The sequence below is a fragment of the Telopea speciosissima genome, chromosome 11, assembly GCF_018873765.1.
Source record: "Telopea speciosissima isolate NSW1024214 ecotype Mountain lineage chromosome 11, Tspe_v1, whole genome shotgun sequence".
Taxonomy (NCBI): domain Eukaryota; kingdom Viridiplantae; phylum Streptophyta; class Magnoliopsida; order Proteales; family Proteaceae; genus Telopea; species Telopea speciosissima.
The window spans coordinates 10,036,621-10,108,709 of NC_057926.1; the positions used below are offsets into that span (position 1 = coordinate 10,036,621).

A 72,089-nucleotide genomic window follows, 5' to 3' on the forward strand; every position below is an offset into this window, starting at 1 on the left:
GATCTAGTGTATGGGCGCTAGACTGGACCAACCTAGTATGAGATAGGTTAAAGGGCTTGATTTAACTACCAATCAAGTACCTAACATTTGGTATCACAGTCGGGCACCACATCATGGATTCGAGTCATGGAAAGAGCCACCTAAGAGAGGGCTACCTAGAGTAGAGTGAAAGACGTCTTGCTTCCAAGCAGAAACCCTAGGGCAGAGTGGAGCCACTTGGAAAGGGCTACCTACCCCCCAGAGTGGGATATGCCTAGAATGAGAGCCACCAAGGACGATTGCTATAGAAGCATGGTGGTTTGTTACATGTCTAATGGGGCTCAATCTAGTGTATAGGTGTTAGATTGGGCAAGCCTAGTATGAGATAGGCTAAAATGGCTTGATTTAATGTGTTCCATCAGCTCTGGAGCTTTTTCTGTATTGGTTAAGTACCTAACATCATTCGATAGAGCATCAATGCACACAAATAATTAAGGTAAAACTGATTTCTCTCTTGATCCTTAAAATTGATATTGGCTTCAGTAAAACATGCTCTATAACATCACTACTCAACAAAAAAATGACCTAAAACATAACCTTACCAGGGTTTCATATTTTTCCCGTTACACTACTCAAATTTTGATTGCTCGCTACAATCTAGGTGAGCCTACACTTGCTTTAATCTACAATATCGCTACAGGCAAGGGTTATCTTCCCCAATCTCCTATCAAACACCCCACTTGATAGGTTACAATGAATATAGTTCAAAATAAATGCAAGTCCCACCCTTACAATAAAGCCCTAGGTGTTTTAACAGTTAACAATCTATATCACATAGTCAAAGGACTTGCTAAGATGTGAGATTTTCTCTCCAGAGTAATCACATCAAACGATGGCCTGACCAAGGTCCCCAATTTTACACGGTAATCTTCAACATAATCCTTAAAGTGAAGAGACTTGAATCTTCAAGTGCTATTTCATGTGGACTCGCTTTTATCTTCTTCTTCTTAACTTTAGTCCCCCAAGCTTTTTCACCACCATTAATAGCCAATGTCAACTTTTTGAAGTCTTCAATGAGCACTTTGGAGAAGGTTGGAGAGCTTTAATGCCATTAACCACACCTTCAAACGTGCATCCGCAGTAGATTTTCTTCACTCAATCATGGAACAGTTATTATGTCATGCCCCTATCCCGATGTAAGATATATTACCACATAGGGTATAACTGGGACAATCACACATCATCCCAACACCTACCGGGATCACAAATGCAGTGTCCCGAACCACAGTCCACCCTATCATCACCTTATGACGACAGAAAAGAATGTACAAAAGGAATAAACCGTTCCAATCACAGAGTTAGCGGAAGCAAAATTAAATTCAAATATGTGAAACTAAAGAGCAGCGGTTCTCTAATGATAACACATAATACCATAATAGTGTTCGTAACCATGAAGTCTCTCATAATAAATAAACATATAATTTATACATGATTGTGGGAGAAATACAGAAATTAAATAATAAATAATTGCCCCAAGGGCACAAATTCTTCGGTGTACATCTACATCCAAGCCACGGTCACCAACTCCACTTGATTCGCATCCAACGGTGCTCATCAAGAGGCTATCTACATATAACTAAAAAGTGGTTATACAATGGGGTTAGCTACACTAGCTAGTGAGGGAGCAAAGGGGAATGCGCACACATCACAAAATCAATATCAAACAGAATGATGCATGTTAATGTTAGATTCATTTTCCACCTAACACACAATTCTATCGATCAAGTTTATGCTACTGTGATTACTCGGGAAACACTGAAGGTCACTTATCCTATCGCCCCAGTAAGACCTCAATTATCAGGAAGGGACTTGCACCGGTAGAAGCCATCATGACCACCCAGTGGCAAACCCCGATAGCCATCATTGCCCCTGCCTTAGCCTCTCCCACCTCCACAGACCGCAGGTGCTCAGACTATCCAACACATAAACCCCTGTTGGCAAGGGTCGTAGCATAAGGGAACAAGCATCCTAGCTACAGGTATACTATATGCAGGGCCTATCGTCCTGAGAGGTATTTCGATGCATCAACGTCCCATTCCATCTAGTACCCGGGTACCAGCATGGCATGGTACATACAGTTCAGGATGACATACATCAGTTTTATAATTTAAATAAATTGAATAAATTGGGGTTCCGATACCGGCACACCCGGCACCGTGGCCTGATACAATGGTGAGCATATTATCATAGTCACAACAGTTCACAATTGAATAAGATGCAATGCGCACAATGCTTATAAGTATAAGATAGCATGCTTAATATTAACAATTATATAATATTCAAGCCCAACAAAGTCACCCAGAACCCACTCACTAGGCATAGGTGTCACTGGAAGTGATTGGCATGAATCTCCCTGGGCATCGGGTATCATCCGACGTGGTTCACATGAATCTCACCAGTGCACCAACCTAACATACAAAAGAAAGCATTAAAGCAGGTATAGAAGGGTCCCATGCTAGGCCCCCAATGGTTAAAATCAAGTTTCAACCAAGACAGCACGAGTGGACTCACGGGCGGAGGAAAATAGGGTGAACCTGCCCCTGACTCCATTCAGGCCAAAGGGTAAAATCTGAGCGAGCGGACCCACGAGCGAAACTTTTTACTTGAGTCCGGTGGCTGATCTGTTCGACACCTGAGACAATCATAAAAGGGAGCGGATCCACGGGCGGATGTGCTTCTTGGGTCCGCCCTTGCATCCGTTCGATTTCCTGAGACAGACCCGAGAGCAACAGGCTTCGGGCAGAGGCAAACAGAGTGAATTTATGTTTTCATTCTCTCAGGCCAACACACAGGAGTTATACTAGGCGGACTGATGGGTGGTACCATGATAGATGGATCCAGTCGTTCGTCCGTCGACAGTCTCTTTCGTGATTTCAAGGAGTTTCAGCTCCAGCTTGGAGCTGGGAGCTCCTTAGCATCTCAGGAATAGGGGAGGGGTGTCTAAGCATTCCTAGGGTCACTAGAACCTAGGCTTAACCTCATGGATCTAAGATCCACAAGGTTGGGTCTCAATTTGGGGTCCAAGGGTTGGGTTTCAAAGTTCATAACCCAAGTTCTCCAACAATGGCTGTAATAGCAGCACCAATGGGGTTAAACCAGACCTAGGTCAGCTCCATTAGAGCTCCAACTAGGGACCGAGCTCTGCCTTGAGTCCCAAAGGAACTCTAGGTCAGTACAAGCTCAAGGATTCTACCAAAATCAAAGGGAAAAATAGGGAGAACCAGGTTCAGGGAGCTTACCTTGGTGAGGTCCTCCCATGGAGGGTGGAGTCCAGGGCTTGGTGAGCCTTCATGCTCTCCTCCCTTCCTTTCCATCTCTTCTCCTTCACCTTCTTCTTCCTTCTTGGTCCGGTCAGCAAGAGGAGGAGATGTGGGGCAGCTAGCCATTTTGGCATAGCTCCCATCTTCTTCCCTTCCCCTCTCTTTCCTCTTCCACTCCTACTTCTTCCCTCTTTCTTCCTCCTTCTTCTCCTTCTCTTATCTCTTCTCCTCCACGGTTTTGGGGAGGGGGAGGGATAAGAGAATAAAAGGGGTTCTTTTAGTTTTAAGGGGGTAGAAGGGACCTTAGGAAGTGTTTGGTTAGGGGTCTTTAGGATGTGGTTTAGGTCCTTAGGTTTTAAATGTGTTTTGGGGTAGGCATTAGGCCATGTTTGGCTCAAGTCATGGCCCTTAGGTCCATTTAGGTAGTTAGGGTCTATTTAGGTTGGGTCCAAACCTCACTTAGACCTATTAGCCCTTAGGTCTTGTTTGGTTTAGGCTAGGGTGTATAAAACCCATTATTTACCTAAATTAGGGTTTGTGGGCCCCACCTGACCAATAACTGGTAGGGGTAGGGGTCCACATGGTCCAAAGGTTCAATTAGGGTGTCCGAGACACGGGTATGTGGGTCCCATAAGAAAATAAACTAAAAAGGCTGATGACAGCATGGGCGGATCCTCGAGCGGATTCAGTAAGAGTGAGTCCATTCATGACTCCGGTGCTACTGTCATGGCCCAAACTTCAAGGAAAGTGGCGGGGCTTTGGCCCACAATTCCAAATCTTCAAGGGGATTCTTCCTATGGTATTTCCAGTTCAAGGTCATCAGGGTTGACTATGGTCATAAGGCATTACTCATTGGGTAAGGTCTAAACTGCCCCAGGTATAATGGGATATCTGGGGTGCGGGTGTAACATCCCCCCAACCTTATTAAAAATTTTTTCCTCGAAATTTGAGGCAACCCGGGTCTCAAGTGCAAAGGTTTGTTGAACAACAATACCTCCAATACCCACTATTCGAACTAAGTCAAGGTCGGGTCAAGGTAAGGTAGTGCCTATTTGACACAGTAGATTGGGTTCCAAAATTTTCTTCCGCACATAGTCACATTACCACAAGGGTGTGGTCCACAATAACCCAGGCTCACTTTGAACCTTTAGAGTTGGTGGTCACAATATACCAGTAGGTCAAAGGGGTATCTCCTGGTCTGGAAAAGTCTAGGGAACTTTCTGTTCCAAGCGGCTTAGTCTAGGGTATAGGGCACCATTCTGACCCTCACAACTTTCGTCACTCTTGGGTTACAGGGATCAATCTGTCTAGTCACCAATATAGGGTCCACACCCTAAATGCTTTCACTTCTAGTTATCTCATTACCTCACCCAACTTTAGAATGATTTGGAATATTGATGGAATCTCCTACTGTTCACTCCCAGTACGGAGAGAACGCATTTGGTGACCCATTACTCCATTCATATCTATCGTTGGAGAAGGTCTTGTTACCTCCTTCAGTTTCAGCTTTCAAGGTCTTTAAACCCATCTCACAGTGACTATACAAGGAAAAGTCTATTATGGTTCTCTATCGAGAGCCAAACAACCTCCTATGGTAGGTCTAAGTCAACTCATGCTAATTAATTTACCTAGTTATCATTAAGTTCATCTATTATTAACCTGGGATCAACGTAACCAAGGGTCTAGGTCTAACTAGGTGATCACAGTAAAGCTTAGGTAAGGTCATACTTGTATTAACAGAGAATCACTCTAGTCACACAAGTCCAAGGTCTTAAGGGACATACCTATATATACGTACATATACATGTATACCACATCAATCCATAGGAAAAAAATTCAAGAATTACATTCATATTCCTACGGACATATCTGTCATCTAAGTCAAATCACAAGAACAAAAGTTCTCGAGTACGGTTTACTAAGTCTCTTTGGAGATTCAATTCACGGTCTAGGACTTCCTCTATGAGTCTAAACATGGTTTGGAAAACCAAGTAAAATACAAAAAGAGTTGTCACTAACTCAAGATGTCATGAGTGGTCTCCAAATACATTTGGTCTCTGTGGCTCATTTCAAATGAACCAGTCCAAGCCAGCCCAAAACTTTGCTTACCTAATATCTACCCTCAGGGTTAGGCTTCCTATTCATAAAGTCTAAGTCCACCAATTCACGGGATCTAAGGGTCTTCATCTCCAAAGTAACTCTCCTCCCTCTTAGGTAAAGGGGAGTCACAGCGCACACTATTGCCTGTCATTCCTTATTGACTGGTCTGGCCGACATAGGCCTAAGAATACAGACATCATAGTCTGCCTCTAAGGCAAACAATTAATCATGCATGGGCCAAGCAAAATGGGTGTCCAACCTAGGGTACAGACATTAAATCATCATACAAGGGGGTGGTCAAAAGTCTCAGAAGTCTAGGGGCTAAATTCTAAAAGAACAGCGAGTGGATTCATGAGCGGTGTCAGTACTCTGGTTCCGTTCGTGTTTCCCTCGTAAGAAAGGGAGAGCAGACTAATGGGCGGATGTGGAATGTGAATCCGTTCATTTGTCCGTTTTCAGAAGATCCAAAAGTCTGAGAGAATATGAATCGATCGGACCTATGGGCAGACTCATGGTGGTGGATCCGTTCGTTGATCTGGTCAGTTATAAAGACACGACTTTTCAAACTCTAGGCAGGATGGATTGGTGATCGGAGTCACGATAACTGATTCCGTTTGTTCGTCCATTCGAGAAATCTCAACAAAAACAGAACTGTGAGTTTCAAAACTCACTTTGGCTCCAAAGAAAACACAACCGTAGGGGGAGGGAGAAAGGCTCTAAAGGTCTCTTGAGGAGTTTCTTTGCAACTTCAAGTCTCAAAGATCATTTCTCAATCAATCAAGGTAAATTTCTCTACTCCATTCCCTTTGCAGCTCTCTACTCTTCCATTTGAGAGATTTTGCTTGTGTCTCTTCATCTTCTTCTTCATTTCCTCTTGGATTTGTGAGAATTCACTCCAAGTATGATCATGTCTTGACTTTGCTTGCATTCTTATGGCCATATACATCAAGGTCATGCCAAAATCGATGTAGGCTAAGGCTTTTGGGTTGGGAATCAAGCTCTAACTATCAATGGCACTATAGGAACGGCTTTCTACTTACTCCTTGTATTCTTTTAAGCATTTTAGAGATTGTTTAACTTGCTTAGTCAGTTATCTTGGATTGGTTCTAGGCGTAATTGGGATAACTCTTCAATTCCTCATGCTTGAGAAATCCTTCAAGATCCTATTTAATCCATTACATGCTTCTAGGCTTTTACCAAATCACCTCATTGATATGTCACTAAGTACACTTCTTATACATTACATAATAGTAGATAAAATTCTTGGAGTCTATCTCCTTCTCTTGATAGTTCATCCTCTTAGTGTACTCCCAAATGCATTTTATTCTTGGTTACTTGCAAAATCCTTAGTATTCATTTTCTTTTCCCCACAATTGATTCTTGCCTCAATTGGTGTATTCCACTCCATAACTTGTTTGTTTGGCATTGTTGGGATGTAAAGTAGCCAATTACATATATCATTCACATTGTTCTCATCCCTTCACACCCAAGCATTAGGGGTTTCACATGAATTTCATTTATATATCAATCTTGTATCCTTTCCTTTGCTTCAAACACTTCTGTCATGGTATCCATGTTCTATTTCTCATGGATCACTCTCTTCATCCAATGATTTCCACATCATCTAGGCATTTTATTTCTCCAACTTATTTACCAATCACATACATCATTACCCCATTTTGGCTTACCTTCTTGCCACTCTATTTGGTGTTGTCTCATGTGTGTAGGTGGCCTCATGGCTCCAAAAAGAGAGAGAGACACTGCCATCGTGCCGGCCATTCCTATCACCCATCGGGTGTCTCGGCTGGCCACTGGAGGGACAAAGGGACACTCTTGGGGACGTCTTTTTAGCAGGAGAATCCTTGTAGAAAGGGACATAGTTGTTGAGGAAATGATGGCATATCAGGTGGAGACTAGATTTGAGAAGTTGGAGTGGTTCAACTTGCTAGTTCTGCCTGAGTTTTACTACCCTGCTCTGATTAGAGAATTCTACTCAAAATTGCTGCTATCAGAGGGAGATGATGGTGATCTCAGACTGTCTACAGTAGTAAAGGGGGTCTCCATCAGTTTTACCACTGAAGAATTGGGAATCATTCTTGATGTTTCGGTAGAAGGGAGAAAGGTTTCCTATTCTTTGGACAGCTGTCCAGATCAAAGCCTGCGCCTAGAAGAGAGCAAGGAGTTATTCCAAGTGTTAACAAATAACAGATACAAGAAGAATAAGGATCTCTCCAAGTTTCCTCCTTGCCAGCGAGTCCTTACTTTCATTGCCAAAACAAATCTGGTTCCCTCTAAGGCAAGTAGCACACACCCTCCTCTGATGTCTGCAGTATTGCCTCACTCCTGCTACACTGGCTAACTTGTTTATCTTCCTTACATAATCATGAAGGACATGGCTCGCATTGTTATGGATTCCACCTGAAGGCATGCACTGCCCTACAATCGACTACTCACTTGGGTTTTCCTCTGCTTCGAGGTTGATCTTGATCAGGAACCCAGGAAGTCAAGCACTAGGAAGCCTATCGATTTTGACACCCTGCGAGAGATGAATTTGTACCCTATTTATGACAGTGCAGGAGGACCGATTCAGCATGACAAGGGAAAAGGAATCAAAGATGGTGAGGAAGATGACAGTGAGGCCGATTCCGAGCTCAAGAGTCCTAACTCGACTGCAGTAGGTACCTCAAAGATCATAGGGGAAAGTGATGACTTATCAATGGCCATCAAGCGGCTGGGTGTGTGGGTGGCAGATGGCTTCAACAGGATCGGGAAGCAACTAAATGCCCAGGCTTGGCATATGTCGGATATGGGGCGTGGAATAGACGACATCAATTTCTTCCTTGGCCATGGTAAAGCCAGTGCCAGTGACTAGTTCCGATCTTCCTCCAAAATCTTCAGAAATCATCCTATCAGATCAGCTCTTTCAGTCTCTTGCCCCTGAGGGGTAATTTGTGGAACTATTTCATTTTACTTTCCTTCAGCTTCTTGCATTTCTTTTTCCTTTCTTTTGATCAGACCTTGTGAACAATCTAGGAAAACCTTGGAAACCTTCAAAATCAATAGATGAATGTAGATCTTGCGTAACTGCCATCAGGTATCTTAGGTTGAACAGGTGAAATTTGGTGTTTTAGGTTGGGAGAGGGCATAGTCATGCCCAAACAGGGAATGATAAAATCATGGTTGGATTAAAAAATTTGAGTTGAGCAGAATAGAATCACAGGTGTCAAATGGTGAAGAACACTAGTTGCCTCTAGGAAAATTAAATTCTTTGGAATAGTTGCATTTAGCGTTTACATATATACATATATAAGTTATTCCCTCTTTTAAATCATTGTAGATTATTATGGTTGGTTAAATTAATAAAATACTGAACATAAATTATAACATATATATAATCGCCCAATATCTATTTAAGACTCAACCAAACAAGTACACAATTATATCTCAAAACCCATGTTACAAGTTCTAAGTTCCATGTTGCCTATTATCATTTAGGTTCCAATTTTTACTCTAATCAGTCTTCTTCCTAAGTCTGCATACAACAGTTTATGTTCTTGAGACTTTTAATTAGAACCTAATTGTGGAGAGTAAATCAAAAGGTTACACTGGACTGTGGTCGGTGCAGAGCATCATGCTCTGATACTACTCTGTCACGCCCCTATCCTGATGTAAGATATATTACCACATAGGGGTATGACTGGGACAATCACACATCATCCCAACACCTACCAGGATCATAGATGTAGTGTCCCGAGCCACAGTCCACCCTGTCATCACCTTATGACGACAGAAAGGAACGTACAAAAGGAATAAACCGTTTCAATCACAGAGTTAGCGGAAGCGAAATTAAATTCAAATATGTGAAACTATAAAGCATCGGTTCTCTAATGATAACACATAATACCATAATAGTGTTCATAACCATGAAGTCTCTCCTAATAAATAAACATACAGTTTATACATGATTGTGGGAGAAATACAAAAATTAAATAATAAACAATTGCCCCAAGGGCACAAATTATTGGGTGTACATCTACATCTAAGCCACGGTCACCAACTCCACTTGATTCACATCCAACGGTGCTCGTCAAGAGGCTATCTGCATATAACTAAAAAGTGGCTGTACAACGGGGTTAGCTACACTAGCTAGTGAGGGAGCAAAGGGGAATGCGCACGCATCACAAAATCAATATCAAATAAAATGATGGATGTTAATGTTAGATTCATTTTTCACCTAGCACATAATTCTATCGGTCAAGTATATGCTATTGTGATAACTCGGGAAACACTGAGGGTCACTTATCCTATCGCCCTAGTGAGACCTCAATTATCACGAAGGGACCTGCGCCGGTAGAAGCCATCATGATCACCCAGTGGCAAACCCCGATAGCCATCACTACCCCTGCCTTGGCCTCTCCCACCTCCATAAACCCTTGTTGGCAAGGGTCATAGCATAAGGGAATAAGCATCCTAGCTACAGATATACTATATGCAGGGCCTATCGTCCTGAGAGGTATTCGGGGTGCATCAACGTCCCATTTCATTTAGTACCCGGGTACCAGCACGGCATGGCACATACAATTTAGGATGACATTCAGTAATTTTTATAATTTAAATAAATTGGGGTTCTGGTACCGGCACACCCGGCACCATGGCCCGATATAATGGTGAGCATATTATCATAGTCACAGCAGTTCATAATTGAATAAGATGTAATGCGCACAATGCTTATAAGTATAAGACAACATGCTTAATATAAACAGTTATATAATATTCAAAGCCCAACAAAGTCACCCAGAACCCACTCACGAAGTATAGGTGTCACCGGGTGTGATTGGTATGAATCTCCCCGACATCGGGTGTCATCCGGCGTGGTTCACATGAATCTCACCGGTTCACTAACCTAACATACAAAAGAAAGCATTAAAGCGGGTATAGAAGGGTCCCATGCTTGGCCCCCAATGGTTAAAACCAAGTTTCAACCAAGACAGCACGAGCGGACTCACGGGTGGAGGAAAACAGCGTGAATTCGCCCCTAACTCCGTTCAGGCCAAAGGCTAAAATCAGAGTGAGCGGACCCACGAGCGGAACTTTTTACTTGAGTCCGGTGGTTAATCCGTTCGACATCTGAGACAATCATAAAAGGGAGTGGATCCATGGGCGGATGTGTTTCTTGGGTTCGCCCCTGCATCCGTTCGATTTCCTGAGAAAGACCCGAGAGCAACAGGCTTCCGGCGGAGGCAAACAGAGTGAATTTGTGCCTTCGTCTGCTCAGGCCAACACACAGGGGTTATACTGGGTGGACTAACGGGAGGTACCATGATAGATGGATCCGGTCGTTCGTCCGCCGACAGTCTCTTCCAAGATTTTAAGGAGTTTCAGCTCCAACTTGAAGCTGGGAGCTCCTTAGCATCTCAGGAATAGGGGAGGGGTGTCTAAGCATTCCTAGGGTCACTAGAACCTAGGCTTAACCTCATGGATCCAAGATCCACAAGGTTGGGTCTCAATTTGGGGTCCAAGGGTCGGGTTTCAAAGTTCATAACCCAAGTTCTCCAACAATGGCTGTAATAGTAGCACCAATGGGGTTAAACCAGACCTAGGTCAGCTCCATTAGAGCTCCAACTAGGGACCGAGCTCTACCTTGAGTCCCAATGGAACTCTAGGTCAATCCAAGCTCAAGGATTCTACCAAAATCAAAGGGAAAAATGGGGAGAACCAGGTTCAGGGAGCTTACCTTGGTGAGGTCCTCCCATGGAGGGGTGGAGTCCAAGGCTACGTGAGCCTTCATGCTCTCCTCCCTTCCTTTCCATCTCTTGTCCTTCACCTTCTTCTTCCTTCTTGGTCTGGTGAGCAAGAGGAGGAGATGTGGGGCAGCTAGCCATTTTGGCATAGCTCCCATCTTCTTCCCTTCCTCTCTCATTCCTCTTTCACTCCTACTTCTTCCCTCTTTCTTCCTCCTTCTTCTCTTTCTCTTGTCTCTTCTCCTCCACGGTTTTGGGGAGGGGGAGGGATAAGAGAATAAAAGGGGTTCTTTTAGTTTTAAGGGGGTAGAAGGGACCTTAGGGAGTGTTTGGTTAGGGGTCTTTAGGATGTGGTTTAGGTCCTTAGGTTTTAAATGTGTTTTGGGGTAGGCATTAGGCCATGTTTGGCTCAAGTCATGGCCCTTAGGTCCATTTAGGTAGTTAGGGTCTATTTAGGTTGGGTCCAAACCTCATTTAGACCTATTAGCCCTTAGGTCTTGTTTGGTTTAGGCTAGGGTGTATAAAACCCATTATTTACCTAAATTAGGGTTTATGGGTCCCACCTGACCAATAACTGGTAGGGGTAGGGGTCCACATGGTCCAAAGGTTCAATTAGGGTGTCCGAGACACGGGTATGTGGGTCCCATAAGAAAATAAACTAAAAAGGCTGATGACAACACGGGCGGATCCGCGAGCGGATTCAGTAAGAGTGAGTCCATTCATGACTCCGGTGCTACTGTCATGGTCCAAACTTCAAGGAAAGTGGCGGGGCTTTGGCCCACACTTCCAAATCTTCAAGGGGATTCTTCCTATGGTATTTTCAGTTCAAGGTCATCAGGGTTGACTATGGTCATAAGGCATTACTCATTGGGTAAAGTCTAAACTGCCTCAGATATAAGGGGATATCTAGAGTGCGGGTGTAACATATTGGGTTAGCTCTAACTCTTTTTGCTTAACACTTGATAAACTTTTGCTAAACATGTTTCATAAGTGAGAGATTGCAGCTTTTATAATCTCTCTCCAAGTTCAAATGGCTTACAACACAAGATTGGTTTTGCGTGAGTTGCACCCCATGACATGCTAGAATGTCAGGTGATGTTTCGACTTCTGATTGGCTTCTCGGACGCCTTTTACGCTGACCCCTTGGGTGTGACAGATTTGAGCAGGAAAGAGATTTGACCTTCAGATCAGAATATCTTCAGGGTTCTTGACCTAGATTAACTTTTGAGTCTCATCTTGTCGAGCACAATCATCAGCTTGCAGGTAATATCTGATTGAGTTGTTAGGGTTAGGGTTTTAAGCACAAGGTTGCTTAAAGCATTACACCCTGAGTATCTAGTTTGGAATACCCAGACTGCTGCCTCCAGCTAGTATATATAGGAAAACTAGGGTTTAGGTCAGATGGGCTAATAACTAGATTGCCCCTCACAGCCTGGGCATTAATACAAGTGGGATTATATTAGAACATATAAAGGGATATTACATAAATACCCTTACAATCTCCTCCTATGTTCTACATATATCCATTACACATGTATAGGAACCATTGTTCAATCAGTAATTGAATCAATATAAATTGAATATCAGTAATCCAATAAATCAAATAAGAAATAAGTAAACTTCAAGAAATAAAACTAGGGTTTTAGATCAAAACTAAACCCAACAATAAATCCGAAGTTCCACATGCAAGTGGCTAAACCAAAAGAAATAATCAAAAGGAAAAGTCCTTGCAATCCATGTGACTTTACTCATCAAGTAAGTCATCCTCATCGAGATCCAGATTCAACCGTTCTCCTTCATCTTCGCCATTCTCTGTAATTTATCAAATATGAATTTCATAAGATATTATGAATTCAATCATTTGCACAATAGTATCTAGTTCAACAATAAGAACTTAGTACATTCCATATATGGCTAAAGGTAAATCAAAAAACAATAAGCATCATCATCAAGTTTCTTTACAAGAACTCGATCCTATATAGTCTCTATCATAAGGACCATACCATGTTTCCATTTGGAATACTGTATTCGTCATATCAGTCATAGATTTATGTTGTATCATCAAATTTGGAATGGTACACCATACTATGAAAGACATGTCATCAAATTTGGAAAGACATAAAGACTAGCACAATATCATTGAAACATATCAGACATGTTTCATATTCCTTTGTGGAATAACAAAGTAAGGAGACTTCACATGAAAATTTGCTACACCATCAAGTTTGGAATGGTTTCACAAACTCCCATACTTAGTAACCTAACTAAGTTATCTGAAACATGTAAACTGTCCCGAATGCTTACCAAGGCTAGATGAGATTCGAATAATTCAAAATAATATTGGGTTAGGTTAAGACCTGACTAAATGGTCTTTAACCCCATCTCCCCTGTAGTTTTGAATGTTCGATCTTTGTTCAATCCCTTTGTAAGGGCATCTGCCGTATTATCCTTCGATCTCACATCAATCAAAGTGATAATCCCTTGTTCTGTTCTATAATTCAGCATGGCCTGTTTCAGCCTGATGTGTCTCCTCTTACCATTAAAGAGTGAGTTATTCACAATCATCTTTGTTGCTTGATTATCACAGAATATAGATATAGAGTTTAACTTAAAACTCCTCAATGGAATATCCATGATCAGATCCTTTATCCACTCTACTTCATCTCCTGAAGCTAGAGCATAAAGTTCCGATTCCATAGATAATGAGCAATACTAGTCTGTCTTTTGGATTTCCATGCTCAGCTGCTCCTCCTAGTGTAAATACATAACCACTGGTGGATCTGCTGTCTCCCAAATCTAAGCACCAAGATGCATCAGAATATCCTTCCAAAGTTGGAGGATGTCCATTATAACATAAAGCATAACCTTGAGTACCCTTAAGGTATCTCATCAGCCTCGATAGGGCATCCCAATGCTCTTTTCCAGGATTACTAGTGAAACGACTCAGCATGCCTACCGTAAAGGCTATGTCTGGCCTAGTGCAACTCATTGCATACATGAGACTACCAATCAGTTTAGAATAATCTAACTGATTCACGGTGTCACCTGTGTTAGGTTTCAACCATTTGTTGTAGTCATAGGGTGTCTCAATCGGTTTACAATCACTGTATCCCCAACTAGAAAATAGCTTCTCAATGTAATGAGTCTGACTAAGGGTGATCCCTTGCTCACTGAAGCTTACTCTCATTCCAAGAATGGTGTCTACCACACCAAGATCTTTCATGTCGAATTCTTTGGACAAGGTTTCTTTAATGTCACTCACTACAGAGAGATCAGAACCTAGAATCAACATGTCGTCTACATACAAGCAAATAATCGCGACCTTGTTTGACTCAGACAAAAAATAAAGGCACTTATCCGAGTTGCTGGTTTGAAAACCAAGGCTCTTTACTGTCTTGTCAAACTTCTCATGCCACAATTTAGGTGCTTGTTTAAGACCATAGAGAGATTTGTTTAATTTACAAACTCTTTTTTCAGAACCTTCCATGACAAACCCTTCAGGTTGGTTCATGTAGATTTCTTCTGTTAGGTCTCCATTAAGGAAAGCCGTTTTTACATCCATTTGATGCACAACATAGTGCTCAATAGATGCTATGGCAAGAAGAATCCTTATTGTTGCCAAATGGCAGACCGGAGAAAGATGTCAAAATAATCTATCCCTCTCACCTGTGTATAGCCCTTAGCTACTAATCGTGCTTTATACCTGGCTATAGACCCATCCGGATTAAGTTTCTTCTTCAGTACCCACTTACACCCTATTGTCTTGGCCCCTCTAGGCAAATCAACAAGGTGCCAGGTCTCATTCTGCATTAAAGAGCTCATTTCCTCATCAATGGCTTCTTTCCATAACAGTGAGTCCCTAGATCTCATCGCTTCCTTATAGGTGGATGGATCAGCCTCTAAATGGTAGGTCACAAAATCCTCACCAAAATTCTTAGGTACTCGATCTCTAGTAGATACTCTTCTAGATTCTGATTCAAGGAGCATTGTGGGAGTAGTGTCAGAAACAATTGGTTCAGATTCCAAAGGTGATTCTGTAACCACTTCAGTCAAACCAGGCAAGGTCAGGCCTTTATCTCTAAGGAATTTATCCTCAAAGAATATAACATCCCTAGATTCTATCACCACATTGGTTGATAGATCCAAAAACCGGTCTGCAGCACTGTCTTCTGCACAACCTAGATATACACAAGTGTTTGTTCTAGTTCCCACCTTAGGTTTCCTAGGGTCTTGTATCCTAACATAAGCTATACAGCCCCAAACCTTAAGAGTGTCATATCTATAGGGATGATTATGCCATAGTTCATAAGGTGTAGAAGTCAGTTTTGAATGTGGTAGTCTATTTAGAATGTGATTTGCAGTCAACACTGCTTCTCCCCAATAGCAAGAGGGCATACCAGCTGTCAATAACATGGAGTTTAACATCTCTGTTAACGTCCTGTTCTTTCTTTCAGCTATGCCATTTGATTGAGGTGAGTAAGGAGCAGTAGTTTCAAGGATTATGCCTTCAGAGGCACAGAATTCCTTGAACTCTGTCAATTTGTATTCTCCTCCCCTATCACTTCTAAATCTTTTAATTTTCAAGTTCAACTGATTTTCTACCCTATTCTTGAAAATTTTAAATTTTTCAAAAGCTTCATCTTTAGATTTTAACAGGTATAAATGACAATATCTAGAAAAATCGTCTATAAATGTTATCAAATACTTCCGACCTCCTCTAGTTGTGTAGCTTTTAAAGTCACAAATGTCAGAATGTATAAGTTCAAGAAGTTGAGTGCTCCTAGAAACCGGTCTGAACGATTTTCTAGTTATTTTAGTTTGAGCACACACTTCACATCTGTTAAATCTAATTGAAGTGTCTAATGGTAAATTATGAGTTTTAGCTAGTTTGAGCATTTTCCTATAGTTCACATGTCCTAACCTACAATGTAGTATTTTGGGATCAAGTGAATTATGGTTAACCTGGTTTATTGTCTCATTAGCTAAACTCAACCTAAACATACCATTCAAATTATAAGCACATCCAAAATAGAAGGAGTTAACAGACAATGTTACTCTACCACTACTAAAAGTAATAGACATGCCAGCATCAAGCAAAATTCCAATGGAAATTAAATTCTTTTCAAAACCAGGAAAGATTTTAACATTTTTCAAAGTTAATATTTTACCGATGATAGAACCAGATTATTGTCCCTTGTTGAGCCACTTCCACGACTTCTCTATTTGCAACGGTGGAGTCTCGCTACTTGAACAACATCGGTGAGCAGGTCCTTGCTATTGCAAACATGACAAGTCGCTCCAGAGTCTAACCACCAATCTGAAGATGTACTGGCCAACCCCTTACCCTTACCAATCATGGCAACAAAGTTAGTAGGCTCAGTCTTGTCCACCAGCATGTGAACTTCCTTCTGTGGTGTGTCAGTGTTCCCTTTCTTAGGACCCCTACACTCAGATGCATAGTAACCCCACTTCCCACAGTTGCGGCACTTGCCCCTCTTTTTAAAATTAGTCTTTTTGGCCTCCAACTTTTGGGGTTCTTTCTTAGGTGGCTTGGACTGCCTAGGATATTTCTTGGATTGTGAAACCAAATTGGCAGATGCCTGTTGTTGTTTCACCATCTCCAAGTTATTCCTGGCTCTATTCTCATCTTCGATTCTAATGAACCGTTTAAGATCATCCAGCCCAACTTGTGTTTTCTTTCTGTGCATCTCAGTTTTAAAGGAATGCCAGGTAGAGGGTAACTTAAAGATAATTGCACCCACTAAGAATGCATCAACAACGGGGATGTTTTCTTGGTTCAATTTTGTTCTCAAGTTCTCAAAGTCTGTTACTTGTGGAAGTATCTCCTTATCTTCTTGAAACTTGAAGTCCATAAACTTGTCAACCAAGTGAGTTTTTGATAGGTCCTCCTCCTTTTTGAATTGGACTTCTAGGTTTTCCCAAATCTCTTTTGCAGTCTCATATTTACTATAGGTCTCTGGACCTATTGAGCGAGTTCAATAGGTAGTCTTTGCAAAAGTCTTCATCACTTATCCATTGGGCTTGATTAGGTCCGTACAATCGAGAAAATTTATTTACTACGAGTGTAGAAGATATTGAGGTACTTGACCAAGCTGAGTCATCCTTTTCCAAGAACTGAACTCGAGCCACTAAAGCTTTCTAATTTGATCATCTCAATTGGAACAGCATGTTTCTCCATTGTTAAGTGATTTGTTTATATGTCCAAGTAAAAATTTAAATAAAAAATAAATACTTCAAAGAACAATCACACCTGAGATGGAGAACCCTGGATTCAGACGATGGAGGAAAAGATTTCAAACGATGCAACGGCGTCACTAAATAAAATAGTCCCACTCCAATGAGAACTCAGCAAATTCCTGAACTTGAGTGCGTCTGAGAAACCAGCAGCGGAATAGAAGGAGTGATTGGCTTCAAATTCTAAATCTCTGAATTTCTCCAGAACTTGAATGAAGACCAAACCGTCAGATGCTTTAGCTTTTGTCAGAAAAACTTTTGAGAAACCGATTTGCTTTTGTACCTTTGTCCTTTCTTCCTTTTTTTTTTTTTGTTATTTTAATGCCAACGAACATTCAATGCCAAACCACTTTTGGCTTTTGAATTGAATCAAAAGCAAAGATTCCAAAAGCAAACGTACTTTCTGACAAAGTTAATGCCTTCTTCTTTTCTTTTCTTTTAAATAATCAAATCAAAGAAAATAAAGAGGAACTTTGAAAATAGCGTTCTGCAAACCTTCCTTTTTGTTTTCCTTTCGATCAAATCAAAGTTTGATTAAAGCTTTGTCACAAGAAAAGACAAAAGCTGCTCTTTTTCTTCTTAGTTTAATCAATCAAGGGACTGCGTGCACTCTGTTTCACACTTTCCTTTATTTAATCAATGAAGGAAAAACAAACCAAAAACGAACTTCAAGAGCAGAACCGTGATTGAAGAACAACGAACCATAAATCGATCAACACACACGAAGCCGATCTTGGAATCGTGAATGACGAACACCAAGGCCGATTTCTCAAAAACAAATTGTGAATCCAAAAAATCCAAAGCTGATCTTGATCGCAGGGAAACAAATATCCTAATGCTTTAAGATTGTTAGGGTTAGGGTTTTAAGCACAAGGTTGTTTAAAGCATTACACCCTGAGTATCTAGTTTGGAATACCCAGACTGCTGCCTCCAGCTAGTATATATAGAAAAACTAGGGTTTAGGTCAGATGGACTAATTACTAGATTGCCCCTCACAGGCTGGGCATTAATACAAGTAAGATTATATTAGAACATATAAAGGGATATTACATAAATACCCTTACATGAGTATCACTGACTTTCCTGATTGAGCATAAATATCAGTTGATCGAGCATATACATCAACTCATCTATTTGAGCTAAATAATGGCCTGATCAGACGTCGGCGGACCTTACACCTTGGCTGTTTTTTCACTTCAATACTTCGGCTGTTTGGTTGCTTGGTTGTCTCGGCCACCACCTTAGATGCCCTATCATCTCGAGTGCCTTAGTCCATTCGGACATCACTTTGGATGCCTCGTCACCTTGGCCTCATATGCTCAGCTCGGCTACAACTGTTGAACGTGTGATTGTCACCTTGGCTACCTTTTCAGCTTGGTTGTCACTTCAAATGTCTCTTCAACTCAGTACGGCTTTGACCATCTTTAATAACAAAAAACCTTTAGGTCGACAAATCACTATGAGACACTGCTACATGACTTCAGAAATATGTCGCTCTAGAGATTGCTTTCACCAGCTGCCAAGATCAGTCACTTCATCACATGCTGGAGCTTGGTCATCTCAGTCACTTCAACTTACACTGTTGAGAAGTGCGTTAACAGAGCTCGGCCACTTTGGGCTCGAGCAAGAGATTGCCAGAATAGAATCCTCAGCCCATCTATGAGGTTACCACTATTACAACCCATTGAATAATGTAGTTTGACATTGCCAGAAGCCTAACAAGAATACTAATAAAATATTATCATCAATCAAATAATCGTTAAAATAGCTCAAACAATTATATAAAATCTTTAATAATCAATACATTAAACTGTATACTTACATAAACCCATATCCACCATACCAACTTCCTCTTCCACATTATGGTCAACTTGTCGACACCAAGATTATAATAATATTAAACCATGAACCAAAGTGTTGTTGGTGAAGCCTGATTTGATCCAGAAAGTGCGGTTGAGACCTTCAAAGGGCCGATTTGGCCTTGAAACGACCTCGGAATGTCAAAAAATGGTGGGGTTCTACACTTTAGGGTGGAGTTGTGTTAGGCTCGTCGAGATCTTCAAAATGAGTACTTTTGAGCCATGTGTTATGTTTTGGTTCGGCTCAGGTTTTTTGGCAATTTTTGGGCTAGGGGCATTTGTGTATTTTTTGGGGTTTGGGCTTCCCTATATAATGTTCTTATCTCTTTGAGATAGGCTTACGAGGGTTTGTAACATTTTCAGAGAAAAATAGTGAAATCTGTTCTATTGCTTGGCTGTTGACGTAGCTTCGATCTTGGAGTTGAACCATGTAAATCTCTGTGTTGTGCGTTGTGTGTGCTCTCTCTATTTTCATTTTACTTCTGCAAATTGCCATTCTGGGCGTTGTTTTCTTAACACAAAGATGCAAGGTATTACAGGTCGAATCGATCTATTTGGATCAAAATCTGTTGTGAATGATTGACAACCGATTTTGGCTGATTCCCACCAATTCTGCTCCGTTTCCAATCAATTATGGTCAATTTTTGTCTATTCCGGTTGATTCAGATTGGAATTAGAACTAATCGATTCAATCCATGATTCCACTTTTTGAAACCCTGCTACTACCTTATGTAAGTTTCACAGAGCTCTAGTCCATGCTACTTTGGCTCCAAAAGAGTTGATTTCCTCCTCTTACGTTTCTTTAGAATACTTCATGTTGTTTGTAAGGGTGTAAATCCTGACAATTCTAACTAATCAGGACGAGTTCTAATCGATTCCGAACTTCTGGGGCTGAGAATAGAACCATCCAAACATGAGAACCGATAAGATTATGAATGGGTATCATAGTTTCGATTCCTAATCGGTTGCAGGTACTCTTATAGTAACCAAATTTCTAAATTTTTACCTTAGCATACTATAATCAAATATCTATTTCTAAGTATACAAATAACTAAATATTCATTCTCAAGCATATGAATAATCAAACATCCATCCATAAAACAAATAAAAATAGGGTTTTTTACAATTACCACCCCAAAAACTTTACTATCTACCATTACCCCCAAAATCTTTGAAACAACTGTTACACCCCGTGCTGCGGACTAATAACCAATGAACCCTGTTACGGACACTGTAACGGTGGGGGTTAGTCGTGATGGTTTTCCGTTTTCACTATTTTATTAGGACCAAAATACCCTTAGTAGTGAAATAAACCATTGTCACAGATTTGTTAGGACTAAAATGCCCTTACTAGTGGAATAAACCCTATTCTTCACTTTCTCTTCACCTCATCCTCTTCACTTCATCCTCTTTGTTTCAACTATCGTAACAAACCGGAGGAAGAAGGAGAAGTTCAACTCAGCCCTCTTCTCAGGCCACGATTTCTTCCACCTTATAAAAGGATAGAGAGGTGCCACCGTTAAAGCTCTCGGAGCAAGACAGAAGGAAAAAATGTAGATTGCTCTCTGAGAAGGGAAGAGAGAAGCGAGCAAGGGCACAAAGGTATATTTTTTGGTTCAAACTCGCTAAGAACTAAGGTTTTTCGGCTCAAATTTCTATTCGTTGTGAATGTTTTGAAAAGATTTTCCGTTAATTTGTTGCTACTATAGATTTGTCGTTTATTGAACTCATTTATCTCTGTTTTGTGTGAGACATGTCCATTTTAGTGTGAGATTGTTCCTTTTGTGATTATGATAATGGTATTATTGGATCTGTCTCTGTTTTGTGTGAGATCTGTCCAATTTCTCTTTTTTTATGTTGCATTGAAGTGGGGGTGGTGGTGATGTTTGGGAAGATTATAGACCCCTTATCCAATGGTAAATGGAGTTCATGACATTGGCACACATCAACCCATTTTCCTTATTTCCTCCCATTTGCTTAGGATTCCCTTCTCTATTTCCTGTAAGGATCAGTACAGAAACCTTGTCACAGATAATTGTGCTTGAACAGATAACCTGTCTTCTAATCTGGCGTATTTCCCTCCTGTCCACATTTGTCTTATTTGTCTTAACATTCTGTTGTAAGAAATTCTAGTATTTTCCTTTCTTTTACTTGCTCATTTCTTTTGTAGTTTTGTCTTTAAGCTCTATAGAAGAGCATGTATATTACTAGCCTTAAACTGTACACCCTTGAAATCAAGCACAAGATGGTATAAAAGCTCACAGAGGTTCTGTAATGGTGTTGTTTGATTTATTGGCGGGGACTTCTCTGCAGTAAAATTGAACTATTTAGTACTAGCTGATAAACAAATGAGAGTGAATTCATGATATAAGCCAGAAAGTGTAATGATGGCAGAGAAGAAAGAGGAAAGAGTTTATGAGAGAGACAAAGAGAGAGTGAAGTGGGGTGAGAGGGGTGGCCAGCTGGCCTGGTAAACCCCCTGTGCATTTCTGTATGGTCCTAATGGGGGTTGCCATTTTAGACATGCTAGGTGAATTGATTTTTAGGGAAGGTGCTCATGGTGAATAGAGAATCCGAGACTGATCTTTCTAAATTACAAATTAAATGTAAGTTTCTTCATAGCAAAAACTGTTCATACCATGTTCATAAACATGTTTGGCGTCTGTGTCTGGTGTTCTATTTTTGCTTGAAAATAGAGAGATTTTCTGTTTTTCTCTTCAAGATGCTACATAAAGAATGCATTCCTTGATCAATCTCTTGCCTGGTTACATGGGATTTAGCTAGTTAAGTAGTCACATTTGTTGATTCTCTTCTATGTTGATAGAAATGCTGCTTCATTCTATTTTAGTTCATTAACTAAGGAGGCAGCTGCCCTCCCTTTAAACATAATCGTAGTAAACTAGCAGTCATGGTTATTCTACAAATCAAAGACCAATACAAAATGCATGGACCCTAGCAAACAGACTGTTCTCATAGATCGCACCAGAAATATGGACCATATTTCATCCAAGTCAACACTCATTGTCACTTGCATTTTGTTTTAATGTGACCCAACTTTGTTGTAGTTTGACTGTGTAAAATGCATTTTTCTTGTGTGTGACCCAACTTCAATGGGGTGCTGCAAATTTGGTTCTAAAAATAGGCAAAGGTTTAGGCTTTTGCATGAATTTTTTTTCCATTTAAAAGTCCTAACTTCTTCCCTTCTTGAAACTGAAATCCTCATTTTAATTGAGAAGTTTATCTAATGGATAATCTTGTATTTGTTTCTTTAGTTGAGAAGTTTATCTAATAATATTGATACTTGGATGTAATTTGTCAAACTTGAATTTTAATGACTGTTCTTGACTAATGTGATGCTTCTCCCACTTTTCTATAAAATCCATATACCATGTAGCCAAACCGTCTCTAATTTTCAAGATGACAACGACTGAAGTACAGTACCACTATCTTCAAGGCACATTTACAAAGATTATTGATGTTGAACGATATGGTTACCTAGATATGATATCTGACATATATAACTCACTTTTGAGTACTGTTCCCAAAGGGAGATCTGTGGACTTCAATGTCAAATATTTGACAGTTGACAAGATGAAATATATGGTAGTGAAGACAGATAAAGATGTGATGGAAATGGTAGACATGCTTGGTACTCAGGTGGATTGTATCCACATGTATGTCTACAATGTCCAAGTTGGTAATAACACTGATAATGTTACCATCAATGGACACTATGTCAAGTTTGTGGGTGATACTGCAAGAAATAGACCAGAGATTGGAGCACCATATCCAGCTGTTCCCCTTACTGATATGTCTACAAGTACTAGGCCAAAAGCTAATATAAGAAGGGGTGGCCTCAGTAATCCTCAAAGGGATGGTGGCAGAAATATTCAAAGGGATGGTGACATGAATGTTCAGAAGGGTGGTGCTATTTTAATGCATAATAGCAGTTAGACTGCTGTTCTTGGATCAACTAGTGCATCTCATAACCGAGTCACATTTGACAATAGGAGTTCTGCAGTTATGCATGATAGTGGGGTTGCTTTTACTGAAGTTGGTATGTCTAGTAGGTGTAGGAGTGCTAGTATTGTGAGATCTACTACAACTACTACTACCATTGTATATTTGGGAAGTAATGATGCAATCATTCCATCACCTGATCCAACCAATCCATCAGCTAGCAGGGTACTTGAGGGTGAGGAACAGGAAGTGAACAATGACAAATCAAATTCTGATTATGTAGCTAGAGAATCTGATGATTTAAGTGACAGTTCAAAGAGTTGTGATGAAGACTATGAAGAATTTGGAAGTGATGCAGAAGAGGAAGAGAATAGTAAAGAGGGATCAAATGGTGAGGAAGAGGATTATGACACTCAGTCTGATATAGTGAGGGATCCAAGCAATAGGATCCATTTGACAGTTGGACAATTGTTCAGGAATGAGCAGCACTTCAGAGAAGTTCTGAAGAATTATGAAGTGCAAGAATGTTTTAAGACGTTGAAGATAAAAAATGAGGGCAAAAAAGTGAGTGCAATTTGTGCAGAAAAAGGGTGTCCATGGAAGATATATGCTTCACGTTTAAAAGATGACATTATATTTGCTATCAAGACATTTACTCCCACTCACACATGTATGAAATTAGTTAGAAATAAGGAAGTAAGTGCACGTTGGATAGCAGGAAAGATTGGGTCCAAAATTAGATCGGACCCAGATATGAGTATGAAAACCATGGAATAACTGTTGAGTGATCAGTATGCATTGGACACCTGCAATATGCAATTGTATAGGGCTAAATGGACTGCCCTAGGAGAAGATAGTTCAAGTCATAAAAAAGCATTTAGGAGACTGGAAACTTATGCAGACATGATAATGAGAACAAATATTAGGAATCAAGTAGCGATAGAATATCAGAATGGATTCCAACATGGACTGGTAGAGAGTGAATTATTTAGAGATGAATACAGAGTAGATCGTCAGTTCAGGCGTTTGTTTGTATGTTTTAATGCTTGTGTTCAAGGTTTTTTGAAGGGATGCAGGCCATTCTTGGGCCTTGATGGATGTCATTTGAAGGGAATATATGGTGGAGTTCTTGTATCTGCTGTTTCAATGGAAACAATGGCATGTATCCAGTTGCTTACGGTATGCTTGAGAATGAATCCACTGACAGTTGGTTATTCTTTCTCAGTTGCTTACGTGATGCCATAGGTCCAGTCACACCTACAGGACTTCCATATACATTTATGACAGATAAACAGAAGGTATGACTAATATCATTGACATTATGTTTTTGATTTTATGGCAATATATTAATGATGTTTAGGTTTTTGACTAGTGAATATTCTTTTCATATATAGGGTCTTATTGAAGCTATTACAAAATTATTCCCTGAGGCACACCATAGGCATTGCTACAGACACCTATACAATAACTTCAAGTCACGATGGGGTAGTGGCATTCAACTGAGGAGTCAGTTCTAGGTTGCATGCAAATCATATAATGTCTATGGATTCCAAAAGGCTATGAATGAAATAAAGGAAGATAATGAAGGGGCCTATGATTGGTTGATGAAGACACCAGTACCGATGTGGGCAAGACATGCTTTTGATCATAGAGCCAAAAGTAACCACATCACCAGCAACTGTACTGAGTCATTCAATCACTGGGTAGGACCCTTGAGGAGTAAGCCTATCCTTACTTTGGTGGATGGTCTTAGAGTGAAGATGATGAAAATATTACATAAAAGGTATGAGAGTGGCTTAACCAGTGTCACAAGGCTAACTCCAACAATTTGTGAGAAACTGGAGGCAGTACGGAAGGGTATGAGGCACTGTGTACCCATTTCAGTAGGTAGAGAGCTGTTTGAGATACAAGATGGGTCTGGCCTAAGATATGTTGTTAACATGATTGAGTCAACTTGTGAGTTTGGGGTGTGGGTAGCAACAGGGTTACCTTGTAAACATGCTGGAGTTTGCATTCCAAATTATAGGGGAACTTTAGAGGACTATTGTGATCCAGCTTACACCACAGAAAGATATTTAATGGCCTATCAAAAAATAATTTACCCAATGAGTGATCTTAGTACACTACAAGAGACTGACTTGCTTCCTCCAATATTAAAGAGGGGGATTGGTAGACCTCGTATGAGTAGGAGAAGAGAACCAGATGAGGCAGTCCCATGCAATTCAAGGAAGAAGACAAGGAGTATCAAATGTCAACTCTGTGAAGGTACTGATCATAACAAGAGGACTTGCAAGTATAAAGACAAGAGACCATCTACTTCTCGCAATGCTCCTAAGGTATGGCATGATAACATACTCAATGTCATATTTAGTTTTGCATGATAAAACTATGTAGAATGTAATGTTTTTGTTCTTGACTTTTTTTAGAGAAAGAGAAACAGCAAGGATGCTGATGCTACCTCTTCACAGAGGGTAACCAGGTCCTCACAGAGGTCCTCATAGCAATCTACTACAACTTCAGACATTGTGTGTGCACAAGACAAGGTGAAGGGAAAAATGGCTGCCAAGTCTGCAAAGGTTGTAGCATTCAGAAGAACAAACCCACAACAATAATGGGTATGAGTCCTACTAATTATCAATGGGGTGTAAAACTTAATTAACTTGATTTATTTAAAACAAACATTTAACATTTACTTAATTAGAGTTGGTCACTTGGAATTTGTTTCATGACTTATAGGTATGGTGAGGTGATCTTGAGTTGAGGAGCCAACTTCAATGAGATGCTGCAACCATGTCTTTAGAAGTTACAAATATGTCTTGGGGTGGGCTGGTATTAAGGTGTAGGGTCATAGGTTGTTTGTAACAATATTAAGTACAATGGGTCTTTGTAATTTCATTGTGACTTTTTTAGAGAGCCTATTTACATGTACTCGTACTTGGGTTCTTGGCTTATTTGGGGCTTGACTGCTATCCTGCCCTTTGGACTTGATTTTCAGTAACTTTATTTGTGGATCTCTGTGTTTGAGGTCTTTATGTTATTTTTTATGTGAGACAAATTTGGTTTGGTTTGGTTTGGCTGCTCTTCTCCTTTCTCTACTTCTTTTTAATTACCTGCTGCCTGCTGGGAGCCCTAAAGAAGTGGAATTTGTCCATACTTTAATGTAGACTTGCTTTCAAATATAGATTATAGAAATATTCAATGACACGATCCAACAACATTAGACATACTGAATAGATGATGAGCAGTATATAATTAATGTGTTCCAGCAGGTAACTGTTTCTCCACACATTTTAATTATTCACCTTAAATTAGTTTCTGTTCTGCCAACATATATAGTAATAAATCAAATCAAATAGAATGTTCTTCCCAATCCCTAGGTGATTGTGTAGTTATATTTGAAGCATTCATTCCCACATGAATCTTAACAGGAACCAAGTGGCTTTAGTTAGTTTCATGGAGCTGTTTACATTAATTTTCTCAGTTTCAATCTGATAATGGATTTTTTTTTGTTTGGAATTTTTCTAGCTGCCATGGCATGGTCAGATAGGTGTACTCAGAATCATCCCCGTCTCTAAAACTGCCCAAACTTGTCCCTGGAGGAAGATTCACGTACCCTCTCTATTGTGATCGTGGGCTGCGCAGGATTTGTCATTCTTTCAGAAATTCTTTTAAAGAATTTTGAGCACCTCTAGATTTAAAACTGAATGTGATATTCTGGGCCATTCTCATTCATTGATTAGGAGTAGTTTTTTTACCAGGGAAAATAATGATAATGAGTCTCTCAGCACAGCAGTAAAAAATCTCAGGACTCTGTTAATCATGTACTTCTCTCTCTCTCTCTATTTGTTTATTTTTTTCCTTTCCTATTCCGCACCATAAAAAAAAAGGAACTTTGTTGGCACCTACAGTGACAGGTCTCTAAAATATCCAACTGGAAAGTTATGTAAACCACCTTGTTAAGTTTTGACAGATGAGAATCTCCAGCTCCAGCTCCACCTTGATGTGAACATACACCATTGATGCTTAATTCTACCCATATTCTAATAACAGAGAATAGTTCACAAGATGCTACTTTACTACAATATTCAACCATAATTAACATGCATCATTACAACCCAAAACTAATAAACATCCATGATTATAACCCAAGAGTAACCAAAATAGACTTCAACAAAATGACTTTGAAATTCCCAGACTTAAATCACTACATTCCAAATATTGTACAATACAATCAGAGCTATTACTACTTGATTTGTGATCTTCATTATTGCTACAGTCTTCTCCACAGTATTCAATCTAATATTCAGACTACCGATCTCTTCACTTCTCTGCTGCTCTATTTCACCCTCATTGTTTGGTGCATCACTAGCATGCACAGATTGGCTTGTTTCACCAATGGGTACTGCCCATCTGAAGAATCTGCAACCACCATTGTCTCTGTTAAAACAAATATCATACAGCCTATCTGGGTTGTCCATTGACTCTGAAATCCTCACAGTAGATCTCCTCCAGCAATAACATTCCATGTTTTGGAACCTCACCCACCTTGCACAACCGGTATTCACACTCCCAGATGACATCTTACTTGCAAACATTCCAGGAGAACAAGCCATAGATTAATTAGTCTATGTTTCCTTTTTAAACAAAGAAGTATTTGATGTTTTCATGAATTGTCAAACAAATACCCACTTCCATAATTTCTTTAGAAATTACTTGGATTTTCATTCACTAGAAACCCATCTGCAGCTGTGTGTTTGTACATGGGGATCTAAATGAGTTGACCAAAAAGATCACTATCCACTTGTTCGCCAAGTCCTACAACCAAGCACAAGTGCATTCTCTCAAGACCACTCAATGAGTACCTTGATCTCTTGGTCAAGATAAGCTTACATTTTAACTAGGTGAGTCAATGCTTTGCCATCTCAGGAAGTTATTACTGGAGAAACTAAGGAGAAGAAGACATGCCCGGGCTGCAAGCAGCTCAAGAACAGGGGTGAGTAATCACATGCTATAGTCTAGATGGACTGTCAAGAAATGGTAGCTTATCTAATGCAATAAAATGTCAAAGGGCAACCCTCGTTCGCAACCAGGAAAATGGAATAACATTTCTGCTACCGCTGTTCCCAGGCAAGAAAATGGAATACTTCACATTCCCCTATGGGTTCATATATATCCTCCAAGGTTTTTAGTATTTTCCAAACATATCCTTTTAGATCCCATTTTATTTCCTTGGTTTCCAGGAGGGTAGCAAGACCATTCCTGCTACCCAGATGGAAGCAAAGTTGAGTTTCTTTTCATTCAAGGTCTGGTATGCAATCTCCTAAATTTGAATCATACTGAAAAAGTGATTCAACATATTGACCATCTAGAGGAAATGTCAGATTTTGGGATGCGAATTAAATGGGGATTGAAGAACAACATGTCTAAACTCTAACCCAGCTTATTCCAAGATTACATTGGCTAGTGCTACTACCTGATTTGAGGCCACAGTTGCAGCCAGAGCAAGTCTTGACAAGCACCAAAGAAGCGATCATTCATGGTGAACGAGACGAAATAGAAGAACCACAAATGAAATTTTCCATTGGAGTGTATAGAACACGAATGGGATTAAAAATGTAACTGGTGGAGGAGAAGAAAATAAACAATATCTAATGCAAGAGATCATCTACAACAAATATCAAAAGGGTACAACAACACATTGTGATATTATGCCCTAATCGAAGAGAGAAAATAAGGAGAAGAAGACAACCTTAACTTCGCCGGAAATTGCAATGTCACCTGAGACGATGGAGATAGTTAAACCAAAGAGGGCTAAAATCGTGGCCTGAGAAGAGGGCTGAGATAAGTTCTTCTTCTTCCTCCGGTTTCACTTCTCTCTTCCCTTCTCAGAGAGCAATCAACTACGTTTTTTCCTTTAACGGTGACACCTCTCTATACGGTGGAAGAAATCGTGGCCTGAGAAGAGGGCTGAGCTGAGCTTCTCCTTCTTCCTCCGATTTGCTGCAACAGTTGAAACGAAGAGGATGAAGTGAAGAGGATGAGGTGAAGAGAAAGTGAAGAATAGGGTTTATTCCACTAGTAAGGGCATTTTAGTCCTAACAAATCTGTGACAATGGTTTATTTCACTACTAAGGGTATTTTGGTCCTAATAAAATCGTGAAAACGGCAAACCATCACGACTAACCCCCACCGTTACAGGTCTGTAATGGCGGGGTTCAGTTGGTTATTAGTCTGCAGCACAGGGGGGTAACAGTTGTTTCAAAGATTTTGGGTGGATAATGGTAGATAGTAAAGTTTTTGGGGTGATAATTGTAAAAAACCCATAAAAATATGAACCAAATACCAAAAAAAAAAAAAACTTAAAAACAAAATCTCCGCTCCTAAGCATACACATAAATCTAAAATCTAAAATCTAAATCATCAACACTGAATCAACATCTCAAATATGATTTATGGAAGATAGCTAGGTGAGTTTTTACACTGCACACGTCTACCAACTGCGCTGAGCAGTTCTTAAAATTGACACCCTTAGTTTTTTGTACACTTGCTGTTCAATCATTTCCTCCTTTTGTCCATCTTCAGTTCTTCACCTTCATTGCCATCAACTCTTTCTCCATCCTCATTGACTTTTTCCTGTGCTTTGACTTGATCACTTTCCATATTATTCTTCTTATGGATGAAATTAAGGATTGGGATCCTTTGCTTCCGCTTGCCCGTGGGCTGCCCTCACACAGGTAGGGGTGACACCATTTCCATTACCCGAGCTTCCTGCTTGAATGGGGTCCACATGGGGTCTATGCCCTACCTGTGTGAGATTGCTTACTGGCTGCACGGGCTGGTGGCAGCAGAGTTTTGAAACTGTGAAATTAATCAGACCATGGAGGGTGACCTCCACGTCATCAGCTCCTCAGCCACTTCTGCAGGGGTCACCTTCAATTCCTCTATCAACCGTTCGATCTCCTCAAAGAGTGGATGGTCAGAGATGCCAAGGTAATTGGAAGCGAGGAGCTTGAAACCCGATGGAGTACAGTAGGACATGTGAATGTGCATGTCCATGCGGCCAGGTCGTAGCAGAGCAGGATCAAATCGGTCCTTGTAATTGGTTGTGAACACAATGATCCTCTCATCTCCACAACTCGACCACAGTCCATCGATGAAGTTGAGGAGTCCAGAGAGGGTCAACTGTTTGAATTACAATGCAAAATATATAGAGATACGCTTTAGACACTCAAAATCTCAACAAGCAGCTACACCATATATTACTAGTTTGTCTTTTTTCTATGGCTGTGTTTGGTATGCATTCTAATTTCTGGGTTCGTTTTACATTCTTGAATGATAAAAATAGTTATTTTTATCATCTGAGAATGCGAATTGACCTATAATGCATTCCAAGAATATATATCAAACACAGCCTATAACTTTATTTTTATTTTTTTTTGGGGTGGGGTGGATATATGGACAAGTAGATCTCCTAACATATCCAATAAGCTACACAGAATTAGTGGGGTGGTAGCGACAAAAAAATTAAAAATTATGGAAAAATGAAATTAGGATTATAAAAGGTACAAAAACAAATGTCAATACATGAGATAATGGGAAGGTATGATTAAATTTGAGTATGAAATTGGGAAAATAATAAATCCAAATTATTCTTAGACAGCCAACGGTTGAAATTGCCACATCGAGATGTAATATCGAAATAATCTTTAAAGAACGTTCGGTCTTTGAAAATGTTCCTTAGAATAGTCTTTCAATATATTACCTAAATAACCATTTATCTTTGAAAACAAATATCAATACATGAGTGGGAGTTTTTTTTTTCTTGTCAATTCTTACAAGGGCCCATAGGCCCTTAGGATGGGGTCAGCCGTAGGGTGGCGGGATAGACTCGAACTCGAGACCAAAACCCTTGCAAGACTGACGCTTAACCAGCTGAGCAACTCAATTATCCATGGAAGGGGGTTGGGGTTGGGGTTAATCTATTTTTCCTATACCCAAAAAATAATAATAATAATAAATAAATAAAATAAAGGGAAAGAGATACCTGCTTGGTCACATGGTCTCTACAAAGGCATCTAAAGCAATGGAAAAGGAGTCTAGTTCCTCTGCACCTATGTGTGAGAGGTAACCATCTGGCTCTTTTTTGCCATTTAAAAGATGAAAAGGGGTATTAATGAAAATAAAAAGAACAAGTGGTTATTTCTCACATGTAGGTTCACCTGCAAGTACTTGTAGATGATCCATTTTCATGAAAAGTAGACCTCGATATCCACCAAGGGGATAAGGACGTCATTTCATGGTACCCTGTGGGAGGATGGAGACCAGGCGACCAAGCAGGCCGGGATCTTTCTTCCATAAAATAATAGCAATAAAAAAAACCTCAACTCAAAGTCAAATAACTAAACTAGCTCTAAGAGCTTAGGAAACTGACCTGGTTCGGTGATCTACCTCCTCTATGTGCACGATCCTGCATCTCAATACTGCAATCAATATCCTCTATCACAAGTATCGATCGGTTTGTGGTCGAAACCAGCAATCCCCTGAGGTCTGAGTTATTACGAAGACTTGCGAGCTCTAAATCATAGATGTCAAACTTGAGGTAATTCGCCATGGCAGCTATCAAGTTCTACTTCCCGGTTCCTGGAGGACCATATAATAGATACCCTCGCTTCCAAGCCTTCCCAACTCTTCTATAAAACTCTCTTCTCTTTACAAACCTATCCAAATCCTCAATCAAAGCCCTCTTAAGCTCTGAGTCCATTGCCAACTTATCGAACGTTGCGGGATGTTCAAGGTTAATGGATCCCCAAGGGCCACCGCCTTTAGAAACTCCTTAGAGCTGGCCACGAGTATAGAGTTTCACAACCTTGTTCTCTTCTTTCAAGGCCTTTGATTTCTCCACAACGTGAGACAGGTAAGAATCCAACACAATTCCTTTGTGTTTCTCGTCGAAAATCAGCTCAAACCATCGGCATTCCTTGTTGCCATTGTAGCCCGGAGATGAGTTATTGTCTTCGTGATAAACGAGCTTCCATTTAAGTTGAATCCCATGGAAGAAATCGATGATCTCTTGATCTTTTTCAAACCCTAGCAAGAGGTTCTTGTCTATTGGAGTTTTTGCTACTTTGACTCTGTCCATGGAGGAAGAGTTGGGGGAGGTGAGCTTAGAGAGTAGGTAGATCTCAGAGGCATCGAAGATTTGGTTGCGATGGAAGCCAGTGTATTCATCGACAACGATGGTCATGAGTAGCCGAGGTGAGGAGATGAGATGGGCAAAGATGGTTTGCAAGCGGGAGAAAATGTAGCCTTGGAACTGGTGGGGTATGAGTTGGTTTGCCATTGTGCGAATAAGCATTGTTGAGGTGGACACAGAGGCATAGACAGATAGGACTTCGGATGTCGAAGGGATAGTTCTAAATTCTAACATTTTTGGCTGGCGAATTGACGGTTATTGGCAGTTGGGAGTTGGGTGTGTATTTGAATTTTGAGTGAGAGAGAGAGAGAGAGAGAGAGAGAGAGAGAGAGAGAGTATTGTAGAGGTTTATGGTTGAGAGCACTGGGACAGCTTCCTTCTGAAGCTATTTACCTAAAGGGCTATCACTGAATAGAGGAAGAAAGAGACAAAAGGCTTCTTCTGAAAGTTTGAAGTTTAGTTGACCCCTAAACAGCTTGTTCCTTTATTCCTCTTGATTTAAGTAAGCAAAGGTTGGTGGTCCTACTTAAAACTTATATCAGTTTTATGAGAATTTCCTAGAGTTAGGGGCAGATCATGCCATCGCCGGCAAGGGCTTTGATTCTTGAGCTATAAGCCAAAGAGTATAAGGATGTAGACCTCTCACCATTATTTATTCATTTATGATCAGCCATGAACTGCCTAAGCACTTGAAGATGGCATTGGCAAGGATCTTTGATTCTTGAGTTACAAGCTAAAGAGTATTAAGGACATAGACTTCTCATCTTAGTCTTATAGTGGAACAGCAAATCTCAAGATACTATGATTTGGTGCCTCCTCAAATTAAAAAAGTTCAATTAATATAATGTCTGAGTCAATCTTTCACCATTTAAGATTCCCTAGTCCCCTATTTTTTTATTATTAGTTCCATATTGTTGGGATAGCATGCGCTGGTGGAATGTTGGAAGTTTTTGGTCACCTATAAACTAGATTCAAGAGTTGAAGGTGTGTCTATCAAAGCCGAATATTTAAATTAAATTGTTTAAGTTTTTTAATTATTTAATGTGATTTATATGGTCGTCACACTATGTGTACCTGAGAATGGTAATTTTATGGCACAACTGTGAATGTACATATTGCGTGTGCATTGAATCGGATCATTCAAGAATTTCTCACATGAATTCTCATCTGTAGTATATGATCAGTCCCTTAATTTGAGGGATCCTTATGGATGCGATTACACATTGTGAATCTTGGCATACCAATGGTTAATGTCACCCCTGACTATATATTGGTGTATTGGATTTGTAGTGTTTTGCCATATTCGAAAGAGATTCCCAACACGTAATCTACTACCCTAGTTTGATGATATCAAGGGGAGACAATGTCTATAATAGATTAGAAATAAATTGGGGATCCGGAATTATTTTGAAAAATGTATTGAAAATTAATAGAATCATTTATGCGTGGGTTGGGATGGTCGGGCGGGGATGAGGGTGTGGTGTGCGTTGGGGTTTGTAGAGGTGGGTGAGCTGAAGGGTGGGGAGCATGGTGGGTAGTGTTGCAGGGAAGGCTGGGGTAAGGGGAGGGGAGACAGTGTTGCAGGTTGCCGGAGGAGGGACCATTATGGCATGGTGGGACGAGGCTGCAGAGGGGATTGGAGTGGGGAAGAAGGGTAAATTTGAAAATGTATTTAATATATGATAAAAGTAAACCACAATGAACCCCAAAGAACCGGAAAATTATCGCCCCTAGTACTGGGGGCGGTGCTGTGCGCATCGTGCGGCGTAGCACCCCCCATGTGTACACAATGGGCCCCACCGTGCACACATGGGTGGTGCTGCGCCACACGATGCGCACAGCACCCCCCAGTAATGGGGGCAATAAGGATCCCAAAGAACCCCAAGCATTCCTTTTAGAACTTGAGACACCCCAAACAACTTTTTATCGGCTCCCTAGACGACATTGCACTAGTTCTCTAGGCTGCACTCACACATCACATCCCAATCACACTTGGGGCATCTGGCTAGCTAGGCCCGACATCTCCCGACTATGAGATGGAACATATACACATAATTGTGCTTCATCGAACACCTAAACCTCTGCAGGAACGGGTTGTAGACATGTCCAAAACATAAGACCCTAAAATCTCGTCATTTCATTCTTTTTATCCATTTTCACATAACACATAGTGTAGTCATATACCTTTACATGAAAATCATCATATAGTCTGGAAACATCATCATTTAAACGTGTACATGTGCAGTTGAAACCCTAGAAATAATAAAGAAAAACATATATATTCATAAGTGGTGAATGCCAAGTCCCACTCACCTCGATGTTGCTCAAAGTAACAATTTGTCACCGTCCAAAGTAAAACAATCTCAACTACCTATTTACCCATACATGTAACCAATACTAGTTCTACCTTTCCTAATGTGTTCCTATATTAATTAAATATGGCCCCCACCCATTTAAAAGCCTCTCCTATACAAGGTCCCTTTTATATGATGGCTGATACTCTCTCAAAACATGGTGCATGAATGAAAGGCCCTACTAATTGGAGGTGGTGCCCAAGTATCATCTCCTCTAACGTTAGTTGGATGCCTAAAACATACCTAAGCACATGTTTACATAATGCTTTGGTTAGAGTTCCTTGTAATGGCAATGTCGAAGGTGGGTCTGTGACAAGGCTGCGGTTTTCTCTCACTCCCTGCTGATGGCATTGCCAAAACTAGGGGGTTTTGAAGCTGATTTCTTTCATGTATCTTTGTCTGTCTAGGTATACCTAGACGTTAATCCTGTAACATATTTTTCTTTCTTAATATATACTTTCTGACTTCTAGAAAAAACCTAAATGCCTTCCTATACTACTCCATCACAATTTTGTCGATAGGTTCTACTGTACCAATTTGGGAATCCTAGGGTTTCGCCCTGTTAACCAACTCCATTGACAACCAAATTTTATAGGGGAATAACTTAAAATTATTTTAGGATATCTACCAAAAATTGGAACTCAAGTTCCTAATTTCATACCCATTTCATATGCCACAACTCTAATGTACAGATTCTATCACAATCTGCACATCGAACAAAAATAGTTTGGAAATAGCTCTTCCGGTATCCAAAATGTTCCCTAACTTTTTAGAACAACACTAGACTCTTATGTAGCCATTCCAAAATATTTTATCTATAAAATCCAAGTCCTTGTTACCGAAACATAGTCCATAACTCCACTACATAGATTTTACCAATTTCTGTGCACTGAAACCATTAAATACCAAATAAATAGTTCTCAACTTCAAAGTACCACAAAACTGTCCATAATTAAACTAAAATAATTGAAAAATTATTACTAAAAAATTTACAGTCTAACACCCCTTCTAGGTCGGATCTCTATCTTATGCCAAAATTTAGCGTCTAGAATGTTTGTTTCTATACATAGTGTCAAGTTGATATCAGACACTATACTTCCTAATTGCATTTAATTCTGAATTTTTTATAAGCTAAACTCTACTCAACGGAGATCATACCCAAAAAATTCAAACTTAAAATTCCCATTACAAGTCTAAATATAACCCTCCTCAAAATCAGGTTCTAGGCTGTGCTTTCAGGACAACAGTCCAAGATTCACAGATTTTCTAGCCTACCCAAAAATTATTTTTAGCTTAAATTTGGTAGAGATAGCTTTCAACATATTATTCACATTCCTTCAAAATTTGACATTAAAATTCTATGTCTACAAGGAGTTATAAACGATCTCACATTTATGGAAAAAACCTGTCCTCACTGCATATGTAATAAAAACCTAAATTTTCCTCAACCTATGATCATAATTGAAATTTCTGAAACTCTCATTTTACTATAGTGAGGAAACATTACATCGTAACCTAAAATCTTTCCCTAAAGCATACGTAGAGAAAATTTTAAATCAATCATGAAGCTGTTGGAAATTTGGAGGTGCCAAGAAAGCTGAATTTGGAGTGGTCAATGCCATGGCATATCAGGCATATATGCACATGCAATTGCTCAACAACGATCATGTCGTTATCTTCGATCGCACCGACTTTGGCCATTCTAATATCTCCTTGCCTCCTGGCATATGCCACAATGCCCCAAACGACTTTGTCTTCCTACATGACTGCACTGCTCACTCCGCAGAATATAATGTACGTAAATATTCTATACGTCTCCTTATGCTCCAAACCGACACGTGGTGGGATTTGGCTCCTGTCCTCTGCAATGGCGGGTGGTTTTGGTGGGCTGGACGCTCCAACTCCCGCCATTGCAGGACAGGAGCGTTTTCGCACTTGGTGCTTTTCCGGTGCTGTCTCCCACGATGGCAGTCTCATCCAAAGCAGTGGATTCAATGATGGTGACCGTGTCGTCAGGATTTTCAAGCCGTGTAGTACTTGTGACTGGCAAGAGTTTCCAAATGGACTCAACCAACCACGTTGGTACGCCACCAATCATATACTACCGAATGGACGGGGTCATCGTTATCGGTGGCCAACAGAACAATGACGAGTTCTATCCCAAATCTGCATCGATGAATACTGTATTCAACTTAACGTTTCTAGAACAATCTAGTAATCTCTACCCATTTGTTCACCTCAATGTGGATGGAAACTTATTCATCTTCGCCAACAATCAAGGAATCTTGTTCAACTACACCACTAACTCGGTCTTGAAAACTTTCCCAGTAATTCCAGATGGTCAGCCTCGGACCTACCCCTACACTGGCTCCTCAGTTCTGCTCCCATTAAAGAACTTACAACAGTCTTCGGTGGAAGCTGAGGTCCTTATCTGTGGTGGAGCTCCTTGGGGTTCATACCAGGAGGCCAGTTCAGGGAACTTCATTGAAACCTTAAATACACGTGTGAGGATCCGTATTACTGACATGGACCATAGAGACAATGCCGCTTGCTAGAGTGATGGGAGATATGATCTTACTCCCCAATGGCCAAGTCTTGATCATCAACGGTGCCGCAAGGGGGCTTGCCGGGTGGGAAATTGGTAGAGATCCAGTTTTCTATCCGGTTCTGTATCAACCTGATAACCAAAACGGGTCTCGGTTCCAAGTACTAAACCCATCTACCACTCCACGTATGTACCATTCGACTGCAATCTTACTATGTGACGGTCGAGTTCTAGTGGGAGGAAGCAATCCCCATCAGTACTACAACTTCACCGGCGTTCTTTATCCAACGGAATTAAGATTAGAGGCATTCTCACCTACTTATTTGGATTCAGAATTTTTGGCATTAAGGCCAATGATCATTGCGCCGGCATCATATACTAAGCTAAGATATGGGCAACGATTTGTGTTACGGTTCTCGGTGTTGAGTCTGGTGATGAAGAATAGGATAGGGGTGACAATGGTGGCTCCATCTTTTGCAACGCACTCGTTCTCCATGAATCAGAGAGTATTGGTATTGGTTGGTAGAAATGTGGTTGCACTGACGAACTCCTTGTATGCCATGGCAGTGACCACTCCAAATTCAGCTTTCTTGGCACCTCCGGGCCAGCCTGTGGAGCTTTGACAGAGTGGTCGAGTTAAGGATGTAAGCCCACTGATCAAATTCTGCTACCCTGGCAGATCGACCCTTGTTTAATTAAAATGGCATAACTTCATCATCCGAACATCATTCACATTGATTCTAATTTTTTTAGAAACTAGATTCATATATCTTCATTTTATTAGAAGGAACCTTTGTCCAATTCTTCTTACCAAGTGATCTAGAATTTTAGTTCAAGTTGTTGTCATGGATTGAATTCTTCTATTCTGGCAGATTGACCCTTGTTCAGTCAAAATGACATAACTCCATCATCTGAACCTCGTTTGCCTTGATTATTGTTTTTTTAAGAAACTAGACTCATAGGACATCATGTTTTTAGAAGAAACCATTTTTCAATTCTCCCTCCAAGTGAGCTTAAATTCCACTTTAAGCCCAAACTTTCCTATTGTTGTTGTCACTGGTCGATTCGGATCAACCAGTGCTTCTGTTGTGCGTATTTTTCATCTCTAATGTATGGGGCCCAGTGTCTCGCATCTCGAATCATCTCCCCATACCTAAATTGTCTCGTGGAAATATTGCCCAGGCAATGTAACCATGTGGGGCCCACTTATAGGCCTATAGGCTATAAAATGAACTATAGAATGCATTTTTCTTAAAAACTTACACAAGCCAAACAGGCCTTAAGCCTAACCCCTATATAAATCCAACACTACAAGAAATTGGTTCTACGACGGCGTTTTTAAGCGCCGCTATAGATCCAAAAAGCGCCGCCGTATGATATGACGGCGTTTATACTTTGTGCCGCAAAAATGTCGGTGAAGGTACTGCCGTTGCCTTTATCGCGGCGTTTTCTAATAAACGCCGTGGAAGATTTCCTACAACGACGTTTTTGGAAGTGCCGTAGTAGGCACTGAATTTCTAATTGTTACGACGTTTATAGTAAATGTCGGGATAAGTATACTAAAGCGACGTTTATAAAAGTGCCGTCATAGACAACAACTTTTTAATATTGCGGCATTTGTCAATAAACGCCGGTAACTGGGGTCCTCGCTTTTTTTTTTGCCGACGTTTATAAAAACGCCTCTAATATGGGTTTTTTTTTTTTACAAAAATAGCTTCTATATCTAATCCATTAACCTGTTTCAAATATAATAGATTCATCCTGCCACCTATTTCATATATAATACACATTCATTCATATTAATCTTTTCGATCACTTGTTTCATATAGAAGACATTAATCCCACAAAATAATGGTTTTACTAATGACAAGATAAATTGAACTATGTAAATTATCCATTAAATATAAAATAAAAACAGTGTCTAAAGTACTAAGGTTCCGATACTGCAAAAAGAGGAGATCCCCTCCTACACAAAATCCATAGTTTTAAGGTTCAGATATTGCAAAAAGACAAAAGATCTCCTCCTACACAAAATCCATAGTACCAAGGTTCTGATATTGCAAAAAGACACAAAGAGACCCCCTTCTATACAAAATTCATAACCCAATTAGCAAAGAAAATAATATCAATTCATGGATCTCTGAAACCACCAAAGTTATACTCCCAGTGAGGAAACCAAGCCCAAAAGTGAAATTCCAAGACCTGAACACCATCTCCATCCTACACAAAACCATTAAATAGCAATATAAACTAATTAGTAAGACTGAAGGTGACAAGAGGTATGCACAAGTGCCAATAACAAAGTAAACAAAAAATTATGGGGACAGATAAACAATCCAATCAACCATCCTTCACTGGTTTGTATAAATAAAACCCCTTGACAGATCTTTACACTCAAGCCCACACTCAGCCTTGAATTGTGCAACTTTCCTAGATGTTCTTAACTGGCTAATTAATTACTACCTCCTGACTTGTCTATTTCAAACCACAGTTTGTTTCTTTCCTTGTGGTTTGCTCCTGAAGTGATTGAATAATGTTAATTATACTATAAGATGGAGATATGGCTTAATTGACTGCAATTGAGTAATTTTAATTATTCTGTTAGAAGAACATTCCTTCCAACATATTTCAGCTACTGGATTGCTTTTTGAAGTCTATACTGATATAGGAGACATTTTTAAGCTTTACTTACCAACACTAATTGGTGCTTAACATAACAATTATAAGAAAATCTTTAAACCATATTCGTGATTTTTCTTTAATAGATATTGAAAAGGCTGCTGGAGTTTACTAAGTACCCGCTTGATAACCTTACTGGTTGGGAGCAGAATAGGAGACTGTTAGTATCTCAATAACCAGGGGTAAGCTGGGCAATGGAGTTAAGCAGCAGGATGGGTTAACAAGAAATGGTAGAAGAGATTTGAAGTGAATGGAGAAGAATACATATGAACTGAGGTCTAAAACCAAACTTTAAAACATAGCAATCACAGGCAACATAAATTACAATTGAATGACATTTTTAATGACTGGAATAAGATTAAAATAATTTATGAAAGTAGGAACAGTAGCCAAAACAAGGTATGAGCTCAGAAGTTATAGGGATTTTCTTTTTTTTCTTTCCATCCAGCAAACTTTTGCTTGCATATGGCAGGTCTAACAGAAGTAGCTTTTTTTGCAAGAAGTGTAAAATAAAGCTTGCTATGAGAAAAACCTGAAGAAGATTTAGAAGGGTTGTTTCCATAGAAGTAAATTCAGAGCATTAAATATGGAAGCCATTATCAAAAGTAGCAAAGCATAAGGTGCCGACAACCTTATAAGATAGCCAATGTTTTACCATCATATGTATACCACCCAAGGGCAGTAGTACTTGGATATTATTACTTCCCTTCTTGGCCTACTTCATCAAGGAAAACCTGTATATATCTACTATAACTAATAAGATCACAAAATACTGTGGGTGGGTTGAAGAAGAAAGTTGCAAAATTAAATACAAGAAATGCCATGAAAATGCTCAAATGCAAGTGTCAATACAAGGGTTATGCAAGTGTAAATATAATGGAATGAGGGATGCACCCTTACTGAAATGGAAAAGAAAAATTCTTAAATGCATCAGGTTGTGTATTGTGAATAACCAAGCACATACCCCCCCTTGCTGCCCTACAACTGAGCACACACACCCTCCCCCCCTTGCTGCCCTACACCTGAGCATACACCCCCCCTTGCTGCCCTACACCTGAGCACACCCCCCCCCCCTTGCTGCCCATTCTAATCGTTCCTTCTTGAATTAAAGCTTGTCTCAAGGAGAAGTAAGCATTAAAAAGTAGCATTACTTCCTATTGAAACCCTGGAATTGCTTACATAGAGACAAGAATCATGCTTCAATCAAAAAATGCTGAGAATACCCAAATGCCTAGGGATTTTAGATTCAATGAAAATCAAGGCAATAAATGCATTTAAATACACATGCACACAAATACTGAAATACGAAGAGAAAGATGAACCGGAGGTCCAAAAAAACAAATCTAACACAGATCATACAATTTTTTCAAGATAAATCAGAAATAAATATTCTAATAATGCTCTTTGTTCTTCCTACTCTTTAATCTTCTGTTTCACCATGTTTCTGCCTTAGTTCTTCCTACTCTTTATTTTTTTTTTCTGGTTCAATAATGCTCTTTTCTGCTATTTGCATTACCATGGGTTGGACCGAGTTGATACGACTCTAAACCCCCCAGCCCAAAAGACCTGAAACTGTGGGAGATCATTCCCCTCCCAAAAAAGATTCAAACCCATGATTCCTGGTCTTTACAAATCTCACTACTGTTGCATCTTTCCAACCTGCCATGTCTTGTGATTGTGTTGAACCAGTCCCATTCGAAGCCTCTCCATTCCTATCTATAAATGCTATTCCAGGTTTGAATCAACCCATTAGGTCTAGGCGATCCCATTGATTGATTTACAGACCATTTTAATTAGAAATTAGAGGGCTGCTATTGAAAGGAGAAGGGTGCGGCGGGATTGCAGGGGAGGGAGATTAAGGGAGTGGTTGGTTCCGTCGGGAGAAGGAGGAGGAGGAGAGAGAAGGATGTTGGGGCATTTTGGGTTATTCATTTAACTTTTTTTACTCATGTGGAGGTTTGGTAAATTTTTTTAAATCAAGTAACTTATGAATGTAAAACATAATTTACTACTAATGATTTTGTAATTTTTTTTTAATCTAGTAGATCTAGGAAATTCCCGCTTTTGATAATTAGCTTCTAAATATCATTTAATCTTAGCTGGAACAAGTATGTGGTAACCACTAACACACTCCTGCTGCTCAGATCAAAATATAGTTAGGTACGCATCTGACAGATTGCCTGAACGAATCAGCTGAGTTGATTGGAAGCCAGAAGACAGCTTGGAAGTTGGGGAACTAAGACAGCTTGAAAGTTGTGGGGAACTTACCTGACGAATGGGCAATGACTCAGTCCTTGCCTGTTTCAGAATTCTTGAAATATTTTGAACTCATGAAAGAGTAATAGGAATTAGTACCCCAAAAAAAAAAAAAAAATAGAGTAATAGGAATGAGGAGATGGGTCGAAGTCAAAGGTCTCATGAACTCTATCTATGGGTGTGCAGATAATGGACCTTAGCTTACTGCTATTGCACAACTTGAATCAAGCTTATCCTAGGGCTTTTTTGAGGTCCCCTGGCATATTCTCTTCCTCGTAACCTTTCAACGTCATCCCACCGGCCAGCATTTGCGTATATGTTTGCTAACTGTACCTGAAGATCATCATTTTCAGGTCCTAACTTAATAAGTTGCTTCGCAGACAGCTCTGCAACTGCTGTGTCTCCTTGAACTGTTGCAGCCCCAAGCACTTTTCCTACAAGGCATGTCTGCCTACCCATAGTAGAGTTTTAATCCTTGCTGCCCTGCCTAGAAGGGGTGTCTAAAAGCTGTCCAAAATTTGAATCCTCGGAATTCTAGCTGCATTGCTGCTACTTGCTCTACTACTACTGTATTGGAATCTTATCATCTCTCTCATTCACTCACTCACTCACTCACTCACTCATCAACTCGATCAGACTCAACTCAAGAAGATGTAATGGTTGCTGGCTTCTTGGTCTGTGACTCTCTAATAGTGTATGTATTATACATATATACTCGATCTGAAGCTCTCTCAATCATATCTATCGATCTCCAACATAACTTAATGTCAAAAACCCAGAAAACTTAATTGCATCAAAGTATCAGTTCCAGTACTACAACATTAATATCTCACACATGAAAGGATATTTATATAGAAAAACCAGGTATATATAGGAGAATCCATATAAGGTTACACCCTTCATGCATGAAAGATCTCCAAGGTTCAAGTTGATGAACAAATCCAATAAGGTCAAATTGGGATTTTTCATTTTCAATTGAGTTGCAAGCAAGTAGCAACAATGCAACAGCCATGTAGTATCATCAATTCATCGTTACAAAGGAAAAAGAATAAAAAGAGAAGTATCTCTGTAGAAGAATTAGTAGCAGCCAGCAACATCATCATTAGTCACTATAAATAAATAAAAAGTAGAGAAGAAGACTATCAAAAGAACCCAAATCAAACTCAAAACTTATCCATTCAACAGTTCAAATGAAACTCAAATCTTGACAGTACTGAAAGCTTACCTGTACAGATAGACGGTCAAAAAATAAGCCAACTTATGCAATGGCCTCAATTATCAACTGTTCAAATGAATGGGTGAGCAAAATCAATATATATAGTACTTCAAATAAAAATTAAAATAAAAAACCAACAAAATTTTATAATTTTATAACTTACATAAGTGAGTTGAACTTTCCGAACTACCTCTACCCCGAAGTATTTGGGATAGATCAGCTACAACACGTTTCAAATCAACAATTTCTTCCTTCATCATTGCAAATTCTCTTTGTCTTTCTTATTTCTCCCGTCTTTCCTCAATATTTCTTTGTGTAAGGCCAAGAGTACTCGGCTTTACGCCTAGGCCTGCACCGCGCACTCAGCCTGGAGGATCAACGCCAAATGCTTCCACGAAAAGATCATTTTGGACAACACTCATCTCTCTCATTTCTGGGGGCAATTCTTCCAATTTCTCGTCAAACTTATCCTACAAACCAATGTATAACAAGTTAACAACGGACATTCCAATAGATACCCAAGAATATGCATAAAATTTATAGACATTATTAATCTTGACAAATACTTACTATGATATCTCTTGTCACCTGATTTATGTAACTGCCATCTCTCCTTTGGTGGGTTTTCTTAAATACCTACACTCTAGTAGGATCGCACCATCGGGGTGTTCAACTCATTGAACAAGCGAGATATGATAATTAGATCAAATATAATCACATCCATTTATGATATTACCAAATGTTCATGAGATGTGCATAAGAAAATTACCATCTCGTGTGCTACCTGTGCGAAACCCTTCCGGCCAGTTGTATGAGACACTTGTTGGTTCTCTCTCCTATTTTTGTTAGCTATAGATTTTACCTATCATATATCAAACCCATCATTAAAATATGTGTCATACTTAATTAAGTAAAATAAAATTAGGTCAATTCATTGTTTTAAAAAATATATATTACCTGCCAGTCCTCAGATGTCCACTTCCCTATGAGGTACGCCCATTGATCAGCTGGAATGTCTACGGGATCAGTAGGGCGGGGAGCATTATAAAAATTAGGATATTTTCTCTCTGTCTCTTTTTTCAGAACTTCCTTGAAATCCCGCCATGAGTGGCTCATTCTCATGAAAATAACACGTTGGGCATCTTTCGAAACATTAAATTTTTCCTATTAAACAAATTCAATTAGTACAAGTCTAAACCCAAATAAAAAATCAATACTTACCTATGAAATTAGGTCAATCTTATAGTGAAAATAAGATGGGATATCACCATACCTCAATTTTCTTCCACGCATCTTCTTTATGATGATTCGGAACCTTTCTCCAGTCAGGATAGTTTAATGGTAGTAGGGTTGGGATCCTAGCAAGTAGTCCAGAGTATGTGGATGCCTCAGCTGCATTAGTTCCAACTACAATGTTATGCTTGTCTAATTCCAAATCTTTCTTAGTAGAGCTAGTCCTTGCATTGATAGAAAGGCCTCTTGTGCGCCCTCTCTTACGACCTACAATTAAAAAATGTGACGGTATTACTGACTAATGTGCTGTACGTCCAATTAATGCAATCAGCCTAATTATTAAGTATTCAAAACTAGAAACCGAATGTTGTACTTGTAGATGACGATGACAATGATGCATTAGGGTCCCCAGAACTCTGTTGCTCAGCCATCACCTATACATGCATTGGAACAAAATCACAATTATAGTAAGTATATGTGCTTGTCAAGTGCAAACTTAAAACAAATAAAGAGAAGTTAAGCACAATAAGCACCTTGCCATATGATGGTACCCTAACTTTCTTAATAACCTATAAAAAGAGAAGGCCTAAAATCAATCATAAATTGACTATCAACACAAGAAATCAAATCAGAAGCAGCTTTGGAAACTATCGAAATGTAGAATAACAGAACAACTCAGGCCTAAAACCTATGATAATTATAGCAATTAGAAAAAGGAAAATAAGACTCCATAAAAGACACCATTCTGGCATCACTATTTCATGCTTCTATATGCATGAACACTATTTTTTTTTTTTTACATATATGCCCATCAAATGTATTGGTTGTACAAGAGGATAGACGAAATTTGGCTGAGAAACAAGCTGAATTTGAATTGATGAAATTTGAATTGTAGATACAACCAAAACTGATGTCTGGAGCTTTGTTCATCTCTTGTTTTATCTTTGCCTCTCTCTATCTCTTTCTCTCTCTCAAGTCTCAACACAACCTTTGAAGGAGCTTTTCTATAAGAATGAGAGCCTCCAACAGAGTCCTCTATTCATTGTAACCGAATCTTATGGAGGGAAATTTGTTGTTACTAATGGACTGCCAGATGTAAAAGCCATTGAAGCTGGAGAATTGAAGTTTAAACTTGGAGGTAATTCAAACTGAATCTTTTCTTAATATCAGAAAATTTTAAACCCTTTAGGTCTCACCATCACCAAACTTTGTAATTCAACTAGGACTGTTTTGATCTAATTTTGTGTGTTCTTAGATATTGTCTTTAGGTCTCACCATTACACCTTGTAAGCTGCCATTACAATCATTACAATCCTAATTAGTCCATTTCAATTCCCTTTATTGTATGCATATATGGGTGTTCTCCTCATACTTTCTATCTTCAGTTACTTGTAATGGATTACAGTGCAAAATAAAATTGTCCATTAACTCAAACTTTCCTTAAGCCCTAGCCAACAACCATCATACCAAAACCTAACCCCCTAGTTTTACTGCAAACTGTACTTTTTACTTTAGTTTTAATCCTTTTCCCACCCAAACAGTTACTTTTCCTTCTCCTAAATTTACCCATCTAATTGCTATTTTGGTTATTTTAGGATTGTTTTTACTCTCAATGGATTAAAAAGCTGATTCTTTGTAGGACCATAGTTCTATATGCGATGTGGGATGTCCAGTGGTTGTCAAGCATCAAATTGGTATGAAAACTTTAGTGCGTGACTTTCCTACATCACTCCTCCCCTTCATGTATTTCTAAAACTAATTAAAATTTTAGTTTTGCATATAATTCAAAACATCAATGAAGCAAATACAAGGAGAAAGAACAGTAACGAAGAATAAGTAAACATAGAATAGAAGAGGAGGAATAATGAAGAAGGATAAGGGAAAGGAGGATGAAACACCTGTAATGATGTAACGTGAGAAGAAAGGGGAAGAGAAGCAATCGGCTAACATGAATAGCATGATATTAGCTCTCAGCAGCACATTAAGCCATAAAACTTGATTCAAATTCCAATCAATTTTATGTCTCCATAACTGGTTACATATATAAGGAAAATAAAGAAAAGAAATCCTAAATGGTTTCTAAAACTGGAAGCAAAATTTATTCAAACACTATCTCTATGATTCTATCAACATTAATAAAATAATAAATGAAATTACAAAATTACCCAAAGAAATAAATTCCTATATCCTACATTTAACTGCATCAATGTCCCTCCTCCACAGATTTATTTACCATTATACCAAGATTATGTCTTCTTCTTGTTCAAGAACTTGGAACTTCCAACTAATTATGCAATTGCCACTACCTTTAAATTCGGAACTGTTTAGTGCTTGGGTGGGCCAATAGCGACACATAATCAAGATTTTGGAACTCAGGGTTCCATTAAAACCCCTTAAGAAACCAACCCTTGACCTTTCTAATACTTTCTATCAAAGGGAACCCTTTTAGCCCATTTTGAACATACTTCCAGCCCTAAAGAAAACTTAAGTAACCTACTAATCAGATCCACAGGTAAGGAACCTGGTCTCAAAGAACCTGCATGCCAAATTCCTTGGTTTTTACTCTTTAGCCTCCAATCCTCTGGCTATGTTTAGCTTCCCAGCAAGTGAAATTTAAGGAATACGAAGGCTCCATCTGTTGGGAAAAGTGAAGTGAAATAAAGAAAATCCTCAATTCTCCTTGTCATGTTTGGTTGTCTACCAGCATATTGCCAAGGGAAGGGTCTCTCTCTCTCTCTCTCTCTCTCTCTCTCTCTCTCTCTCTCTCTCTCATCTACAAATACAGTTAAGGCAATGAAAGGAACGATGGCAGTAGCACTGGCTGTTGGTCGGACAAAACTTTTGAACCACTGAAGTTTTGCACACCTTAAAATATAGGTGGGTGACAAGGAAAATCTTAGTCCCTAAATAAATCATGTCCCTAGACACAAGCAACCCAACATAGCCTTTGGGTCTCCAACAAACATCAGGAATTCTTCTAGGTCCTGTAATAACATATTATCAATAACAAGAGATCACCTCATAGCAAGTAGGTGTGGGTGTCAGATTCAGAAAATCCCCAAAAAAATATGCATGATTCTAGGACTAGCGGTATACAGAACTTTTAAAAAAAATTATACTTATTATTAGTTATCTTAATATTATAAAATGTTATCAAACATATCAACTTTAAATGTAAAAAAAAAAAACTACGCCCCAAATAAAATATTACATTATCGACTCTTATTCCAAAACAATGGTTTGTAAAGAGGTATAATATGTTACCAAACGGTGGCTTGTAGTTAGGGTCAACAGATTGGCTATGGATTCAGGGTCTAAAATGAATCCATATATAAACTATGATCATATATGGTTTCATGATCCAGTATAAACACATGTTCATACATATATAAACTAAATAAGCAAATCCATAGATAAACACAGAATGAATCGAAGCAGAAATAGAGAGAGCGAGAGAGAAAGGAGAGTTTAAGATTAAAAAAAAAAAATTTAAAACAACAGAACTCAACTATAGAAACCCTAAACAAAAGAATATTGGACAAAAAACTTGAAATACTAACAACAGATCAAACACAAGAACTAATACTTTATGAGAAATCAAAACATGTAAGAAAAAAGCAGAGGAGAAGGGTTGAATGGGATCGAACCTTGTGGGACTTGCGAGAATTGGTATGACTGATGAGAATCTCCAAAATCTTTTACTAATAGAATGCCTCCAATCTATTACGTACCTGGTGAAACACCAGGTTACTGTCGAATTCACCAGCTCAACTAGCAACAGTTGCCGATTCACCGTTTCTCTGTCGTTTGAAAGAGATTTCAGAGAGGTTTGACGGTTGACAGAGGAAAAAGATTTGAGAGAACTGATCGACTCACCGCTGCTCTGGAGTTTGAAAATACTTTTGAGAGAACTTTGAGAGAGAAATGGAAAGAGAGGGGGAAACGAAAAGGTTTTTGAGAGAGAGATGGAAATTAAGTGCGGGGAAGTGAAAACGAATTGGGGTTTTTTTTTTCGAAACCTATTATTTTATACGGCGTTTATTTATAAACGTCGTTGTATTGTGACATACAACGGCATTTTATTGAAAATGCCGTTAATAAAAATATTAAATCGTTATTAAATAGTAAGCTACAGTGGCGCTTGTTAGGGAAACGCCACGAAAACTAATTTGTTTAACGGCGATTGTGTACAAACGTCGTTATATATTCATATATGACGACGTTTATACCTAAACGCCGTTATACCTTTATATATCACGGCATTTTTAACAAAATGTCGGTATATCTTCATATATGACGACATTTGTAGAAAATGCCGCAATAGCTCAACCCAAAGTGCCGTCGTTGCACCAATTTCTTGTAACCCAAATAGGTTAACCTTATTTCTGAAATTCATTTCTTTCCCAAGAAGAAACGTTGGAGAGAGAGGGAGAAGAGAAAGAAGAGAAAGGAGGAAGGTAGAAGAAGAGAAGAAGAAGAAGAGAGGGCTTGGGAGCTCTTGGACCTTGAAGATCCAAGGTAAGCCCTGCACCCCCACAAAATTCCCTTCCCCTGTACCTCCCTTTAGGTTGTGATCCTTGCCATTTTATGGTTCAGATTACAAATCCCTTGGACCCCATGTTAAATCCTTCATGTGTATGAGCTTGGGAACCCAAACCCATGAGCATGCAAACTTGTTGGAATTTGTTTTCTTTAAGTTTCTGAACATAAAACCCTTATGTGGGTTCTGATCTTCACAGATTCATGGTCAATTATTAATTTCCCTTAGACCCCATGGTGATTCTCCATATGTATAAGCTTAGGAACCTCATTTCTCAAGCATGCAGCCCAAGTTTCTCTTTGTTTTCTTTCTTTAAGGTTCTAGAACACGATACACATCAAAATTCAGATGTTAAAATGGTTATTGTGCTCCCTTCATGTGAATCCCTTAATAAGAACCCCAAACCCCCATGCATGTTAGATTTTTCCAATGGATTATGAAATTTGCCATTAAAGTAATCTGTCTATGCTTCCTGATCATTAATATCAGCATTAGATCAGTAAAACCAAGCCAAAACATTGATTGCATGTAAAATTCTCGAGTACAATCATTGTTCGATTGCCACTGGTCGATTGGATGGGCCAGTACCAATCGACCACTACAAGAAACTTGAACCAGATCTGAACCTAATCAGCCCCATGGCCTGAAAAGAAACCATGCCCTATTGCTACCTTTAGGTGATAGGTTGATTCACTCAGGTTGATTGGATCAACCAGTCCAATCAATCAGTACAGATCCTTGATTGAAAACTGACCAAACTGTGTGGGAATCATTAGAACCTCACTTAAGAGCCCTGTGATGGGAAGCCATGTTCAAAACCATAAAATCTTCTTCAATTTTGCTGCTGCCAACCCTACTAGTCGATTACCACTAGTCTATTGGATGGACCAGTACCAATCGACCACTACTGCTGTCTTTCTATAATTGAGTCTGGCATTGGTTTAAAACTTAAACCAAGGGTACCCCTGGACTCTATGGCTATTTACATATCTTTTAATGTTTTCTTTTGATTTAATTAACCCTAGGCTATAACAACTTTCCCGGCGACACGTATCAAAGTGCTATTGAGGACCGGCAGTCCTTCAAGCAAATAGAGCCAAGGTGAGTGGATTTGGGTATGATATTATTAAATGAACATGTGTTATGCTACTTGCATCATAACCAATTTTGATTGCATACTTTGCATATTCTAGATTACTTGGTTGATATAATGATATTTGTGAGATGTATTTCAGCTTTGTATCAGGTTACGGTGCCGGGAAGTACTAGTGCTAGAGCCCCAGAAATACATATGATATTTTAATTGTGTCATATTGATCTGTATGCACCGTGTCGTGCTGGTACCTGGGTGCTAGATGGTATGGGACGTTGATGCACCCAGAATACCTCTCGAGACTATAGGATTTTGCATGTAGTATAACTACGGTTAGGTTTTATCTCCCTTATGCTACGACCCTTACCAACAGGGGTTCAGGTGTTGGGTGATCAAGGCTCCTTGTTGCCTGTGGGGGAGAGAGGCCGGGTCAGGGATGACCAAATAATAGTCTCTACAATCCATTCTGTAAAACAGTCTTTGCGAGCCTGCGGATAAAAACCTACGGACAAAGTGCATCGTCCACTGCCCTATCATCCACTAAGGCCAAATAATACTTTCTTGTGGACGATAGCCTGCAGACGAAAGGTATCATCCACAACCTATCATCTACTGAGACCAGAAACATAATAGTATTCTGTATTTGGCTTTAGAACTTGGTTCTAGACCCTATCTCACCTATTGTACACCTTTGGAATGATTTGGTAGGGTAATCTACTGTGGTTGCGGGAGCATATGTGCGCACAGGACTCAAGGATACACGTGTGACGATTGTGAGTGGATTTAACATTTGAATTATTTTATAGACTATTTTGCATTAGGCATTGCTTAGGATATGCATAATGATGTTGTGTGATTTCTATACATATTATGCAAATTTCCATTTTCTTATTATTGTGGAATGATGTGAAGAATGATGGGACACAACCATGTTGAATGTTAGATAGAATTAGAGTTAAAATTTTGTTTTGAAACATATGTGGTTGGTAGTATGAATGGATTGAAATGTGTGTATGTGTTAGAATGGGTGATGAAATCCAAGCACCGTGGGTGGATGCCGGGCTTGTGATTGCCATGAGAGTGTGGTGATGAGAATATTATGAATATGGAATCTTTGTGTTATGTAATCGATGGAATGGATTCGGGTGGTGACCGACCGACCGATATATCGGTATCACACCCGCTGTACTATGACCTTGTGTAAATGTAAGCTAGAGGGGCGACATGATAGCCGGGCCACTGAATATGGCACTATGGACTCGACCTCTAGGTTACACCTGTGCACAAATATTTATATGCATTGTAGTAGTTGTTTGCTGACTAGGATGTAAGTCACCTAGTACTCTGACCCTTACCGACAGGGGTTCAGGTGTCGGGTAAGCCCACAGGTCCACACCGTGTTTTCAAGGTAGCCCAGCATAAAGTTCAGGCGCCAACTGTAGTTCGGGCTAGACACCAGGACAGGGTTTGTATTGGGGTTTACGAACAACCCAGTGAGGGGGTCCGATCTCGTAGGCTTCCATTGTAACATGGGGTTGATATTTTCGGAATGTCATCTGGTATGTGGCACTATTTGTCGATGATACTACATGTGTTATAGTAGTACTTGATCCGATTTAAAATCTCGCTGATTAGGGGGGAAATTAACATAAGCATTCATGCATCATATGTGATGAGCATAATTTAGCATGCATTATTAATGTATCTATTTTTGTATGAATGTGTATGGTTTAATCGCTCACAGGGCTTGTGGAATACTATATGTGTTATAGTAGTACTTGATCCGATTTAGATATGGATACAGGAGCGGCGGATCCGGCAGAGGTTGATTCAACATGTTGCTATGGAGAGGGCTACGAGGCTTGGGGTGTTCAACGTGAGGAAAAGTACAGTCTCGACCTTGCCTGCGAGGCGTGTGCTTACGAAGCATAGTACTTCGGGCTAGAAGTCCAGTGATCATGAACATTTTCTTTTATTTATCATGAGATTACTTAGAGGATGAATGTAAATAATGATGGTTTAAACTTTGCAACTTTCCTTTATATTTTATATTGTCTATATGGTATATAGTACTTGTGGATATTGTGGGAATATGAGGTCAATTGCTCTAAGCATTAGTAGTTGATTTGTTAGGATCAAGGGACTATGGCAGAGGTAGTGGTGGTGGTAACTATTCTATGGGGAGTTCTCCTTCAACCCATGGGCTTGGGATCCCTGGTGCTAGTTGGTCAGATTCTTGTAGCCGCTGGCAATAAGGGCATCCACGAGCAGGTCTACCCCCACGGGTTGGTTGTTGTCTTCCACGCACACTTTCTTCACTTCTAAAGGATGTTTCAGGTGGAGGAGGAACCCTCTATGCATTGCCGGTGATGTGTTTTGATCCTGCCATTGGTAGAGAATTCAAGTGAGTTTTGGTATCAGATGATCTTTCCCACAGACGGTGCCACCCTGTTGCATCAAGAAATCACCACTAGTTATCTCCTTGCGTTGTAACCTGCACAGAGTAACAGAATGAGCACAAGAGAACCGGTTTACACCAGTTTGGGGGACTCTCCGATGCCAAAGTCAGATCTCTCTTAGCGATAGTCAATAGTAATCTAATTGGTTCTATAAGGGGTTATACTTGAGTATATAAAGTTTTATGGCAAGTAGAGGCGGTGGAGGAGAGTTCCAATCTGTCAATCTTTTATTCATGGTAGGAACATCAGTGGTAGAGTTCCTATTGGACAGTGATCCCTGATTGATAGGAATAGTCGATGATACTCTTATAGTTTCCTTATAGGAGTATAAGTATGGATTGACTAGCGCTTAATGGCCTCCTCATTGGACCGGGTATGGGAATGATCCGTTGGTCCTTTGGTTATCGATAATATGCAATGATATGGACATGTGGCATGATGTCATTGGGTGGTCATATTTGGGCATATCACTTTGAAAATGAAGTAATATATATATATATATATAGAGAGAGAGAGAGAGAGAGAGAGAGAGAGGTCTGATTGGATGTAGAGAAATCTAGAGAAAGTAATTTAAATTTCTTTGATGTAGACAAAGATTTTGAGAATATTGTGCCTTCATCCCAACTCAACTCAATTAACCCTTCTTCCAAATGGTGTTTCCATTGAGAAACTCAAATGGAAATTTCCACTTCATCACCAATGTTCATTGAATAAAGGATCTAATTTTCAATAAAAATTAAATTTAGTTCTCCAGGTTTTTTTTTTTTTGGGACGATGTTCTCTTGCACTGCAGCGCACGAGGGCTTAGGATTCACCCAGACACATGGGGCGGGTGGTCATTTCAGTCATTCAAGGGGCAGGGTCATCATTTTGCCCACCCCATGTGTTTGGGTGCATCCTATGCCCCCAGTGCAGAGAACAATTTCCCTTTTTTTAATCTGTAATGGAGTCTCTATGCCTATGATTGTCCTTTTCTACAATTCCTATTTTACATGAGAAAGAAGATGAACATGTAGGATTTGATTTCGGATCCTCTTTAGATATTTGGTTTGAGCTTGGGGTAGTCCTTCTGTGTCATCTTCATTCCTGATGATCTTGGACTGGGAAACTCAGAGAGAGAGAGAGAGAGAGAGAGAGAGGGTCATGAATGGATGGATAAGCACCATAGAGAGAGATGTCATGACAAGGGGTCATGAATGGATGGATAAATACTATGGGCCTAGTATTAGGCCAGCTTTACAGGCCTCCTTATCCTCTGCCCACATTTAAAGTAGAGTGTTGTTGCCAATTGTCAAGAGCTTTCGCTGGTCAGATGGGGTATTCAATTAATATTAGTTATAGTCCATCTGTCACCAATGCCGACTCCATTACCTTCACCACCAACTACTCCTCTCTCCTCTTGGTCTCTCGCATGCTTTTCTTCATCTGCCCTACCTACAACTTCTGACTCATTTCCCTCCTTTATATCCACTTGTTATCCCACCACTGATCACCTTCTCTCCTCCATCGTCATCCACACCCACTTATCACCTCCCTTGCTCGTTCTCACCTCTCTCATGCAGAGATGCCCTCTTCGAAAGAAACCTTGCATACACCAACTAAGTGAAAGTAATTTTACCCTTTTGCCCTATAAGTTATGACTTGCATGTATGTAAAATGAGGTTGTTTTGTCTTTTATGTAAGAACAGAGGTGTGTCAGAATGAGTCATAATAAAATCTCATATAATTGATATTATCTTCGTATGCATCCTTAGGTGTGAAAACAAGAGGTGAGAGATGTGCAGGTAATGCATAATAAGAAAATCTCATATAATTGAAATTACCTTCTTGTCCTTCCTTAGGCAGGAAATCAAGAGGGTAACGATGCCTTGACACGTAGAATTTGTTTCAAATGATTAAAAGGCAAAGGCAACAGCAAGAGAGTAGGCAAGAACAATCAAATTATTCACAAATGCTCTCCCTCTCTATTTGAAATAAACTACATTTTCCATAAACATATCCAATTCTATAATTTCTTTTTCATTCTCTCTATGGGGTTTGGTCAATAATGACTCAACTATTTAAAAATTTCAAAAGTATAATCCCCAAGTGAAAAATCTAGAGATAGAGAGAGATATTATAGAATTGGTGTTGAATATTCAGTAACCAAAATTGTCATTCAAAAAGAAATCTGAGTAGCACTAAATGGCCTTGTTTGGGTATTCTTCTCAACTTTCAACAAAGATTTAATTAAATATATCCCAAATTTACATTACAAAATAATATCCAGTCATAACTCTCAATTACACTGTACATTGCCTTGAAATGTCCTAAAAATCTCTGTATGGATGCCACATCAAATTCCTTGGCTGAAAACTTTCCATAGAAAAAAAAATTAAAGGATGCAAACATCGTTGCCCTTATTTCCCTTCACAATATTAATTAAGGGGATAGAAGCTTAACAATCATGACTATCTTTTAATTCCAACCATCCGATAGACAAGAAAATCAACGGCCATGAATGATCAAGTGGTATGATTGACACCCCTTCCCTCCTATAAAGTACGAAGAAGGAACCAAAGTCAGCCCACAACTCCCAAACTACTCTATTTGATTTCTTTTGTTTTTGTTGCTCTCTCATCAAATCTCTCTCCCATGGAGTTTGGTAACAAATACAAAGATGATCTCACTTTCCAGCCAACAATTTTGCAGAAAAATTGTTTGAAACTGGGATTCAAAGATGGGTTTCCTTTAGATTCTTTCTCATCTAAAAGATTTGTCCAAGATTTTCACCAAAATGATCAGTTTCATGTTGATGGCTTGTTGGCAAATTCAACATTTAGGGTTGGTCCTTCCTATTTCGATCAATTCAAAACTTTTGCGACTAGATCTTCTTCTAATTTCAATATCTCTGATTCAATGCCCCTTTTAGATGGTGGTGCCATGGAGAAATTACAAAATTGGTTTTTCATGAATTATCTTCCTAGAACTGCACCAGAGGTCGTGATTGCCCAAGATAGGAACCCCTCTTTGAATTTTCGAGTAGTGGACTCGCCTAACTTGGCATTTTTTCCTGAGAAGATGGCATGCAATACTGCAGAAAATAGTTTTTGTGGGAAGATTGGCATGGCTAAAAAGAATTTTCCAATTAGGAGGACATGCACAACCCAAGAGAAGGCTAATTTAATCAAAGGGAAATGGACAGCCGCAGAAGACAGGTGAAAAAAAAAAAATTTCTTATCATGAATGATGATTTATCTTGTATATAATATTTACTTTTCATCAAAAATCTTGATTTCTTTCTTTCTTTGCTTCTTACTTCTTCAAGAACATTCATTGATCACAAAGTTGTATATGTGCAGACTTTTAGTGCACTTGGTGGGAGAACATGGGTTAAAAAATTGGTCTCAAATATCTCAAAAGTTGAAAGGCAGAACAGGAAAACAATGCAGGGAAAGATGGCAGAACCATTTGAGGCCAAACATCACGGTTCTTCTTCTTCTTCTTCTTCCTATTTGCTTTGTATTTTATGTATATAGAATTCATGGACCAACTCACCCAAACATTTCCAATGCACACACACACACACACATTTATCATGCATGTACTCATGTACAGATACATTCATTATCAACACGTTGTACACCATTACATGCAAATTAGCATCCTTTTAATGTGTCGTGCACTATAGAAGGTACTTATGGAGTCATTGGGCGCTCCGCCGTTCGTCTATACGTGTCAATTCTTCTTTGATAAGTTTGTTATTAAAGCATATAACTCCAAAATGGTGGTTACACACTATGTCCTTATATCTCACCAATGGATAGAAACATGTATATTCATGGTAACATACATAATTATACATCAAAGTGTATTTTACTTGCAGAAAGCTGAATGGACTGAGGAGGAGGACAAGATTTTAATCAAGGCCCATAAAGAATTTGGAAATAAATGGACAAAAATAGCAAAGAAGATAAATGGAAGGACTGAAAATTCTGTAAAGAACCATTGGAATGTGATCAAAAGAAGGCAATTATCAAGACGACGATTCCGAAGCTCAAAACATCAAGAATCAAGTTCTCTCTTGGTAAATTACATCAACAGCTTGATTGAAACTTCAAATATTTCAGATAATGAAGCAATGTATGTATCGACACCAACATGTAGACTCTTATTCCCATGATTGGACCTTCAACTCAGCTTGCAGAGAGTTTTAAATTTTTAGCAGTTAATGGCTTAGTGCCTAAGTAGGATTTTAGAATATCCCAGAATTGTATTTCACCTTATAAATGAGATTACTAATGAAATGCTATTGAGAAAATGGTCTTATTGATGTCTAAATTTATATTTAGTTTCCCTTGTTTTTTTTTATGTGAATTTGGCTCATGATACCAATCTAACTGATGCAATGGACTGATAGTTGGAAAATCAGGTTTTCCGACTCAAGGTTCCGTCCTCAAAAATTGGTGACTTAGGCGAGTCAAACCTAGTCAAGACTGAGTCACATTTTTTTCCCTTTCCCATGAAGAATGGTAATCTAGTGGAACAATATTTCTGATATAGACACACTAGATGTGGTCGCAGCCCTTAACCTTTACCTTTGCCTCCAAATACCAACTTGTACTAAATACTCTATCTAGAGGTGTTTCCCCAACAATGCAGCATCATCCGAGAAGCCTCCATGTTGGCGTCACTCAGCTATATGTTGCATTGTAGCTGCACCAAGTTCCAACACACTCTTTTTGGCCCTGTCAATATCTAGTTCGATCCTTAGAATGAAAGTCCATTTGACCTTTTTTCATGCTTCTAAAACCTACCATGAATGTCGCACCAAAAAAAAAAAAAACCTACCATGATTCTACTAAAACTACTAGATATTTTAGTTTCAAAAAGATGATTGAAAAAATAAAATAAAGCTTCAAACTCCTTAATAGCAAGACCTCCTCCACCATTGTTGCCCTCTTTTCCTTGTAGAGGGATGATGGAAACACTAGCTTACCTTCTAGAAATGTCACACCCTTATCCCAAGACAACGGAAATGTGACAGAAATACCCCTGTATTCCACACTAAACCACAAGATCACCGTTTTGCAGTGACACATTCACCATCCCCGGATAGGTAGAATCACGAAAGATTCAGAGTTGCAGCGGAAAAATAAAGATTAATAATGATATAAAATTAAGGATTTCTAAATGATAACATATAATCTATTTATATGGTACTCCACAATATCCAAGTAATAATAAGTACTAAACCATAAGGTCAATAGTATAAGGCCGAAGCATACAGTAAATATCAGCCAACCATTAATTGCAGTCATCCATAAATTCTCGAAGCAAGATAGGAACAATAATCCAAATCATAGGGCCTTTATCCCACGCCACTACTCTCCCTGAACATCCATCTCACAAGCATGGTCATCAACACGACACTCATCAGCGGGTCCATTACAAATATCTTCCTTGGGCATGAGTGTCCAACCAGGATCTCCCCAAACATCTATCCCAGCTAGATACGGCCAGCGAGTTTGCTCATCAGTGGAGCTCACACTCTGTTATATATGTTTTTCTGTTAGATGATCCTACAGGTGGATGTCACAATGGCGGGGAGACTTATTACCCGGAGGAGAGCCATGGTGGTTATGACTATATTGGTGTAGACCCGGACGGAGGTCATACCTTTGGTGCGTGTATTCTCGGTGATAGTTGAGGATGACCCGTGAAGGGTGTTGTTGCTGACTCTTTTTTGTTTTTATCGAAGTTTTTCCCCGTTTTGCTTTTCAGCTTTTCTTTTGGGGCTCAGGTTACCTTGCCCTGTATATATTTCTTTTGTTTAAAAGTTGTATATGGTAGAGATAGGTACTACTGTTTTCTCTGTGGAAGTGAGAGAGGGAATGAACAAACATAGTATTGTATATATTTTCATTTCCTGTACTATTACTTTTTCTTTTAAATGTTTTAATGTAAATTAATATAGCTTTTCGCAGCACTCTGAGTATTACATGAAGTATTATGGTGGATGTGTGTGTCTGTGAATGGATTAACTGCTTCTAGATCCATGGGATTTGGCGGATTGCTGTCGTGCAATTTGGATCACCTACCTAATCCTCCCAGGGGGTGGTTTGGGGTTTGACACTTGCAGGGTGACCCATCTATTTCTATGGGGCTTTGCAGGTTCCTTCAGCAACTCGGGTTTTTCATCACCAAATTGTCATCCGTTTTATGGCACCAGGTCGGGGATGCTACTTATGGTGTTACAGTAATGCTTTACCTGACTTAGTTTTCTTGTTAGGTGGAATCAATAAAATGAACTCCATGCATTCATGTGTATTGCTCATTCATCACTATTACAGTGTATGCTTGCATGGCTTAACTGCTCATTGGGCTTAGTGAGATTCATCCCTCGAGGGTTCTCTCTTTTTAGATGTTGTGCAGGTGCATCGAAGCCAGCTGGCTCGAACTTTATTGTCCCCAACGGTAGTAGTGATGATTGATAGACTCCTGAGACGGAGGAGCACGGATCGGACTGCTACTGTGATGTTTGTTCCTTTGGAGAATAATGATGCACTACCATGTGGTCATCTTTTGATATATACTTATGTATTCTTTTGTTCCTTTCATGATCAATGTATTATTTAAATTGTATTTAATACATATGTCCTGATTGGAAAAGAATTGTAATTTTGGATAAACTTCAACAGTTAATGTATATAATACAATCTAGCTTCCGCAACTCTGGTTTTTATTATTATTATTCTATCTCTTTCCTTTGATTTAATATTTGTCGGTGAATTGTTAACTTCTAGCTACTGCATCAGTGATCCTGATGGAAAAATGAAGCGTAAGTGTACGCTCTAATCATACCACCCTATGGTATAGGGATCGGGGTGTGACATCTTGTCTTCATGATAAGCAAACTTCCATTTGAGATGAATCTCATGGAAGTAAATGATCTCTTGATCCTTCTCAAACCCTAGCAAAAAATTTTATTGAACCCTTACATAAGATACAATGTGATATTTTTTTTTAGTTTTAAACAAACACGAATGAGGTTTTAAAATGTGGAAGACATTTTTTCCCATTCCTTTGAGAAGCATATGGCAAAACGTGTTTATAACGATAGAAAATGAAAGTGTATTTTTAAACATATTTTTACTAAGTAATCCGATTCCAATGGATCAGTTTACAACTCTGATCCCAAAGTATCACCCTTAATAGTTTTTTTCACACTTGGTTTTCAACATTTGCTCCCAAACACAGCCTTAGTTTTCTTTACACTTGATTTTCAGCATTTGCTCCCAAACACAGCCTTAGTCTTCTTTACACTTGGTTTTCAACCTTTGCTCCTCTTTTTTGTCCTTCTTCACCTTCATTGCCATCAACTCTTTCTCCATCATCAATGACTTTTAACCGTGGTTTGACTCGTTCTTGTTCCGTATTCTTCTTCCTATGGATGAAATTAATCAGACCATGGAGGGTGACCTCCACGTCATCACTTTTCATCAGCTCCTCAGCCACTTCTGCAGGGGTCACCTCCACTTTCTCTATCAACCGTTCGATCTCCTCAAAGAGAGGATGGTCAGAGATGCCAAGGTAATTGGAAGCGAGGAGCTTGAAACCCGATGGTGTACAATAAGACATGTGAATGTGCATATCCATACGGCCAGGTCGTAGCAAAGCAGGGTCAAGTCGGTCCTTGTAATTGGTTGTGAACACAATGATCCTCTCATCTCCACAACTCGACCACAGTCCATCGATGAAGTTGAGAAGTCCAGAGAGTGTCAACTATTTCAATTACAAATCAAAATATAGAGATGTTTTAGTCACCCAAAATCTAAACAAGTAGCCATACCATATATCATTGATTTTTCTTTTTTCTAAAAATACAAAAAGAAATGCCAATACATGGAACTATGGAAACGTATGTTTAAATTTGAGTCTGAAATTGGACTCCTAGAAGATTCAAATTATTCTTAGATATTCAATTTTTGGAATTGCTACAGTGAAAGAGGGGAATCCCTTGTTGAACATTATCCAATAAGAATGTTTTAGAAGCCTAAGACGGTGGCCAAACCTACACTAAGCCACGTTACCTTAACAACTTCTTTAATGTGTCAGTGGGTTTGTGGTTCTAGTCCCACCAAAGATGCTTTTTTTATTCTAATTTTTCAAAATATCAAAAATGATGGACCCCATCAGAGGGTTTGTGGTTCTAATACCATCAAAGATGCTTTTTTTTTTCTAACTTTTCAAAATATAAAAAATAATGGACCTCAAGTGTCATTTTTTTTTTCCAACTTGACCACCCTTACACTATGGGCGGGATTGGAGAGGATAGGAATGGGCTCCTCTGCCGTGCAGCACATCCAACGGCTGAGAGTACATTGAGGTGCCTGCCCATGTGTTCCCAGCCGTCAGATGTACGCACCGTGCAGCGCCACAAAAGATTCGAGTAGGGTTGCAGGAATAAAAATGGGAACATGAAAACTACAGTAAGTCCCACCAATACAGCCTACGTCTGAGTCTAGACACAGAAGTGTGAAATTGTTTTTTTTTTTTTTTTATTTACGAGAGAAGTATGAAATTGTTGTCCTATCCAGTGAAACGGAAAATCTCATTGGCCTGCATTGGTGCAAGAGGCACATGACTAAGCAGGGATTGCTCGCCCAAAAAAGTGAAAAATAACAACTTCCAAGAACAGGTTGGTGACGGTGCGTAGGATTCATTTCTAGTGTGGAGGAAACTCCAGGTTGCTGGTTGTGGCTTGCACAGGTGATGCTTAAGCCAGGGGAAGGTTGGAAAGAGGATGGGTCCATTTGGAAAAAACGTAAAAAAGATTTTGTCAATCCGGGCAGCTGTGGTGAGGCGATGCGCATTGACCACCTTACTCTGCTTGAACAAAACACTCGGACAAGGATAAGGTGGTAAATACGTGCCGCCTCGCCTCACCTCTGAGGCTGCACATGCAGCCCTGCTGCCCGGATTGACAGGAGCCGGAAAACCTTCAAATTCATCGGAAGGAGGCAGGGGTTGGGGATAGATAAATCATTCTTGTACTGAAAAAATAAATAAATAAATAAAATAACCTCAGTTAGTAAAGTAACCCAAGACTTTTTTGTTTTATTCTTTTTTCTTTAAAAGTAACCCAAAGACTTGAGGAAACTGACCTGGTCATCGGACGATCTACCTCCTCTATTTCCACGATCCTCCGTCTCAATACTGCAATCAATATCCTCTATCACAAGTATTGATCGATTTGTGGTCGAAACCAACAACCCCCTGAGCTCTGAGTTACTACGAAGACCTGCGAGCTCTAAATCATAGATGTCAAAATTTAGGTAATTAGCCATGGCAGCTATCAAGCTGGATTTCCCAGTCCCTGGAGGACCATATAATAGATACCCTCTTTTCCAAGCCTTCCCAACTCTTTTATAAAACTCCTTTCTCTTTACAAATCTATCCAAATCCTCGATCAAACCCCTCTTTAGCTCTAGATCCATTGCCAATTTATCGAACGTTGCTGGATGTTCAAGATTGACGGATCCCCATGACCCACCACAGCCTTTCTGAACTCCATACAAATGGCCACGATTATAGAGTTTCAAAACCTTGTTTTCTTCTTTCAAAGCCTTTGATTCCTCCACAACATGAGGCAAGTAAGAACCCAACACAGTGCCTTTGTGTTTCTTGTCGAAAATCAGTTCAAACGATCGGCTTTCCTTGCCATTGAAGTGAACCGGAGAAGATGAGTTCTTGTCTTCTTGATACACAAGCTTCCATTTGAGTTGAATCTCATGGAAGAAATCGATGATTTCTTGATCCTTCTCAAACCCTAGCAAAATATTCTTGTCTCTTGGAGTTTTGGCTACTTTGACTCTGTCCATGGAGGAAGAGTCGGGCAGGATGAGCTTGGAGCGTAGGTAGATCTCCGAGGCATCGAAGACTTGGTTGCGGTGGAGACCGGTATATTCATCGACAATGAAGGTCATGGGTGTCCGAGGGGAGGTGATGAGATGGGCGAAGATGTTTTGCAAGCGGGAGAAAATGTAGGCTTGGTACTGGTGGGGTATGAGTTGGTTTGCCATTGTGCGAATAAGCATTATAGCGGTGGTCACAGAGGCATAAACAGATAGAACCTTTGATGTTGAAGGAATGGTGGTAAAATCCATCATGTTTGGCTGGGCGAATTGACAGCTTTTGGCAATTGGGTATGTGTTTCTACCTTCTATTGTGATTTGTGAGTGAGAGAAAGAGGTTATTGTTTATATAGAGTATAAACTCTAGATTCTAGAGACGAGGTAGAGCAGAGGGTGAGATTCCGGAAATTAATGAATTAAATCCTCTCGTCACTCGACAGTCGTCACTCATCAGTCGTCGTTCTCTCATCTCTGGCACTAGACCTTTTATAAAGAAAGAAAAAAGTGAATAAAATATAGAAAAATAAATGAATAAAATATAAAAAAGAAAATGAGAAAAAAGAAGAGAGAGAGAAAGGGGCCGCCTCCCAAGTCAAGTCAAGTCAAGTCCTAGTCACTCGTTCACTCCTACAGCTGGGAAATCGGGTTTTAACTCCGATGAGTCATCTGAGTTTAATAAAAAAAAATTGAGAATCCAACTCAAAAATCAAATAGACTCGCTCAGATATAAAAAATACACGAGATTTTAACAAGTTATTAGGGAGGAATCACTCTCTCTCTCTCTCTATAACACAACATCATTATCATATTATGTTTGGAATTCTGCCGTGGCTCTCTCTTAGAGAGTCACTAACTTTGTATAATATATGAAAAATTTTACCGATACCCCTGTAAATATACAATGTATCATAAATACCTCAAATTTTAGCAAAATATCAACATTCCCCTGACCTTAAGCACAGTTATCATTCAAAGATAAAATGTCTATTTAACCTTTTTAGTAATTTCAATAAAGTTAAAGGGTTAATCTGTTTATAATCAAGTGGATTACAATAGATTTTTATAACTTCTCTTTTTTATCCCTTGCCACATCATTTATCCCTTTATAAATAAAGTTATTTTAGTAATAACAATGTTCACCCCCATCCCTTCTCTTCGTTAGCTTGTTTCGGAATTACGAATCCACTCCACCGCCACTCTCTTCTACCTTCACATACATCTCCACCAGTTTCAATTTCTTTTTTCATTTTAGTTGTATTTCTCTTAACTCATTGAAACCTGGGTTGGGAACGAACAAAGCTGTTGTATCTTAGAGATCGATGTCTAGGTTTTTATTGTTTGAGATTATTGGAGAGAGCTTGTTTATTTACAAGGTGTTGGTGAGAAAAATCGCAACAATTCACACACAGGGGAATATGCATGTGGTGCAAATAGCGCGGGCGTGCCAAAACTTTTGGCAGGTTCAAACGAGGCCGGTACGGCCTAATTCGACTCTTAATCAGGCAGTTGATCTCCCTCTTGCCTAACTAGCTCTAAGGTCTTTTGAATTAAGCCAATAACATAGGTCGCAAGCTGGGTAAGCTAACAGGTTGCCAACAGAAGGAACTGAGTCAATGAGCACTGAACAATATTAAATAAGATTGAAAAGCAAATGTATATTTCGATCATACCAGATGTGAGCATGGACTCTGAAAGTACATTTGCGTCACTCCTAGAACATAACCGTACATCCTCCCAATCCAGGAAAACAACAAAAAATTAATGATAAAGGAAAGACAAATAAAAATGCAAAGTAAAGTAAAATAAAGCTTCTGATTCTTGTCAGGTGTTTTTGTCTCTTTTTCTGTATCAGTCGTCCTCCTTATATAGGAGAGACTCTTCTGTTTATCAATTTGTGCAGTTGCTCCCCACCAAATCCATTTCTCTCGGTCCCATATTTCCCAGCCTCAATCAGCGCCTGCCATGTGTCCCACCAGGCCTACATTACTCCTAACTGCCTGTTGCCATGGTGGGGTCTACCTCGCCCTGTGTTCTCACGTTTCTTGAATGATGTTCCTCTTTTCCAGTGTCCTCTAAACATCTGCCACGTGGCTCAGCCTCTGGGTGATGGGATGGGATCGTGCTTCAAGTGGTTTATTCCCATACGGCTTGCAGCCTGGCCGTCCATCCTGGATACTTGGCCCGGCCTAATCTGGACCGACGGTTTTTTAGGAGCAAACACAAGGCCATCTCGTATCGATGAGGAAAATACATCATCTTATAAATTCCAACATTTCTTGTCCTTATCTCTCTCTCCCTCTCCCATTCTCTGGCTTCGCGCTAAATCAAGGACTGGTTCGTGTTGCAATTATTGTACACTCTTGATATTGTCACTGTGAAAACCCCAAGCCGCCCCTACCGCTGCAACTTATTCTACAGTTCAAGTTCCCCCAACCCAAACGATAAAATTGTTCTAACAATGCCTTCAAGTTTGACAGGAATAATTGGCGATGTCATCCGAATCCTGATGGAGTTCGGTTGGATGATGCAGTTGGCAGGGCCCCTTCACGCCTGAAACATCATTGGGGATTTCCCTGGGTATGGTGTTTTTTTCATAGGAATGGGTATCGTTGCATCTTCCTCCTTCAGCCCCGCGAAAATGTTGGAAGAGAGAATGGTGTGCCCAACAAAAACGATGTGATGTTTGTTTTTGGGTAAATTTGGGGTTTCACCCTAAAGGTATTATGGTAAGTTCACCTTTTTATAAAGGTAATTTTGCTATTATAAAAGAATTAACACCGACTTAACTGCACAAACCTAACGGAGTGGATTAAATTGAAATAAAATCATAAAATAAGGGGTGTCTATGATATTTTTCAAAAGTTTGGGATATCTGTGATATATTGTATACTTATAAGGGGTGTCCGTAAAATTTTCCCTATAATAAATCAATTGAGAGATTACAAAAAAAGCTCATACTTGAGCAATCAATAGAAAACAAATCCATAAAAAATGAGATAAAATATCCTAAGCAATCCTCTGAGGACTCAAACTTACATACATTAAAACCAAAATAAAATTCTACCCAAAAAAAAAAAAAAAAAACAAAATAAAATGGAATAGGAAGGAAGTTGATAGGAAGAAAACTGGGTCAGTTAAATCGTAAGATTTTAAACCGTATGGTATTGATCGTCTCCTTCCATCGATGTTGCCATTACTCCACTGCCTCTGGCTCACTTCGAAGTGGCCTTCCATTATTTTCTAGAACCCCCGCTAACCCTCTCTTTGCCGTTGTTGCCACCCTTTCGTTCGTCGCTGTTTATTACCTCTCCATTTGAATGAATTATAGGGAACGATCGCGGCTGCTTTTGCCATTTTTTTATAAATATGAAAAAGTTTGGAAGAAAAGACAAATCTTGTGTAATGGGAAAAATATTTTATAAAATAAGAGAATATATAGAGAAAAAAATATTAATTAAAAGATAAGATATTTACTTTTTTATTTCCGAGGAGTCAACAGGAAATCAACCGATAGTAAATGACTCATGCCCATCTACTATACTCTAGTATATATATATATATATATATACTTTACTTACAAAAAATATATATACATTATTATTGCCTATCTAGTCATCCTTCGTATTAATTATATTAAAATAAATGTAATGAAAAAGATACATAACTCGTTCATGGCTAGGCTTGACTCGTTGGACTTGTCAGGTTTTATTGATTCACAAAACCTTGTTTTCTAAATATGGTCACTCTTTTTACCAAAAAAAAAAAAATTGGTCACTCTCTGATTCTCTGGCATTATACATTATATGAAAAAATAATAACGAATAAAATATATAAAATTGATAAGGGAGGAAGAGAAAAGAGGGATGGTCCGGCTCCCATGTCAAGTCTCACCTAAAAGTGGTAATAGAGTTAAATGTACCGTAATAAACAGAAGATCACTAATCATTCAATCTATTATTGAAGTTAATTATATGAATGCTAATCGGCTTTTATGTAACCTATTATATAGATAAAGAAGCAAATTAAGTCATGAAGTCTTTATGGGATGCGGTCCAAAGCAGATACATCCTCTCACCTTAAATACTATTGAAGGATTTTGATGAGTCACAAAACATCGGCCAATCGTCGATTGACATGTGGTGTGGCCGAGGCCGAACCGAATCCATTGGCTCGGAGGAAAAGGTGGTTGTACGGCACACGAGTCCTCAACGACCGAGGACGAGGCCGAGTACTGTAACCTCGACAATATTGCTCACCGAGATCGACAACTAGGCCGAGTCCTCCACGGTGGGCAGCACAGTCGAGCCCACCTTGACCAACATCATGGCTGAGCCCTCCCGGTCCACATCTGCTAAGAGCAACCGAGCAGGAGTGCGATCCCTGAGTCGAGCTCTGGTTATTTGGATCACGAAGCCACATCAAACATCCTGACATTCGCAGGATATGCCAACTCGACCGGATCAGATCACCCTTCAAAAGCGGAATCACATCACGTTCGGATGAGGACTCTTGCCAAGTAAAGAGTCCACGTCCAAATACAACTCCGCCAGATAAACTCCTACCAAAAATAAAACTCTTACCATTCAAGGACTCTCTTTTGTCGCCCTATTCTCAATCTATAAATACTCAGGTATGGAGCTCAAACGCTCAACTCACTTTTCACTAGGTTGAATCGCTGTTGTTTTAGAGACCTGACTTGAGCGTCGGAGAGCCCTTGGCCGGAGTCACACCGGCTCTCTTGCGCTAACTCGATTTTTGCAGGCTCATCTGTGGCCGAACCAGGTGGCGAAGGTTTTCACAAGCAACAAATTTGGTGCCGTTTGTGGGAACGACGTCGGTAAAGCATAGTTGTTTCTACCAATCAGAAGAGCAAGAACATTGGTGCATAAGCATGGCACCGTCTCTAGGGGAGAGGGAACACAGCCCCGCGGGGGAGCGAGAAACTCACCTCCGTCGAAAACCTCACACCAGGGAGCGGAGAGAAGACCTCCACGGGGAGGACGCAGTCATCACGGCACGGAAGCGGCGGCCGAACTAACCCTGCTCGGGGACGGTACCGACAGACTTATTCTATCGAATTCGGCACTAGGACGACCGCAGGCGAACCAACGGCAGTTGGTGTTAACTTGCCACCGCTGCTTCCCATACCAGAAGATCTTGACCTTGAAGCTCCTACCAATAATCGTCGATTCATGGACCTTCAACTACAAATGCTTCACACCAACAAGACTGTTTACACCCAGATTTCGCTCCACTCCTTCACAACCAAGTAGAGACACTTGGCCACGGGGCATCTCGGCCAAGCGGGTTGACCGAAGCACGATGGCGCTTTCCGATCAAGGTTGGGTTCATCGGCTAAGAGGCAGACAGTTAGCATCACTGGCAGTTTTTAGCAGTTAGGACTGGGAAGATGTGCTAGCCTAAACGTGGCGAAGTCATGACCGATGATTAAGGAGACCGTTCCTTATGGTTATCCTTACCGTATAAAATAAGCAGGAGGAGCAAGAAAGAAGGGATCAATCAATCACATACCAAAACCTGCATTTTACTTATCTTTATTTTCCTTTACTGTTTTCTTTTCCTTTCCATGATGGTGTGAACCTAAGGTTTCTTGTATTTTACTTTATTCAATGATTTGCACTGTAGATCGTTCACTACGAGTAATTTAAAGTGCAATTACAGTCCATCTTCAAGTCTCTCCAGCCTATTATCTTTGAGAAGTCCTCAGAATACCGAGGCATGAGTAGAACTCTAAACCGCCACAATGTAACAGGGTGTCCTATTCTCATTCCGGCCACACCTCGTTGGCTGAAGGATTTTTGGCACAACACTTTTTGGCACACCCGGTGGGATACTCGATAGCAATGGTGGATACTAGAGCAAGCTAGCGCAACAAAGATAGCGGAATTGATGAGTCTGATGGTGGAAATGCTGACCAGCTGGTCTTGCAGGGTGAGCAACAGTTAGATACTATCGTTCCTCCTTTAGTGACCATGCTCCATTGAGGCAGGCCCGCATGGCCGCTAAAACGCAAGAGTACCTGCAAACGGGAGTGGAGGACATAAAAGCAATCGTAGCTTCCATGGCTCAAGCCTATAATGATACCCAGGCCCAATTTGAAGAGTTGGTCCCGATGTTTCTGGCCCAACAGCGGCCAGTATAGGCCAGCCAACTTCGTGTAGGCCAGACCCCAGTTGTACAAGTGGGTAGTGCGGCAAGGATCGGAATCGGTTTTCCATCCGCTCAGGCGGTTTATCCCGATGCTTTTAGTCAAGCCGGTTGTGCTAGTTCATCCAGCCAGCCAGCACATCCAAACGGTGCAACGGCTAGGACCACACCTCCTCAGAACGGGGTTCCTATACCGACGGTGCAGATCGAGAATCTGGCTATGCCGGTCACGACGACAGGTCCGACAATAGGCCCCCAGGCCATTGGAGGAGAGCACACTGGGCGTGTAAGTACAAGCTTCTATCAAAGGCCGGCAGTGCTTAGGGTGAACTTGCCAGAACCAGAATGGTCGTTTGTCGATCACTTTCCACCACCCCCCAACGAGGGGCAAGTAGAGATCCGGCAGAGGTAGCCATTAGTTGTGGATCAAGCTAATTAAGTACTTGTAAATCAGGTAGATTTGACCCAGTTGATCCAAGAGCAAATCAACCCCTTGTTTCGGCCGGTATATAGGAAGCCTTACCCCGAGCATTATGACCAGTTGGATTTTGGGTATAATTAGAAAATTCTAGAGTTCGCTAAGTTCTCTAGAGAGGACAGCATGTCCACTGTCAAATACATAGCAAGGTTCGTTGTCCAGTGTGGAAACTTCGGGACTAACAAAGTCATAAAACTTAGGTTGTTCCCAAACTGACTGGATCGGCATTCACCTGGTACATCAACTTGCCCAGGCGATTCGATCCAAACTTGGCGTGAGATGGAGGATCAGTTCCACGCTCAGTTTTATCAGACTGAGCATCTAGTTTCAATAGGGGATTTGGCACGCATGTGCCATTTGCCCAATGAGTCAGTTGCTAAATTTGTCAATAGATTCAAGCTGACGCAATATAAGTGCCCAACTGTTTTACAAGAGCCAGAATATGGTAAGATGGCTCTAGGCAGGCTTTCCTTCGAGCTGTGGAAGTGCTTTACTGGACAGGAGTTCCTAGACCTTGGTCAACTCGTAGCCCAAGCAACCAGCTATGAGTTGCTCCTCAAGGAGGAGGAAGACCGAAGAGCTTCTTCCATAGGGACCTATTATAAACAGCCGGCTTTGGCGATTATGGGGGCTGCTAATCCCAATTTTGTCCACTTTTTGGATTTTGAGGCCGACAAGGAATGTGAGGTTAGCATCGCCAAAATTGTTTTGGGGAAGCCTTACATGTGTAAGGCTTTGTCTCCGATGGGCGAACGCATAGGGCCCAGTCCGCCACCAAAACCGATTCCAGCTAGGAATCTAGACAGTAAGACCAGATATTCTTAGGACATATCCAAGGCCGAGTCAATCTTCGACCACCTCCTTAAAGACAAACAAATTAAGTTGTTTGAGGGGCATCATATACCTTCAGCCGAGGAGATCAAGGGTAAAAGGTATTGTAAGTGGCACAATTCATTCACTCACAACACTAATGGTTGTATTGTTCTTCGAAGGATGCAAGGTTTTCTCCACCTCGACCCCGTCCTTGGCCTCAGTGGTCTCGACCACGGTGGCGGCGTCCTCATTAAACTGTGAGAGATCCAAGTTAGGATGCAACTCCCGTAGCTCATTCAGCACCTTAGCCCGGTTGTCGCTGAACCCTGAGGCATAGGTAGGCTTGCTTAGCTGATGGAGCACCTCCTGAAAGTCCTCCGACTGTAGATAGCTGTCCATAGCCTCCTTCTTGGCCTTCTACAGATCGGCCTCAGCCTTCTCCTTCAGGGCACCCAGCCTGGCCTTCAAGTCTCTGACCTCTCCTTCAGGGTCTTCAGCTCGGCCCTTGCCGCCTCCAGGGCAGACTCGGCTTTCTTCCTCTTCCCCTCCTCCTGGTGCTCCCGAATGGCCTTCTTGGTAGCCTCTCCGACCTTCTCGGCCAACTCCTCCAGCAAGGTGTTGTCCACAGATCGCTGGGAAAAATGGAAAGCAACCTCGGTGGCCTTAGAGAAATCCTGTGAAAAGAAAAGAACAACTGGTAAATAAAAGGACAAACAAAAAAGAAAAGAAAGAGAGAATAGAAGAAGTCTGAGTCTGAGGGATGAGCCACTTACAATGGCCATGACCTGGAACAGCGAACCTGATAGCTTAGCGTTGCTCAGGTCGGTGAGGAAAGTCCAATTGACCGAATGCCGAGCCACGCCCAACCACTCCTGAGCGTGGGCCTCGGACTGCAATGTCTTGTCCCCAGGGAACAACTGCCAGGAGGGGCAGAAGGGGAGGTTAGTGGCTGAGGCCCTCCCGAGAACGGGGCACCCAGTGACACCGAGGGGGACCCCCGGGGAGTATGTTCGTTGAGGTTGACTGAGATCTTCCCCCCTTTTGGTCGCTTCTCCAGCGGCGAGGTGGGCTCCTCCCAATCCCTCTTCTTTGGGATGGATACCGAGGCCTTGGGGAGGTTGGCCTCAATGCCGATCACCACATCCTTTTGGCTCAGGCCCACTAAATTGCCCTTCGGCTTGTTGGCCGAGGTCTTGCGCTTGGCCTTCTCCGCCGCTTTCTTCTTATTCTCCTCCATGAGCTCGGCCTTCATCCGAGCCGCGTCAAGCTGGGGAAGGTCACCAGCCACTTCAAAAAAAAAAAAAGAGAGGGTGGTCAGACACACGAGCGAGAACGATAATCACCGAGACGGGAGCTAGGCCTCAACCACTTACCGGGGGTCAGCCTCCAGAGTCGGAGGAACTTCTCTCTAGAAGCTGTAAGATGTTGAATGGCCGACCCTTAAAAATCATGTCATACGATGCCTGGCCGTACTCGTTCAGGGTCGGCACTCGGTTGACTTACTTCAGCTTTATCTCCTTCCACTCGGTCCTAAATGGAGAGTCGGGGATAGAGGCGAAGAAGAACCGAGGCTTCCAATGCTTATTAGAGGTCGAGACTTGCTCCAAGAACTTGAAAGCATTCACCACCGAGTTCCTCTGGGTTCAGTGGGAGAAGTAGTACCACCCCCAGTCCTGGAGTAGTAAAGTTGGGAGAAGAGGGCCACAGTCGCCACTAGGCCCAGTCGGCCAAAAAACACGTGGAAGCCGTACATGACCAGCCACGCATTCAAAGTCAGCTTGCTCGACGACAAGTGCCAGTGATCCAAGATCTCATCCACCAGACGAAGGACCGGGAAACAGAAACCATACTTGAAGGCTATCTCATAGAGGGCCACCTTATCAGCGCGGATAAAACATGCCATTTCCCGAGGCCTTGGAGCTCGAAGCCGAATGGTATCCGAAATCCCATAG

At 40.2% G+C, this 72,089-nt stretch overlaps 2 protein-coding genes, 1 long non-coding RNA gene and 1 pseudogene across 3 annotated transcripts in view; 1 reads left to right on the plus strand and 3 right to left on the minus strand.

The window, feature by feature from the left end:
* Positions 1-11,350: 11,350 nt before the first annotated feature.
* On the minus strand, positions 11,351-30,116 carry LOC122646024. Its single transcript, XR_006330551.1, has 3 exons — positions 30,074-30,116; positions 13,794-13,797; positions 11,351-11,362 (listed from the first exon to the last, which is right to left on the minus strand). It is a non-coding gene; the product is annotated as an uncharacterized LOC122646024 (long non-coding RNA).
* A 1,475-nt stretch (positions 30,117-31,591) lies between these two features.
* Positions 31,592-32,651, minus strand: LOC122646023 (AAA-ATPase At2g18193-like). Its single transcript, XM_043839479.1, has 2 exons — positions 32,055-32,651; positions 31,592-32,018 (listed from the first exon to the last, which is right to left on the minus strand). The coding sequence occupies exons 1-2, from the start codon at positions 32,639-32,641 to the stop codon at positions 31,841-31,843; spliced, it is 765 nt and encodes a 254-aa protein (XP_043695414.1). The 5' UTR covers positions 32,642-32,651; the 3' UTR covers positions 31,592-31,840.
* Positions 32,652-36,628: 3,977 nt separating this feature from the next.
* On the plus strand, positions 36,629-37,929 carry LOC122644764 (annotated as a pseudogene).
* A 22,477-nt stretch (positions 37,930-60,406) lies between these two features.
* The window catches only part of LOC122644765, a 21,038-nt gene continuing 9,355 nt past the window's right edge, over positions 60,407-72,089 (minus strand). The window contains exons 3-11 of the mRNA XM_043838151.1: positions 71,894-72,089; positions 71,240-71,404; positions 70,911-71,054; positions 70,615-70,811; positions 70,288-70,528; positions 69,557-69,700; positions 62,344-62,939; positions 61,922-62,304; positions 60,407-60,547 (exon numbers count right to left, since the gene is read on the minus strand). The exon at positions 71,894-72,089 is cut by the window's right edge and continues 344 nt beyond it. Coding sequence (XP_043694086.1) covers positions 60,543-60,547; positions 61,922-62,304; positions 62,344-62,939; positions 69,557-69,700; positions 70,288-70,528; positions 70,615-70,811; positions 70,911-71,054; positions 71,240-71,404; positions 71,894-72,089 — 2,071 coding nt within the window. The 3' untranslated portion in view covers positions 60,407-60,542. The remainder of the gene's footprint in view (positions 60,548-61,921; positions 62,305-62,343; positions 62,940-69,556; positions 69,701-70,287; positions 70,529-70,614; positions 70,812-70,910; positions 71,055-71,239; positions 71,405-71,893) is intronic.

Bases quoted from the DNA above. Each gene is read 5' to 3' on its own strand.
- LOC122646023 (XM_043839479.1), bottom strand. From the start codon at position 32,641: ATGTTAGAATTTAGAACTATCCCTTCGACATCCGAAGTCCTATCTGTC. The intron at 32,019-32,054 runs GCTCTAAGGAGT...TGGCCCTTGGGG, and splicing joins AAACTCTATACTCGTGGCCA to ATCCATTAACCTTGAACATC.